Genomic DNA, 71074 nt, shown 5'->3' with positions numbered 1-71074 from the left:
TCTATTGGATGCAAGAATTACATGTAATCCTACATCACATCTAGGATTAGTAAGGAAAGACTCGAACATATAAAAGAAAATTTACTAGTTTGTAGGTTTAGTTTGTGTTCTTTTTTTCCTCCTTTATTTTTTTTTGGGCTTCAATTCACCTCGCCATATTGTAGCAACTATACTTCAATTTCATCAAGAGAAGTTAAGTGTTCATTCTTTGTTTTGTTTTGTTTTTTTTTTTTTAAAGTACTTCAAACAAGAACTATAAAAGAGGGCTGGGCAACCCCAACAGTAAGCCACATAACAACCAAAGCAAACAGAAATTAAAAGGGAATGCATCAAATGAATGATGTGACTCAATGTATTCTTAGCATGAACACCAAGAAATTTGGCCGCCAATAAAGGCGGGTAAACTAGGCGCGGGCAAGGGCATGAATGTCGCAAGACCCTACCCAAACCCCCAATGCAAGGGACGTAGATAGGGGCATGACGTTCAAGATACCCTTCAACCCTATCCAAAGCCTGTTGGGTTACAATATCATCAGAAACATAGAAACAGAAGGAAAGATAGAAAATTTAGGAACAACCAAGTTACAAGAAAAATAAAAAACAATAATAAAAAAATAAAAAAAAAGAAAGCAAAAAAACCCGCAAAATAGCAACTTTGGTGGAGGGTGAGGAGGAGGAAGGCAGAGTGAAGAGGCAGTCCAGCATGAGTGGCTCACGCGCCGGCACATGGATGTTAGATGGTGACGTGGCAGGGGTTACAAAAAGCTAGGACACTGGAGAGAGCGGTGGAGTGGCGCGTGGCAAGCTGGGTCTAGCGGAGGAAGGGAGATCTAGTTTTGAAATATCTAATCTGAGAACCTTGACAGATCCGGCAAGCAACATTGTGGAGGAGACGGATGGGGAGGTGGATGATGTGGCCGTCAAGGGGGAGAGATAGTGACTGCCATTTTGTGTGTAGGGATAGATCATCATAGACGATGGATAGAGCCTCATAACTGGCAAGAGGATCTAGAGAGAACTCTAGATGAAAAAAAGGAGCTTCTCTCTTGGAGAAGGGAGAAACTTGGTAAAGGAGACAACATGTAGAGAGGAAGGAGAAGGGAAGGCGGAGAGGAGGAGAGATTTTTTTTTTTTTTTGCAGACGAGTAAACGTTCTATTATCAAAACACTTTTTTTTTTTTTTTTTTTGATAAGTTAAAAAAAAAAAAATTGTTCAGTTCACAATTATGTATTGTTGTATAACTGCAACTCATTTGGTTCTTTTTACAACTCTTGCAACTCAATGGGTAGAAACATGAATTGGGTCCTTTTACAACTCTTGTAACTCATTGAGTAGCATGTTTGGCATTGAGTTTGGACATGCTCTTCTTTTTAAAAAAGAAGTAACTCTATGGGAGCTTAAAACATTGTTATTGTATAAGTGGGTGATGATATTGATACGTGCCTGTCTATGGGGGCTTGTGTTTGGGTGTGTTATGTGTTTAATTTTGGGTGTCAAGTTGTCATTGTGAAGTAGCCAAGGGTAAGTTTGGAAGTACGAATGTGTCTTTGTATTTGATGTCATGCAGATTTTGATGCATCAAAAGCCTTACATGTTTTCTTGATTGAAAGTGTCTTTAATTTGTTTTAGTGATAATCCAATTTTTAATAAGATGTAATAGAGCACGTATATTTTAATTTGTTCAGGATAATAGTTATCATTTTCATTGTTAATATCTATCTAGCTAGTTATCGAAAAACAAATATGCATAACTGAGAATTATTACATATCTGATATTGAATGTTTTAAGGGACAAATTTGTTCCTTAAGTAAGAGAGAATGTAGATTCCATCTTACTACTTCTGTCATTCTCTTCCATTTTTGTTGAGACTCCTTCACAAACTGTGGAAATCATGAAAAAGCTGAAGAACATCAATAAGTCTAAAGAGGAATCTACAGATAATGACAATCTTATGAGTATCAAGCATCTTATTGCGAGTTCTTTTTATTCTTCAAGATTAAGATGTTATCTTAATCAATTTTAAATATTTTATTCAAGTTTTTCTGAAGTTTTTGGAGGGTCTGATTAGTTTTTAATTAGGGGATTTGGGTGATTAAAATTGGGGTGATTTCCATTGTATTTCTACTATAGACTGGTAGATAAGTCGAGAAGCTACTGTAGAATTGTGTGTAAAGTTTTTTTTTTTTTTTTGAAAAAACCATTCTGTTGGTTCTGTAAATATGTAATGGTGGCTGCTCTTAGAGTTTGTGAGAGTTCGGTTAAGAGGTGAGGTGGTGGAATCTGAAGAACTAACTGTAGAGTTATTTGAGAAATTAATGGAATCGACTAATTGCGTGTATCGGATCATGGAAAGAAATGGGTTTATATGCCGGGGTAAAAATGAAAAAGTTGTTTGTATGCAACAAGGAACATTAAATGTGGTATGTGCATGAGGTCTTTATGAAGAACTCATTGGTAAGTGTTTTTTTGTTAAAGCAGTATACGATTATAAAATCTGTGTAAGATATCTACAATACTCCATTTGCATCACGTGGGTTGTTGGCAAAAGGCTTATGAGCTGCTGACATATGGGTTTGGAATACACAGAAAGAAATCTGGTCTTGAAGTTCATGAGGCAGCTCATGTAGACTTGTCTTCGGTAGGCGTACTGGCTTACCCCGTAAAAGGTACTCATATACTTCATCTAGATATAGTTTGATTCTTTGTCATTATGTTTTGATTTGTTCCTGTTGATGAGTGAATTTTCATTTTCCTATTAGAGCCTATTACTAATGAAAGCATATTCTTTTCTTATTTTAAGATAATGGGAATAATGATTTCCGAGGTGCTATATGTTAGAATTTCACAAAAAAAGGGTATTGTTGTATTGTGTATCAATCTGAATTGTCACGTTTCCTTATATATTCTGTCCTTACTTGATTGAGAGTTCTGGATATTGAACATGTACCACTAAATTTGACTATCTTTGATATAGTTTACTTTGGTAATGTCTTTAATTCTGTTCAGAAACTAGTGTTTCTTTTTAATGTGGTTGGCCAGTTACAGATATGGACATTATGATTTGGGTTCTGATTCTATCAAAATGCATTGGTTTCAAAATCACATCTTGACTTGAGAGTTCTGGATATCGACCATGTACCCACTAAATTTGACTATTTTGGCAAAGTTTACTTTGGTAATGTCTTTAATTCTTGATTAGAAAGTAGTGTGTCTTTTTTAATGTGGTTGGCCAGTTACAAATATGGACATTATGATTTGGGTTCTGATTATATAAAAATTCATTGGTTTTAAAATCACATGTCAAGTTGGAGACCTAGTGGTGTACATGCAAGGTTTAGTACACAGGCAGATGACAATTGCCAAAACATGTGATACTGTGCCGTGTTATATTGGGTAATGTCAAAAAGGTCGAGGCTGAGTCTCTGTAATGCCATCCTTCTAATGTATAGTTTGATACAGTTGCAGATGATTCTAAGAATCCTAAACGGTATGTGGTGTTGTGCACCAATATGAGCACACATTCTTCCTAGAGTTTGTTCAGTTATCAATATTTTGTGGAAAAATGCTATTTCGTAGACTGCTATATTATGGTTATGCAACTGGAATGATTTAGCAGTAGAAATCAGCTTTTAATTATTCCTTTTTACAAGTTTTTGCTGATTCAAAGGCTAATTTTTACTGTTGAATCATCTTAGTTGTAGTTTACTAAATAACATTTCTCTTCTTTGTAACTACCATTGATTTCTTATTAATCGGAATTGAAAATTCAAGCCAGGACCATTAGTTAGGTTCTTTGTTTCTTTTATTTGGTTGGTTAGATAAGACACTAACATTATTTCTACAACTTTGCATATATAACTTGTGTGAAAGACTCTTCTCCACATTCATGAATCGTTAACAATTTGTTAACAATTTATTTACAGATATTTCAAAATTTCATCAAAATTATTAAATATAATATTTGCCATTTAACTTTAATTAAAGTCCTTATATTATGAAATGGAATTAATACAAATGTCCCAATTGAACAGATATAACTTACTAAGGGATTGAGACCATATAATTAAAATTAGACGCACAATAATGATATTTATTACATGTAGCTACCATAATTGTGGTAACAAACTGCTCCAATGTCCCTCCAATGGGGTGATTATCCTAAAATTGCGTTGACAATTTAGACAATTTGTACTCTCCCTATAGCCACCATATCCCCAAGACAATGTGGATATGGTGGCTATAGTGGGAAGTATTGATTGTCCGGGTTGTCGACGCAATTTTAGGATAATCACCCTTCGGCCTTCGGAGGTGCATTGGAGTTTGAGTGGCGTGTAATAGATGTCATTATTGTGCATCTAGTTTTAATTATATGGTATCGATCCCTTAGTAAGTTATATTTGTCTGATTGGTACATCTGTATTAATTTTATTTCATAATATAAGGGTTTTAATTAAAATAAAATAGCAAATATTATATTTAATAATTTTGAAATATCTGCTAAATAAATTGTTAATGATTCATAAAAGTGGAGAAGAGTATCACACAAGTTATATATGCAAAATTATAGAGACAATTCTAGTGCCTTATCTAACCAACCAAACAAAAGAAACGGCTTGCCTTGAATTTTCAATCCTGGTTAAATAAGAAATCAATTGAAGTTGCAAAGAATATGGATTAATTGCATTTCCCACTACAGAAGATTTTAGTGATTTGAAAAATTAAGACGCAGTGACCACAAATTGAAAGCATCACGTGAGGTATCAATGGTTCATCTTGTTGTGTTTGCTTTGATTTCTCTATATCCACCTTTCACTGCTTTCATTATTATTTTCAGGCCAGTTGAGAGGGTCAACAAAGTATCCATTCTCCAAATGTTTTTCCGAAGATGAAGAGTTTCCTACAAGCTACAGGTCATTCTTCCCCTTGAAGTTTATATTTTTATAGTTGTACCTAAATCAAATGAAGGAGAATATACACCCTAAGGATGAAGGTTATATTTGAGGACCTGAGGTTAAGCTATGCCTATGCCATATCGTGTAATGGGTTGTCATGAACCTCATTCATGGTTGATTTGGTGACCATCTTTCACAGAAATTGTTGTTTTGTTAAGAGTATGGCAAGGAAAAGGAACAAAAAGGAATTTGCTCTTATGTTGGGCTGCTGACAGGCAAAGAGCTGATACCGGCAAGGTTAAGGAAACGGGGCTTTTAGCATGGCAAGTAAGGAGGCAAGAACTCAGACCGACTCAAACAATCTATAACCCAAACCGGTGAGCTTAGGTTGATTTGATTTTAAAACTTTGAAAGGGAAGAGATTGGCTCGACTTCGGGGTGAAATTTAGGAGTACCGCAACTTTTTAGTACAAGATCCTTATAGACTTGACTTTTGCAGTATTTCACGGCAATTAAATTTGATTGTGGCACGTAAATTATCATGTCAGTTTGTAAGAAGCTAGACCAACCAAAGTTGTGGATTGATTTGGTTTGATAAAACAATGAGATTGGTTAATCGGACCAACATATTGTAAGACCCATTTCTCTCTCTATGGTATCTTCCTTGATGGACCGAGTTTTTTTTTTCAAATTGGGTTGGGTCGGAGGAATTTCTTTTAATCTAATTTATAATAATGGCATGTGCCCTTTAAGCATGTGAAAGTTGCATGTTTTTTTAATAGTAAGGATAAACTTGAAAGATTTTTTATTAAAAAAAGTTAAAAACATTGCATCTAACATGTGATTAAAAAATCATTTGTTTTTTACATGTTAAGAGACGCATGTTATTATTATAAATTAAGTTTGAAAAAATTATTTTAACCCAATTTGAAAGAAAACTCTAACCATTATTGAATACGCAACGTTGTGGAATATTGATCAGAGCATGGGTCAATCTTGGGGGCCAGAGAAGTAGATTGGTGAATAAAAGGTGTCCAAGATATAAAAATCCATTTTTGGAGAAATGAAATACAATTTCAAAACAAATGTGGGCTAAGCACATGGGTTGGTCGGAATCGATAGCTCTCAGTCTCATACATAATATGCTCAAACCACAACCGTGTGGACGTTATTTCACAAAAATCTTGAGAGAGGTGACTTTCAAGATAGCCCATATTAAGAAAAAGATCTGTTTACGATTCTATGGCCACATAAATTCTGGACCTATTTAGATAAAATTTTTTTTTTTTTTCAAGTCTCTTTCTATCTCCTCTAGTTGAAGGTATTGACACTTCTGAGAGCGCTTGCCCCTTTACTTCCACATGAAGAGGGACTGGTGTCCATACAATTAGTTGTCAAAATTGCTAGCAATTTGGGCAGCTATTGTCAGAAAATCTATGCGGACTTAATTGCTCAGGTAGGTGATTGAACAACTCAAAATTTATTTAAGCAACGAAGTCTTATATGAACCTTTTTCACAATAATTACCAAAAAACTAATGAGTAATGTTACATATATTCTTAATCTCATCGTTACATTCAGAATATATTATTATTAGATTTTGATCAAATGACGAGAGTGAGAGCCACCTAAGAGTATGTAAGAGTGGAATTAAAAGAATGAGAATGTGTATAATATTATTAGCTAATTGTTGTACATGGTGGGCAGGAAAAAGACCTCTCGACACCTACCCTCTTGTCGTCTATCTTCTTATTTTATTTATTTATTTATTCTCGACCCGAAAGCCACTCACTGCCAACATTATTCCTTCTGGCTTTTTTTTTTTTTTTTTTTTTGGGCCGCGAAGAGTAGAAGAATTGATGTCAATTACACGTCAACAATTAGGCATCACCTCCTTCGTCAGACTTGTGCAGCAATATCCCCAGTCATGGTGGTCCTTTTCTTGGCCTGGGTATCAAGATCCTATTGGACGAGGCTTTCAAAAGCTCTTCTTTTCCACAAACACTGTATGGGTTAGGTTGGGATAAATGTGGGGGACTTTTTCTTTTTCTTTTTTGGTTCTTTTGGATTTCCTTTATTTTCTCCACAAACTGTTTTGTATTCTATATTTTCATAGCAATGGAAACCCCATCTTACAATTTTGGCAGTGCAATCCACTGATCCAAAACTGAGTTGGATAAGTTGTCTACCGCATGGGCCAAAAGGAAATGAAAGGGAATGCACTTTTCCTAAAATATTTAATTGAAATTAGAGGTAAATTGTGTGGTCAGAGTTCAAACTCAACCGCTTTTACTATGATATTACGTTAATTAATATAAACCATAATTTCTCCTAAAAATTGAATTTTATATGAATGGGTAAATTTAATTATTTAATTAATACTTTAACAATTCTGAGATAGCCAATATAAAATTCATCTGTTGAAGTAAACTGTTAGACAGCTCAAAATTTATTTAGACAGGTGAATCGTTTATAAACTCTCTCATAATTAGTATCTAAATTATCAAATTACTAACAATAGCCTGTTAATAATTATTAAAAGTTACTGGAATTCCAGCAATGCAGGCCTCCGCTTGTTTGGATTCTTGTTCAGAAACTGCAACAGCATTTACAAAAGTAGACAAAAAGAAAGAACCGCATTATGGTCTGGCCATTGATGGTGTATTTTGTTGGGTACTTTTGACTCTTGAGTGTTTTTGGTTTTTTATGTAAAAAATTGCATCCATATGATGATGCCTTATGACTTGAGAGCAGTCATGTGCACTAATATCAAGTCATGGCCCCATATCTATCATTGCATATTCTTACCACCATTTACTCCGAAAGGTTGGAAAGTTGTCTATGTACGGACCCCCCGGGAAACCCAACTTTTTGGAACCCATCTGTATGCCATTGTGAGATTGAGATTCCAGGCAATAGTGAAAGAATTGCCAATGAATTCTTTTTGAAATCTTGGCTATTCATTTTGATCTAATAACTACAAATTCGTCACGTGTTTTACTTAATATAAAATAAAATAATTTATTAAAAAACATAGGGTGGTTCAGCCACCCCATTTTCTCCTTAGGGGTGGCGTTGTTATTTTTAAAATTTAAATAATATTTTATTATTTTATATTAAGTAGGACACATGATAAATTTGTGGCTGTTGGATGAAAATGAAAAGCCAGGATTTAAAAAAAAAAATCCACTAGCAATTCTCTTACTATTGCCGAGGATCTCAATCCAAGGGGAGTGTGTTGGAGTCCTTTGATGATGAGGGCTATAATTAAGTTCGTCTCCCTCCTATCTCTTGAATATTTTAATTTTTACTCATTTTAGTGGGAGTTGTATTTTTCAACAAGAACCTACCCTAATTTACCATGCTATGTACGAGCTTGATATTCAGGTTTGCAATAATTAGTATCAGAGTCAATGATTTGCTTCATCACCTTCCGATTCCAAATAGAGGTTTGAACATTTGGAGGTTTGAACCAACGGTGCCATCTGTACACCCATCGCAACCAAAAACACCAACCAAATCAAGCCACAATGCAGTCCAGTCCAGACCCTCGCCACCTTGCTTGGCCATAGCTACACAACAAACCCAATCACCCACACCATAACACTGCCACCCCACCACCAGTTTCACAAAACTTAACAGCTTGGGGGTACATCTTTATTCGTCCAACCACCACTGTGTACGGTTGTCGATCTGCATGGAAGCCGCTTGCGATGGGAGAATCAAACCCTGCAATTCCTTATATACACATGGTTAAGATTAAACTTAACTTATGTAGAACGTTAAGATTGCAACAAACCTACATTGCAATAGGGAACTTGTTTGTTCAACTCATGCACTCTTATTTTTACCAAACCATATTTCATATTTTGGCTTTATCAAGAGATACTTCATGAATGACATTAAACAAAAGAGAAATGTGTCCTCTTTTGTAGCCTTATCCACTTGAACATTGAAGGCATAGATTACACGGGTTTGAGTCATACAAGAAGACACTTTAACAATGCTTCACTTGAATTAAATATAGATTATGGAATTAATTACAATATGCTCAACCGGATTTCTTCACCCATATTTAAAATGAAGAAAAAACAAATTATAAATTTATATAAAAATAAAATATCAGGTGTACTTCCAACCTAATCCACCTTTATGTACCTAACCTATCTAAAAAATGTTCTTCTTAATCGATAAGATCTTCAATTTTTTAGGACATGCTTTGTAGGATACAAATTAAATCTAAATGAAAATAAAATAATAAAATAAAAAAGACACATACACCATGCAGATCGATGTTTAGGTTTTTAGGTAGCAAAGTTGGATTATCATTGTTTTCATTGTAAGATTAGTCAAGGGGACAAGTTGGGACAAGCGACTCATGATAAATGAGGCATATTACATATCATTTTTTTAACCATTTATTTTTGTAAATCTAACAAGCAAGAGAACCGAGGGGTGTGCTTAAACTTGTCAAACAAAAAGCATACGTATCTTCAAAGTTCAAATTTCAAAGTGTTTAAAACCTGCATGTCACAAGTCTTTTCAAAGTTCAAACTTCAAAGTTTTCAGAGTGCTTAAAAATTAATGTCCTAAGAAGTAGCTATTGTGCGTTGTGTAAAATACAAATAGAAACACAAGAAATTAACACTCTAGATTAATAAACACGGAAAACATTTTTTTGTAAATCATTTTACGGCAAAACAAACAGAGTCTTAAGGTGCATTACTAAGTCACTTTCCTTAATAAATTATTTGCTCTCACCAATTTTGATTAAATTGGTATACTAAGTTACAACAAATATACATCGAGGATATAATAGAGCCCAAAAAACTTATGTAGTTTGATTACGTTTTGCACAAAACAAAATCAAACTAAAACATCCTCAGAGTTTCTATTCTAATAAAAGAGAGACTCAAATTTAAAGTTACATAAGGTTTTTAAGAGAGACAGGAAAAAAAAAATTTGTGTGTTAAACTAATATGCAGTGGACTATTTATAGTGTCAAATTTAGCGCTAATCTAATAGTCATTAAAATATGAGCATTAGATTTTTTTTTTTTTGATAAGTACATATGAGCATTAGATATTAATAGAAACTTAATATTGACCGTCAAATTAAATTATAATGAGTAATTATAATTGTTAGTAACGATTGCTTAATTTCAACCGTCACATCTAACTTAATTTAATATTTACAGTTGACGTTACTAATAGTCAAATAAATCAAATTGTTGGGTCTCCAATAGAAGTATCATACGATCCATATCAAATCACCAAATCATATCATCCAATGCGCCATCAAGTGTGCCTCTAGAGCCCTACAACGTATTACACAAGTGCGTCTTTTAGACCTGAACCCTAAAATAATTCCAACTCCTAACCTTGGGGTGAAGTGTATTTTTCCCTTAACTGTCCTTTCAGCCTTTCATCTTCATACCTCTAGAGCCCTACAACCTATTACACAAGTGCGTCTTTTAGACCTGAACCCTAAAATGATTCCAACTCCTAACCTTGGGGTGAAGTGTATTTTTCCCTTAACTGTCCTTTCAGCCTTTCATCTTCATACCATGTATTTCTTCTTTTTGGTAATTAGATCTGCTCTGCTCATAACCCAAAGGACCAGATTCCTTTTTCTTTTATATAATGTCTCAGTAGAATCAGAACCTGGTGAATATGACTTGCCAACTTGCATATACTTCCAAAAGAAACACAACATTACACATATGGTTCATGCACATCAGGCACTGAAGAGATTTGGGCAAAAACAAAATGCTTTACAGGCAGCCTTGCTAAAAGACTTTCCAGAAAATACAAATGAAAAGTAAAGGAGAAAGGGAGAGAATTGAGAAAGAAACAAGAACATTTGGTAGTGAGCCATCAATGAGAGCACACTCCTTTGTCTGTGAATAACATTTTATTATGCAGAATGCTATGCTACTTTGGTTGGATTGTGACAGAATAATTGATCCCCTATTCGCTTTTTCACTGAAATGATAAAATTTGCTACTAACCACAACCAAATAACATAAAAAGATTTCCTCTAAACTGAGTAGGAAAAAACGTGACACCATTTATATAGTTAGACGAAACAAAACAAAATTTAAATCATGAAATGACTCATCTCCATTGCACTTGATCCTAATCCTACAAGGTGATGATAGGGGTAGAAACCCTATATATTTTTAAAATTTTGGAGGGGCTAATGCCCTAAAGCCTATACCTAGTTCTGCCTCCGGTGAATGGTGATGATAAAATATCTGAGGATGGCCAACTGTCCAAGATAAGGTTTAGACATATAGACCACAAGGGCCTAAAATGAAAGTTATGTTTATCCACTTTAAAGGATTTGATTTAGACGTAACACATATAACTAAAACCCCACTTTAGATATGAATACAAAAATTCATAAAGAAAAATCAACATGCAATCTTTATTCAAGAGGGTGTGAGCATATATAGCTAGGCCTACCCTACCTCCATTAAGTAGCATAATCGTTGCAATTGGCTAACTTTACTTTGTCATAAATTTCTAGTTCTTATTCTTTGTCATGGTGTAATGAGAAAGTTAACACTAAAAGGCTTCATGGCCACCGGGGAGGAGTGGAGTTGATCATTAGGTCTATTGCAGCTTAATTTAAGTTTGTTATGGCAGAGTCCAATGATGGATCGGGGTGTAGGGCAGAGTCCCGATAATAAATTGAGAAATGGAGAAGAGAGCTAGCCGCCTAGTGACAGCAATGGACTTTGAGCTCTATGAGACTCACTTCCCACTTGCATAATGCATCAAAGCAAGGAACTTTAATTAATATTGGAAATTAAAGCTGGCAAAGTTGACTAAGGCAGTTTCGATCGACTAAGCCTGATGCACTACAACCTCATACAAAAACTTAAGAGCCTTAGTAAACGGCTTAAGAGACCTTGATCGACCGAGCCAGTTGTTTCTTATGCGAAATTAATAAAAATCTGACTGTTTTTTAGCCATTGGAAACGATTAATATTTTATTGGGTTAACTTCACAAATGCCCCTTAAATTTACATGTATTTTGAGAAGACCCTCTCAAAAGGTCAAAAACTCTCAATTTCATTTCTCGAACTTCTAATTATTTGCAATTTAGCTTTAAATCCTAATGGAGGCTATGAAAAATACTAAAATACCCTCAACTTTTTTTAAAAAATTAATGTGAAATTAAGGGTAAATTTGAAATTTTATAAAAGTTTTAAGGGTATAATGGTCATTTTATCCAATTTAACGTCAAATCCTAATGGAGGGGGTATATTGCATCAAATTAAAAGTTCAAGTGGTGAAATTGAGAGTTTTTAAATTTTGGAAGGTTTTTCTCAAAATGCGTGTATGTTCTTGGAGCCTTTGTAAAATTTTGTCTATTCTATATATATATAATTGAATGAGGGAAAAAGACTACAGGGGAGAACCTTTCTCATTTCTGATCCATATGAAAGAGAGAATATGAGATTATGTGGGAATGCTTCCGAAAACAAGATGAAAAACGGCCTATTTGGCTAAAGTATGTGCCCAAAAGTTGACACTACAAGATACTTTCAAAACATTTCGATAAGCTTTGAAAGGAAGATAAAACTACACTAAAACACAATTAGCAAAGTTCCAAGAAGAAAATAAGGAAGGATTATTAGTGGCTAACACCACTAGGAGAGCATCTCCTTCCGAGGAAAGAAAATTGCATCCAAAAGAAGCTGTCAGCCGAGTGATCAGCATAATAGCAAGTGCCTCTCCATGAAGGACATCCGGATAATGTAACTTCTGCGTGGCAGCTCCAACAATAGATTTAAGTGTTCATTAAATTAGATTTGGTGGGGTTACAATTTGTAACTAATTGATCAAAAGATTTTGGACCGTTAGATATGTTCGAAATCCCTATAAATATAATTGACAGACACTCAATAGCTTCTCTTTATTCTCCTGCATTTTTTTATTTTTTGTGTGTGCTATTCTCTCTATAAGAGTATTCTTTTAATATTACTTTAAAAAGGGGTAATCTAGAATGGTGGAACAATTTTGCCAAATCCATGTAACTCTAGTTCTTCGATACACTTCTTTTTCCGCGTGTTTTTAGTAAAACACGTGGGCAAACCAAAATCCAAGGATAGATATCGTACAAATCATCCAGACAGGACATAATTCTTGAAAGGGGTCCCTATGATTTGAAGGAATTTTTCAAATATAGAGAGTGGGAGAGAATATCATCATGCTTCAAGGAAAATAATTTTTTCTCTATTGCGCTTGAAAGCGATCCATATACTTGGCATCTTCACCCCTGCTTTTTCTTCTTCTTATTTCAGTAAGATCTTCTTCTCAAATGGGAATAAAGTTTTTCTCTAAACCATTTAGAGCTTGTTTGAGATTGCGTTTAAGAAGTCTAAAAGTGCTTTTAATATTCAAAAAATCCATTTGAAGAAAAAAGTATTTGTTTTGGTAAAAAAATTAAAAACACTTTTAAAGGTTCAAAAAGTTTAAAAATGACAAAAGCACACTTTTAGCAAAAGCTTAAGAATGAAGCTTTAGTTCAAAAACCATTTTTGCCTTAAAAGTTTTATTTCTCAAACGCAATCTCAAACAGACAGTTAGTCTATTAAACGGATATTTGTTTTTAAATCATATAATTTTTACATGCTTTACAAATAAATTTCAATCTAAGAAGAATTTCTTTCAATCCCATTTTGAGGAATTTTCTTTTAAAGTACAACAAATAAGAACAAAGAGCAACAAAAATCAGGAAAAAAAAAAAATCCATGCAGAAAGATTGTAAAAGGAAAACCTAATCTTGACAATGACCACCTACTAACTACTACTTGGAGGCTTCTGATAGAGGTGTTGATAAAAAAATATTGCCATCAAAGCTGGTTGTAGCGGCTCTTTGTTATAAATGTGGGTGCACCTTGACACCCAAATAAACTTAGTTCGCATCCAGCTTCCAAGAGAATTAGAAAGATTAAGAGCATTATTATTAGCCTCATCAAATTTTATTCATCAAAATAACTAAAAGTACAAATTTCTCTATTTTAACTACTCATTTTTTTATAACATTTTTAACAGCCTCACTATTTTAACAATTCATTTTTACTATTCCATTTAAATATTTTTTTTTAAAGATTTGTTTATTCTTTTTTTTTTAACTATTAAAGGTGGAAAGAGGAACAGAAAAGAAAAAGGGGAGAGATAAACCATTTTTTATTCAATTGGTGAGGCTGGAAAGAAGACTTTTTAGGCATTTTCACCAAATTGTCACACCAAATAACCAAAAAATAGTTTTGGTGAGACTGCAAATAGTGCACACTAATAGGTAGAAGAACAACAATGTAAAGGTGCCCTTCAAGGACAGTGGAACCGGATCCTCTCCAATCCATTTTGGACTAGAGAATATATAGTTCATGGCTAGGATTTTTGAGATTCTTTAGCCACAAATGGGACACATGTCCCACTAATAAAAAAAAATATATATATATATTATTTACGATCCGGCTACCCCCATTTTAGCAAGGAGTGTCTTGAGTCACCCACAATGGCCGGCCATGAGTGGCTGAACCACCCCATGGCCTATAGGGATGGTTCGGCTACCCTCAACTTGCTAAAGGGGGCCACCCCTAAGGACCAAATGAAAAATAAAATAAAATAATGGGTTGGCCCTTGGGGGCCTTTTAGCAAATTGGGGGTGGGCCACCCCCTAACTAAAATGGGGGTGGCCGACTGGCCGGTCACTCTTTTTTTCTTTTTATTAATTTGTTTATTTTCTTTTTTTTAAATCGTAAATAATATTTTATTAGTGGGACATCTGTTCCATTTGTGGCTCTAGAATTTCTTTTCAGAAATTATAGTCATAAATTGGATACTCTTCAGTCCATTTTGGACTGAAAAAAATTCAATTCCAAGGACAGTGAGGCAAAAAGTGAGCAAAATAATGAAGCGTGCTCCTTAACCGATTATTCATAATAATTACAAGTAATATTACATTTATAATTCTTTTATAATTTATTGACATGTGTTAGTATATTATTGGAGTTATATTTGCCATTAAATTTTATCTTTAATATCCTCCAATCATATACCAACACGTGTTATGTTTATGCGGAAACAGTGACATTTTGGGCACCACCAGCACATGATAGGTACGTAGAGATAGATATGACATGAGACATGCACAGAAGAAGCTGATGAAATTGAGACCACAAAAGCCTCGTAATTTTTTAATTAAATTTTAAAATTCATAAAAATGTTCAGTGAATTCTCAGTATCCCCACCCACCTATATATATCTCCCAAGCCCCCCACCACCCCATTACACCAAACTCACCCTCATTTTCCGCTCTCAAATTGAAAGCCTGCTTTTCCAAATCAAACGTTTTGATTTGAGATTCAGGGTTTGGGAGATTTGCAGTGGCTATGAGGTTGAAGGAGGAAGCAATGGCGTGTAGAAACGAGGAGGAGAGGGAGAGGGAGAGGGAGAGGGAGGAGGAGGAGGAGGAAAAACTGGCCCAGACACACCACCGTCACCAGCAACAATTGCAATGGTGTACGGTAGGGGATGGGTTTCCTCAGCAGCTGAGGAAGGTGGTTGTGGTTGGTTACGCTCTTACGTCCAAGAAGACTAAGAGCTTCTTGCAGCCCAAGCTCGAAGGCCTAGCTAGGTAATTAAAATTGATTAATTAATTAATCACTTGATTAATATATGTGGTGAAGACTGAAGAGGATTTGATTTGATTTGATTAATGCGTTTATGTGACATTTTGAGTCTCTTGGTTGCTATAGTTGAATTATTCTATCGTTTTCTTGTTCCTTTCGTTTGGTTGGCGAGAAAACGATGGGGAATCTTCTGGGAGCGTTGTCTGATTCCAATTGTTTCTCAGATTTTTTTTTTTTCGTTTTCTTAAAGGATGCTTCAATGAAGTCGAAGTTAATTCACTTTCTATACGTCGTTAAAAGATTTTTTTTTTTTTTTTTTTTTTTTTTTTTAAAAAAAATCTCATTAAATTCGTTTTCTAATCTCTTCTTTTTTTCTTTTTTTTTTTGCTATAAATTTTCTGACTTTATTAATATTTTCGGAGCACCTTGATCTGGTGGTCTCAGTGATATTCGCTAGGTTTTCTAGCTGATTCAGCATTGTTTAGTTGTTAACTGGACAATGTATTGTTGTGCAGGAATAAGGGGATACTATTTGTTGCTATTGATCAAAATCAGCCCCTCTCAGATCAAGGTCCATTTGACATTGTGTTGCATAAGGTCTGTGAATTTTTTGCTCGTAATCTACTTTTTCCTCTTTTGTTATTCAAAAATGATAGGACGAAGGCTTCTACAATTACTTTATTTGCTGAATCCAATATGCATGCATGAGTACTTCACATTTTCTGCATTTGCACAATACATGATTTGATAAATGTAGATGCTAATCTGAGATTACTCCTTTTTTCTTTCTTATCTCAACTGCAGTTATCAGGAAAAGAGTGGCGCCGGATTCTTGAGGTTGGTTCATTTAGATGTTATCAATTTTACCTTGTCTAAAGAACTTGTTGATGTTTGAGATTGATTGCTTTTGAAACTTTGTGCTTGACATGTTAATTACCATGCATCATTATATGAGTTATTAGTTTTACCAACGTGGTATCAGATAATCACTGACAGTGGCTGACGAGAAACCAGATCTTTTAATGCTTAAAACTTATTCCCCGTCTGACATAATGTGCAGAGTGCTTGCTCTTTGCTTCATCTTGAATCATTATCGAATATTTGAGGTCAAGGCCTTGAGGTTCCAGCAAGTGAGGATGATTCTTCTTCTATGGCCATCACGCTGATTTGTTCAGGTTTTCTGAAGCCTTTTAGGATTTGTTTGAATGAGTTCATTTTTCAGGGTTAATAGCTACCCCATTCTGTCAGCTGAATGGCAGATGGCTCAGATAGTGCTAGTTGATTCAAAATCTGCTCTTTTTGCTTTTTAGTTTCACCACAATTCAAAATCTAGGATTAAGTTCTGTAAATAGCCTTCCTCCGACACTCCTTGGGTTGCTGGATGCAGTGGCTGGTCAAATGTTCATACTTCTAGACTGCACCAGGAAGAGTTTCTGGCTTCAGCTAGGTTTTAGTTTTTATGTTCTAGTTTCCGGTTGCTTGTGCATTTGGGATATATTAGGTGGCAGATGAACCGTCTCTATTGTGTTTGGTTACCACAGACTGTCTTAAAGTGCATAAACCTTACGTTTTCATACTTGGTTCTTTGCTATTATTTCAAAGCTACTGGCTGTTCTAATTATTACTTTCACATCAATTAATTTTTGTTTTCTTCTGTCGAAATGATAGAATAATCCCAAATTCCACAAATCTCCATTCATAATGTCTGAAACGAGACCACTTTTTGAATGGAGGAGAAGTACCACTAGATTACAAGGTCATTTGTCCAAGTAGTGCAGAGTTATTCCTGCTATAAATGAGTTTCTACTTGTTTTTACTTACCATTATGAATATAAGTATTAATATTGATAGGATACCATGTACTGCTATCAATGCCTTCTAGACCTGGACCTTGACTGTCGATTCCCAATTCTGCAGGACTTCATTGATTCTGTTGAAGTTTGCATTCTGTTACTAATATGAATCAATAAGATATCAGTGTGATTTCCTATATATTTGATAATTGATCTTTCAGCATCCCCTGTCCCCTTTTCTAGAGGTCCTGGACAATCTAAAACATGATGTTTTGGGGCAATTCTTTGAATTAGTTGGACTTTTCAATAGCTGTAATTATTTTGTTCTGATGTCTACTTCAATTTTGCTTTCAGAACTGAAGTTTATTCTAGGGCTCTTGTGTTTTGCAGTTCTAGAAAGTTGTAAAAGTCAAACATGTTGTGATTAACAATTTGGGTATATGTTGCTTCTGATAATCAGCCTTGTTTCTTTGTTTGTGTGTTTTGTGCGTCTCTAATGTATAAAGACAACAGACATTATGTCCTCTTTCCCCCATTTGGACAAGAATGGTGTCTCTAGATGCTTTCACAAACAACTTTTCGTGTCTGTCTTGTTTCTTATTGGATGAGTTTGATGCACACGGTTTATTTAATATTATTTTTGAAATGTAAGCACAATACTAGTGGTTCTCGCTTTTTACCTTCTATCCATCTATGTTTGTAGGACTACAGGCAAACTCATCCAGAAGTAACAGTTCTTGATCCTCCAGATGCCATACAACATTTACGCAATCGCCAATTCATGCTTCAGGCTGTTGCTGATCTGAACTTGTCTGAATCCTATGGTAATTTTTGTGTTCATTTTCTTAGATGTCTCAATTCCTAGGAATATTTTGTGGCTTGACCTTCAACTGGCAGATTTTATCTCTTAATGTTAAGGTTAAGTGGTATGTATGGCAACTGGGCCTTTTGCTCTGTGATGCTGATGATTAACTATCACGCAGGCAAAGTTGGTGTTCCCAGGCAATTGGTTATCAAGAGAGATGCATCATCCATCCCTGATGCGGTTGCCAAAGCTGGGCTGACATTACCATTTGGTATGTATGTGTTGCGCACGTGCAGTTTGTTATGTGTGCAGGACTCTCTAGGGTGGCTGTAGGATATGCATCAACGGATGGTAGCAACTTATCATAGAATTAAATTGTGATTGATGTTAATAGTATTGTATCAAAAACAAATCTTTTTTCCAAAAACATTATAAAAAATAAAAATAAAAACTCCTGGGATTAGCCTATCCTAATTCTGTTATTCTTGTATTTAGGCTGAACTTTTGAGAGAAGCTACTTCCTGGTTACTTGTAGAAAATTGTTGATAGTGCATTTGTAATGTTCTGGTAATTATTTTGCATTCTCATATTTGTTTCAGTTGCAAAGCCATTGGTCGCCGATGGAAGTGCAAAGTCGCATGAATTATCACTTGCTTATGATCAAAACTCCCTTCAAAAACTTGAACCTCCACTTGTTCTTCAGGAGTTTGTTAACCATGGTATGAGATTGCAATATACGTGTCTTATTACCTTTACAGTTGCCACCAATGTGTTATAATTTCAAAATTGCCATTCCTTTCACGCCTGTAGGAGGTGTTCTCTTTAAGGTATACATAGTTGGTGAATCCATAAAGGTGGTCAGACGTTTCTCACTACCTGATGTCAGTACAAGGGAGCTCTCCAAAAATGCGGGTGTCTATCGTTTTCCAAGGGTTTCTTGTGCTGCAGCTTCAGCAGATGATGCAGATCTGGACCCTGGTGTTGCTGGTGAGCTGTCCTATCTAGAAAACTGTTCTTTCTTACATTTGTCCGAATTTTCTTTTCTGTTTTTCAAATATCGCATTTCATTATGGGTTTGGTTTGCATTGTTAAACTCATGGACAAAGAAGTTTCCGGTTAGTGGCTGGTGAGGATGATTGGATTGGTTGAGCCTTGGAGCCACTCTTCCCTCCATATCGGGTTTTGTCTTGAGTGCAATCTTGGTGATGTAGAAAGGGGTTGTGCTCAAGGCATCAACAGTGACAGTGTACTGTGTTCAGGTCTTGAAAGTTCAGCTCTAGGCTATTGCTATGAGGACTTTGGCAGAGCCTCTCTAATATATTTGACCATTGTTTCCCCTGCAGAGCTTCCCCCACGACCTTTGCTCGAGAGACTTGCGAAGGAACTTCGCCGTCGACTGGTAACTTCACTCATTTTCTGTCTTGATTCCATAGCAGCACACATATCTATATAATTACTGATACCTACTTTGTTGTTTGTTATTTCTTTGTAGGGACTCCGACTGTTCAACTTGGATATTATCCGAGATCATGGTAGCAGAGATCATTTCTATGTCATTGACATTAATTATTTCCCAGGTAAGCGAACCTTCCTTCTTCATATGAAGTGATGATATCTCTCACTAGTTACCCATTCTCGGCAGTGATGTTAACAACTCCCCCAAATTTTATTCAAAAGCTTCATGCTAATTTTAGCTCTTCTTTGATGGGTACAACTATTTCATCCTGTTTAATTAATTCAAGTTCTTAGTTCTTAATTGCTGGTCTATGGCACTTGCGCAGGGTATGGAAAGATGCCAGAATATGAGCACATATTCACAGATTTCCTTTTGAGCCTGATGCAAGGCAAGTGCAAAAAATGATCATGCTGAAAATTGTAAATAGCCTTTGTGGATGGAACCAAGTAGCACTCAAAGGGAGAGATATAGATATCCTCTCTCCTCAATAAGTATCTGCAGAAGAAAGTGGCACTCTCACCCACAAGTACAAGGTTTCCTGCTTAACCCCCTACCATGTATGGGGTGTTGCGTGATTCTTGGCAGCGGCTGGAGGAGGAAACATACCAAGTGTAAATGGTCCAGACCTTCAACTTATGTAATTACCTACTGTCTGGCAGAATATGTTTCCAACTTTCCATATAAATCACCCCAACTTGTACAAAAGTTCAAGAATCCACCTTTTAGGCAGTTCTCATGAATCTAAGTAAGCTGTTGTTCTTGATTCTTTTTTTTTTTGTCTACCAAATATTATTTCATGATAGTAATTTCATGATGTAAGCAGTTGGCAAAAACGCACAATGTAAGATGCCCTAGCAGCCTAGCTTTTTACACCTTTCTACTTGATAGAAACGTGTAAGCTCAGATACTGAATAAGAATTTTTGCCATTCTATAGTGAGTACCTCAACCTTATTTGATAGGTTTTTGGAGTACTTTTTTTTTTCTTCTTTTTTCGTTTTCATTTCTGTTCTTCCATGGTCGGGAAAGTTTAAAGGGACGTCATCTTCTCTAGACGTGCACAACCCTCTTGCACTGCACTAAAGCAAGCAGTCGTGAGAGGCTATCTGAGCCCTCCTTGTTTGGGTAGATCGAGTGTAGGTGGGGTTTGTGCTGTCAAAAACACCCATCCAAAGAGATGGGAGTTCGGATTGTTTTGGATGCCTGTCGAAGCAGGTAACACTTGAAGAGAGTTTGGCTAAAAGACTTTTAAAATTGTCATTTGATCAAACTTTAATAATATAAATTTAAAAAATTATATCAATTTTAAGTAAATACTAAAGAGAACAAGGGTCTTTCTTCTAGCTTTCCTGTCTGAACTCTCCCTCACATGGGACTGCACTATTTCAGGATCTAAGGATCTAAGTCCATCTTATCTACTTGTGGCATGCGCCATATGATACACATTATTGTCAATTCAATCCAATTCATAGGTACCAAAAAAAAAAAAAATCCAATTGATGGATAATGGAATTGGAAGGTGAAATGGTAAAGAAGTAAGGTGAGGTGAGCCACCAACATGCGAAAAAATTGGTTCAACTCTCCCTCAACACATTTCAATCTCTGCTAAGATTAACAACAAACAGATGGCAATCGCATACACTGATCACCTTCCAAACCGTCTCTCTCTCTCTCTCTCTCTCTTCCTCACAAACGCACGCATACAAAGACCCATCAAGCGTTAACGGAAAAACATTTCATTAAATTAATCAAACGCAGAAGCAATAACATTCGAAAACCCAATACAAGCTTTCAAAAACAAAAAGAAATCACCATAAACACTTCAACCCAGAACAACAACAGACTACTACTCAGCCGTGGATGGGGAGGGAGGAGCAACAGCTTCTAGCGAACCCTCGCCGGACGCAGAAGAGGCCTCCAGAGTCCAGTCGGGAGGTAAGGGCGGCAATTGAGGGTACACGGTGGGCTTCCGCCTTATGTCCCATGCCTGTGTCTTACGCGGCCTCGTCTTCCTGTGGTGAGCCGTCGCCTTTTTCTGTGGCCTCGACGAGCACTCTATCACCAACCCACCACCGCCATTCCACTGGGCTGTCTTCTTCAACGGCGTAGGACCACTGATACTCGGCACCACCAAGACGCTCGACCCGAACATGACAGAAATCGACATGTTTTTCTCTGTGACAAACAATGGGACTCTCAGTCTCTGAGCGTGTCTGATAACTAACTGAGAAAATTGGGTTGCTGTAGACCTTTCGATTTGGATGAAATACATTATCTTTGCACACGTGTGTGATTCCCAAACTAGCCTTGGATCTCACTTGGTCCACTGGATCCAACTCTTTGGGCCTACTTTTTCAGCCCAATCAGCATATAGGATTAAATAGGGAAATTTATAAAATTTGGACTTCCCTAGATCCACGGCAATTATCTACCTAAATATCTAGCAATTTAGTTAGGTAATATAAGGTTACCTGCTTGGATAGGTGGGGTAGTCCAAAAATTGCTAGCAATTCTTAAGGAAGTTGGTTTATATGGACTCTGTCATATTACCTACCTAAATTGCTAACAATTCAGACATATAACTATCACGTTTCATGAAAAATAGTATGCTTATAAAATGATTTAGTAATCTATATTTTATTAAAAAAAAATGCATATTATTTTAATTTATAAATAAATTTTAATAAAAGCTGTAATATCTCACAATTTTTTCAGAGTTTAGTGATAACACCAATTGGTAAAACTACCAACGATCATCGATAATGACTTGATTGGGAGGCGTCCGAAATGTGAGACTTCTTAAAAGCGATAAATGACAAAAATTCTAATAATTTAATTTTAAAACAATGACTAAGATTAATTAACATATTTATAGAATTATAGTAGACTAGTTCATAAGTTTTACTGATTTTTTTCTTTTTTAATCTTTTGAGATCAAGTTTTAAAGATCTTAACCCCTTTTTTTTTCAAATGATCCTAACCCATTTTTGGAAGACTATAGAGGCCCTCCCTAATCCCACAATGTTGACTTGATACTTCTTAACTAATTCTCTAATAATCTTTGTTAAAAACAAATCTAAACATTAGTTATAACCGACTCTTCAACCATGAGAATAACTTTTATGAGTTACGGCACAAATTCACTTTTTTGTGCCCACTCATGAGAAATGGACAAATCAACTTGGAATAAATATAAAAAAAAGTTCTTTAAATTATCAGCCATTTGCAATATAGTTTTAATGTTCAAAAGGTACTAAAGTATTTCCAAAACGATTAAAATGTATAAAAAAAATCACTTTTTTTTGTATATTCCTATAATATCTCTATTCTTTTAACAAATAAAATAATAAAATAATTGTAAAAAAAAAACCAAACTATTTTTAAAAAATACAAAAAAACCAATGAACGAATAAATAATTTTTTTTGTTGAAATAAATAAATAATTTAGACCAACTACAGTGAAAATGATTTCAGGTAGTGGTGGCACAAATATAAAGGAGGAGAGAATCATGGGCTAATGAATCTAGTGTGTTCTAGAACTTTTCTTAATTTGTTCTAAGCTGATTTATCCCTCTTTTATTGGTGGGCACAAAAGAGTGAGTTTGTGTTATAACCTGATAAAACCGCTCTCTAGTAAAATACATAAAATATGGCGTATACAACTTGAAAAGTGTCAAAAATGTGTACATCGATCAATAATGCTTCTCAAGATTAAAAAACCCAAATATCCAATATTTATCAAAATTCAAAAAATTATTAGCTCTTATCCTGATTTGGCCCACTTGAGCCAGTCTTCCAAACCACTTTTCAAATCTGCGGCCGCGCACCAAACGAAGTTCCCATGCCACCCAGCACCATTTCTTAGAGCTCTAGAACTTTCGAATGGTCTATATTTAATTATAGACTCTATTTATCTTTTATTCATTTTTTAAAATTCATAATTTTTTTTTTAAAAAAAAATTGAATGGTTATTTAACTAATATAAGCGAAAATATAACATACCCCTCTCAAATTACTATCGAATTGATACTGTATTATCCCGAATTTTTAATTAGAACAATATCTCTCATAAACTACTAAAAAATTTATAATATCCCCTCAAATGGTAGAAAAAATACAAAAATAATCATAAATATTTTTCAATAAGACAAAAATACTTCAATAATTTTTTTTTTTTTTTTAAAAAAAAATTCTCTAAGAGAAAAATGAAAAAGTTTTAAATTTCCACACCATAATTTTTTTTATTAGTTTTAGTTTTTTTATATTTTATATTTTATTAAGTCCGTTTTCATCATTCGGGAGATATTAACAATTTTTGAAAATTTGAAGGGACATTATCTCAATTGAAAGTTTAAGATAGACCTGTCCATTTAAACTTTACCCTTATGAATTATGAGGCAAGCATTTTATGCTTATGAGTAATGATATTTGGCCCACCGACGTGCTTGAATAATAAGCACGCCGGTGTTAAAATATTATTAAAATAATATTTAAATAGTAAAAAAAATAATATTTTAATACCAGCGTGCTTGAACACCAAATATAACTACTCTTATGCTTATATATCCATTTTTTTATTAATTCTTTTATAAAATAAAGAATGATACTTTTTAATTAACTAAAATACACAACATTTTTTGAGATGCTCTTAAGAAAAAAATAATAATAATAAATATTATAGATCTTCAGGCATTGCATTTGCATGACATCAGTATGACACGAGAGAGGTCAAACAGTGAAAGCCCGGCTCACGGGTGGCAAAACAATTCCACTAAGCCACGTGTCAAAAAGCGCAGTCTACCCCACGAGGGTTATCCAGCGTCGTCACTTCAAAAGATTCTACACCCTCGGATTTTCTGTGGGGCAAATGTACACATCAAACGGTCATCACAAGCTCCCCTAACGACACTTTTTTTTTGTTTTTTACTTCTGCACTCTGTTACGTGAATGGAATAGGACCCACGGATCCCGGGGTTTTCATCCTCTACAAACGAGCCACGTGCCCCCGATACAGTGTATCAACATGTAGGACCCCTGGCGGCCTGGCTGTATAGGCGAATAGCATTGTATCCCCAAAAAAGAACAAGGGCAGTTCGGTCATTAACAGCAAAAAGAATTGATATATAATAATAATAGAATATTAATAGGAGGCGGTGGAGCTACATAAGTAAACTTATATATACTTTGTGCAAAAGATTTCTTAGACTTAATTAAAGTTATTCTAAAATAAAAAAAATATTATGAGTTTTCGTTATATATAGTAATTACCATATATATTTATATTTTGAAAGCACTAACTCAAGCATTAAGATATATATATATTTTTTATTTTAATTATTAATTTTTCAATATAAACTTCAACGCCATAACTCTCTTTCCAGCAAGAGAACCAATATTTTATTTATATAATGTGCTATATTAATTAGCAATATCTTACAATTAATTGTAGAAAGAATTTATATTTTACCTCTTTTGAACTTAATTTAACAAAGATAAAAGTTATGTAATATTAGCTAAAGATAACTATTATTAGGGATTCACTTAATTCGTGGGAAATGATCCAACCATTTCCCTTAGCTACTGAAGTGGGTTGACCATCTTCAATTGTCGGGTTAAAGATGGTCGAACCACCATAATAATCGAAGGGGTGGTTCGACCATTATTGCGATTTGCAAGCCATCAATTCCTCTCTCTTATGCGCCAGATTTGATTTTAGTTTACATTTTTATTTTGTTACATTTGTCATGTGGCTTGCAACTGAATCTAAATAGTGAAATAATTAATTAACATTCCATTGTAAATGGTTAGGATCCTATTCTATGTACTGCGCCGCTCTTGGCAGTTCAATTAAATTAAAATTATATTGTACCCCATGCAATAGTCTAATTATTATTGTAGGAAATTTAAAAGAATATTATTTTTTAAAAAAATCTAAGTTAGTTGGTAAGCTGGGTGAGGCGGGGCCTGAGATAGCGTCAACTTCGAACCCACTGGCAGTAAGCTGCCAGGCTGTACACAGCTGTCTTCCAACGCCTCCCCCAAAAACCCAGCCTGTTCGCAACTAATTCTCTTCCTTCCTTATTCAAACCCCCCTGACGTCAAACTACCCATTTCACCCTTTGGATAACAAAAACCGCCCAGAAATATACAAGCGAGGGAGGAGGGAGGGTTGGGTGCAGTTGGCACTGCGCAATGTGCTTAGACTGAACGGAAGCTACCACTTTTTACTCTCAACGGAGCCCCATGGATCCCTGCCCTTTCGTGCGCCTCACCGTTGGGAATCTTGCCCTCAAGATCCCGGTGGCGTCGAAGCCGGCTCGCTCCGTCGTTCATCCGTCGTCGTCGCCGTGCTTTTGCAAAGTAAGGCTTAAGAACTTTCCGCTCCAAACCGCTGTCGTTCCGTTCATCCCGCCGGAGAACCAGTTCCCGGACGGCCACGTTCAGACCATAGCGGCCACGTTTCACTTGAGCAAGTCCGACATCGAGAGGCTCGCCGGGAAGTACATCTTTGCCGGGAAACTCTCCGTTAAGATCTCGATCTACACCGGCCGGCGAGGCACCACCTGCGGGGTCAGCTCCGGGAAGCTTATCGGGAAGGTGTCGGTACCGTTGGATCTGGCGGGAGCGGCGTCTAGGGCTTGCACTGTTTTCCACAACGGCTGGATTTGCGTCGGGAAAGAAGCGAAGAGCTCTTCCGCGCAATTCCACTTGAATGTGAAGGCAGAGCCTGACCCGAGGTTCGTTTTCCAGTTCGACGGCGAGCCTGAGTGTAGTCCGCAAGTGTTTCAGATCCAAGGCAACATTCGGCAACCGGTTTTCACTTGCAAGTTCAGCTTCAGGAACACCGGTGACCGGGCCCAGAGATCGAGGTTAGTTAGGGTTTTTCATTTTTTCATTTTGCGATTGCTTTTAGCTAGGGTTTTAGATTTCAGACGATTCCTCATGCTCGATTCGTGTTTCTTCTTTTGTATTTAGTACGAATTTGAAAAATGACCGCAACTGAATCTCCTTCTCTCGCGTTTTTCGTAAAGGCAATTAAAGTTTGCTCAAAATGTACGATATTGCTTACTATGAAATCTACTTTTCGTTCAAGTGTATTGCTTTACTCTCTAAAGAAAAAATTCCCAAAGCTAAAGCTGAAGATTATGATTCATGTTCGTATTTGAAACCCTATCATCTTGTACTAAATGCTTCACAGAGACTCTAATCCACATTAAAGCTTGATTACCAGCTTTAATTACCCTTCCTGTTTACGAGCTTTGAGAAAGTTTTTGTTATAAATTTCAAGCTTTAATGTATATTCTTTACTTGTCACGTTGGTCAGATCGATGCAATCGGAGTCGGGCAGTTCCCGGAGCTGGTTGAGCTCGTTTGGGAGCGAGCGAGAGCGACCGGGAAAGGAAAGAAAGGGATGGTCAATCACGGTTCATGATCTCTCCGGCTCACCGGTCGCCGCCGCGTCAATGGTTACACCCTTCGTGGCTTCCCCCGGTTCAGACAGGGTGAGCCGGTCCAACCCCGGCTCGTGGCTCATTCTCCGCCCGGGCGAGGGTACCTGGAAGCCCTGGGGCCGGCTCGAGGCGTGGCGCGAGCGTGGTGGATCCGACGGCCTCGGCTACCGGTTCGAGCTGGTCGTCCCGGACACGGGCGCGGCCGGCATCGTGTTAGCCGAATCGACGATTAGCTCCCACAAGGGCGGGAAGTTCCTCATCGACTTGGGCTCCGGCTCGAACGGTCGAGCCACGCCGGGATGCGGCAGCTCGCCGGGTTGCAGCCCGAGGAGCAGCGGAGACTACGGCTTTGGCTTATGGCCGTACTGTGCGTACAGAGGGTTTGTGATGTCGGCGCGCGTGGATGGCGATTGCAAGTCCCAAAGTAAGCCCAGCGTGGAGGTGAGCGTGCAGCACGTGACCTGCACGGAGGACGCTGCCGTTTTCGTGGCTTTAGCTGCTGCCGTTGATCTCAGCTTGGACGCTTGCAGGCTTTTCTCTCAGCGCCTCAGGAAAGAGCTGTGCCAGCCACTTGATTCGATTGCTTAGCCGTTTTTTTTTTTTGTAATCTTTTTAGTTTTTAGTTTTTTTTTTTTTTCTTTAAAATTGTGAGTGGGGTTTGCCGATGGATTTTGGATTCCGTCGATGGGAGTGAGAAGTCTTTTTTACTAACAGACAATCTACAGACTGTACAGTTGGAGAGAGTGTAGACAGGGCACGCTTTGTTTTTACTTGTGTGGCTTGTTTATCTTTTTTTCTTGTTCTTTTTCTTTGTATTTTGGGTGAAAAAACAACATGGAGTTGTTTTTCAGATAATTTTTAGTCACTGACTCCAAGATCTCGCTTTTCGCATGATGATTAATGAGCTGGATTCTTATGCTATGGCAAATGGCAATTGTTGATTTGCTTTTTCCTATCTTGTGCTTCATTATGCAATTTCAATACCATAATAACTTTTTGATTATCAAGTTTAATACCTTAAAAGGATAGGTAATTTTTATTTAAACTGAAAATTGTTATTTAGTTGACAGAAAAGTTAATGTTAGGGGGAAACATTTTAATTTTTTTCTAAAACATATAAAGGTGTTTTGGAAAAAGTTAACAAAGGGGTGAAATATTAAATTGAGAGTGATTAAACTTTGAAAATGACATTGTAAAAGTGGGGAAGGTTAAGAAAGTTTTTCGTAAATGTTATTAATAGATGAAATTAAAGAAAGATCTTCCAAAAAAAAACAGAAAGTCCAATGAAATTATTGTATTTGCTAAATGGACAAAAGAAACACTTGTTTATGGATTACGTGGGCAAAAGACAGTAAAGGCTGAGAAGATGCGTGCACGTTATGAGTGAGTGAATGTGGATATAAATTGAGTTAAATTAGTAGTTAATTGGTGAGAGAAAAGCGGGTGGTAGCTGTAATTCGCTTTTAGATATCCGCGCGCTTTTTTGCCAGCTTGTGGATGACATGGCGTGCTTTCTTGTTATGACTTCTGACTTTAGCTATCTACTCTCATTACTCATTAATCAGTGGGTACGTTTTTAGATTTTACAGCATTGTTTATTAAAAGCTTCATTTGTGGTGGGAAATCGAAAATCTGTTTAATTACTTCATCAACTTTTATTCTTTCATAAATACTTTTTTTTTTTTTAAAGAAAAAAATATATATAAAATTAGTCATTAAGATTTAACCGAATGAATTTAAAAGTATATGAGGTATGCCAAAAGAATAATGTAGTTTATACAGTTAATTTGACAGATTTTGTTAGTGTAATCACCAACTTAAATAAAATAAGTATCATAATTTTATTGGTTATAACGTTTCACGCTATTAAAATTTGTTAAGTTAACGGACGGAATTTGACCGTAAAGAATAAATTATTTTTTTGGTATACATCGAAAACCTTTGAAATTTATTTTGATACCAAAAATAATTAATTACAAATTAAATAAACCACATGAAAACTGATTTTTTTTTTTTTTTTTTAATTTAACAATATTCTCTTGACAATGGGTAGGGACTAGGGGGTAGAACATGTGTTAGTTGGGTCGAATTGAATTTCTGTTGAGAGAGGGACCAAATCCCTTTCGATTCCAACCCAAAAAAGGCACAGCAATAAATAACATAGCAGTTAGGGAAAATGACAGAAGGTGACAAATTAGTGAGTGAGTGGGGGTGCGATGGAGCCTTGGCTGAGAAATGAGAAGAGTTGTAATTACTGGGCACAACGGTTGCCACACACAGACTTGCCTTGGGGACTACACATTTCTGAGGTGCTTTTCAATTACTTTGGAGTTTCCTGTGTTTTCAACCATGTCAATGCCAGTGACATCCTTTGCGTAAATTTAGTTCATATATATATATATATATAGTAAGCTTCAAAATTAGATTTGGCCCTTCAAATTAAATTTAGTCTTCTATTCATTTATTGATCACTTTCATAGAAATCAAGGTTTTGTTTGTTAAAACTTTGGTTTTCTAATTTCAAAATAGTAAGTAGTTTTATTCGACGCTTCTCATTCTCTCGAAGACAAAACCGTGATTCTGACAATTAAAAAAATTAATTTTTACGCACAAACTGCTATGAAAAACCATGCTACATAAGTTTTGAGAGGATGGGAGATGAATGGAAGGAGATGTATTGCATTACTCATGAGATCGATCTTAGAGTATTCATGTGGAGGTAGTCCAATGTTATTTTGGCTAGTTATGATGTAAATATAGCTGGTCCGATTAGTTACTTTAGCCTCAAAATTGGTGAGTTGCTTTGGTGCTTATCAAACGTTATTAAAAAAAATAAAAAATAAAATCTTTTAACTCCTGATAAGACATGCATGTGGCTTTGAAATAATAAAGAAATAATTTTGGAAAGCTAAAAATTTACTGCTCTTAGTGTCTTTGTTGCTAACCAAAGACGAAACTAATGGGGCTGGTGAGGGTCACCTCTAAAAAAAAAAAAAAAAAAACTCTTTTAATCTTTCAATTTGTTAGAAGATAAATAATTTAGATTTTTTTTTTCTTTCTTATTTTGGACTTTAAATTTGTTTTTATACTGTCTAACCGCTTTAAAATTGAAATTATAGTTCCATCCTGTTGCCAACACTGACCGTTTCGTAGAGGATAAGGAGTTAGTGTGAATATTTGTACTCTGTAGTGTCAACCACGATAACATATCGATCTTCCTAATTAGCGAGTTGATTTCTTTTTAGAGTGCCCCTACCATGTGGACAGGCTTGATTTCTTTTTAGAGTGCCTCTACCATGCGGATAGGCTGTAAAAGTGGTGTTTTGTAGCATTCAACTACTTTATGACACCTCACCCATTTAAGAAAATTACAGAAAATCAAAATGAAAACAAACACAGTAGATCAAAGTGAAAAAAATATCAAAAATACCCTTGGTCGCTGAATCAGGCAGATCTATGCCATGGTTTGGCGAGACTCACTAGCAAACAACTGGAAAACGCAAAACCAACCTAAAAAATCGATTCTAATGCCTCAAAAAACGATTATAATGTCTCAAAAATCGATTCTAATGCCTTAAAACTTATTTTTTGATTCAAAACTAAATTCTATAGAAGAAGATTAACCCTTTAGAGATTTTATCACTCTAAAGGAATTACCCTCAAGCCACTGCCGTAACCAAGCCGTGGGTCACGACCAACATTTCAGCAGAAGGAAGAAGAAGGAAGAAGAAGAAATGGGAGAGGAGTTGACGGCAGGAAGAAAGAAATGGGAGAAAAGAAGAAGAAATAAGGAAAAATCTAATGTTTTAGGCTGTAGGATAGTTTTGTGCCTTTTTTCTGTGTCAATACCATTTTTGCAGCCCATCCGCATTGAAGATAAACTTTTCTTTTTAAATTGAAAATATTTAAATCTGCCTACATACAAATAAAAATATTTGAATTCAAATCAAAGGTGTAGTGGGTTACAACTTACAAGGAAATAAACATCATCTGCTCATTTTTTTTGTCGTTAAAAGAAAGTAAGGAAAGTAAGAAAGTAAGGAAGAGTTAACAAAACATCAAGGTGACGGAATTCTAGTGTGCAGGCGCTTAAGCATATATATGGATAGACTAAAAAAAAATCATATAAATGGATAAAAATTGGCATTATTGCCAATTAATTGATGATACTCGATTTATGTTGAATTCATTCTAACAATGGGCTCACGTATGACGGGAGGCTAATGGAGCCGCTCATATGCTTTCAAAGCTCGCACTTTTCTTAAGAAATTGTCCGCAATACTTCTAGTATGCCCTCCATATTATTAATATTGATTATTTCAACAACATGGGATGCATCAATCCGGTTTGGATCAACTTGTAGAGCCATTTGCGCCTGAGCATTAGATCCAAAGCAAAGGTTCCAAGACTCCAATGTTGAGGCCTCGTTGTAAAATACAATGACACACCAATATTAAAAAAATGAAAATAAAATAAAACCAGCAAGAGTATTTTAAATCCAATAATGGGCCTCAGAATCTGCCTCGTTAAATCCAAGACCAGTTCATGAATCATTGAACAACATACAAAATATTGGGCATTGAGAGCTCAGAAAAAATTCATCAAAAAAATAAAAAATAAAAACTCAGAAAATCCCCTAGGATCCATCTTGTTATGGGTCATGTGCAATATGGCATTTATGGATAAAAATTCCGTGCAATATTTTTGCCCTACTACAAAAGGGTTGGAGTACGTAAGTGTATGGTCTGGTCCTACGTGTTCGGACAATCCAATACTCCAAATACGTGTTTGAACATGTAGGACTGCAATAGGGTTGGAATGCGTAAGTGTATGGTCCAGTCCGGTCCTATGTGTTCAGACAGTCCAAGACTCCAAATATGTGTTCGAACATGTAGGGCTACAATAGGGTTGGAATACGTAAGTGTATGGTCCAGTCCGGTCCTATGTGTTCAGACAGTCCAAGACTCCAAATATGTGTTCGAACATGTAGGGTTACAATAGGGTTGGAATACGTAAGTGTATGGTCCAGTCTGATCCTACGTGTTCGGACAGTCCAAGACTCCATATACGTGTTCAAACATGTAGGGCTTAAAATGTGTGAACACATGTTCGAACAAAAGAGACTGACAGGTGTATTTAGGTACCCTCATTTATTGCTTATAAGAAAAGTATTGCACCCATTCCTAATTCCACATTTATAAACTATTTATGACACAGTTCAACCGTTTGGCTTGTCTGCAGACTGCAGCAACCAACTCGTGCAGCTACTGGGCCTGGTTAATGAACGTCTAAAAAGCTTGGATTGAGGGATAATTTTCCAAGTACTGCATTTATAGGTTTGCCAAATGTTACCCTAAAGAATATTGGGCCTTAGTTAGATTTAATTTTGTGGGCTACTGGAGCATATACAAATCACCCATGGGCCTATTCGAGCAGCTCACTACATGACAAATAATTGGACAGTTGATTAGATAGTTGTAGATCGCCATGTGGCACTCATCAAACACTCCACCATAGTGCTCTATTGATTTAAGCATGGGAGGTTCTTCAATTCTCAAGGGCCAGGGTTTTTTTTGTAACCTTTTTTGTTTTTATTCTTATGTTGTAGATAACCCATCATCCAGTCCAGCCGTGCAAGTTTTAATTGAATAGACTGACCATACATGTTAGTTTAGAAGAATGATATAAGTTTTTTTTTTTTTTTTTTTTGTATTCTTTTCAGAATGATGTTGCTCTTAAAATTATTACTGAGTTTATGATTAATCATTATTGAATTTTGATTAAATAATAATTTAAAGAGTTATATCATTTTTGCAGAAATACAAGAGTGATACAAGAGACTCATAGAATTAGGGTCGTGATTAAATAAAGTGCGATTTGAAAATGTGATTTTTAAAAACGAAGTTAAGCGTTTAATAAAATTATAATTTAACCTTTTAAAATTGTGAGTTTTCAAAAAAGTAACTCTTTATCTATAATTTAAAAACATAGAAAATATTATTATTATTATTATTATTTTTTTTTTTAACATGTCTGCACAAGAGGGGAGAGAGGAATTCAAACTTGTAACCTCCACTTTATTTATTATTATTATTATTTTAAATCGCACTCTTTATCAATGATATTGTAAAGGAAAATCCACCCTTAGCAAAATGGTAAGTTGGAAATTTGGATTCTTGAAGGAAAACTTTAATCGCAATAGGTTGAATTTCAGAGTCCAATGACCGCCTACAAGCTGGGGGTGGGGGATAAGCTTGGAACATTTAAAACACAACGTGAAAACAACAAGGTCAAGGTGACACAAATACACCTGGAACGAAAGAAGAGGAAAGGAAAGGCAAAGCAAAGAATGAAGGCGTTAGGATGGTGGCTTATGCTTGTGGGTTCACTTCGCTTAGCCTCCGTTTGGTTCGGCTTCTTCAACATCTGGGCTCTTAGACTCGCCGTCTTCTCCAAAACCACCAGTCAGCTCTCTCTCTCTATAAATGTTTTTCTTTTTTGGTTGTTGTTAAATTATATATTTCTTCTAATGTATCTTTTCAATTTTATTTCCTGTTATTAGATCAAAATCACACACTAATGTTATCTTCGTTGACCCAAAATGAAAAAAGAACTAGTCTTTGTTCTTGTCTAGTTAAAAATCCGATGCACAGTTTACTATAAGAACACCCAATCCCATAAAGGGATTGCCAGCAAAAGATCAAGAATGATGGATTTTTGTCAAGGAAAAGGTTGATGTGATGTGTTCTGGTGAACCATGGGGACAAGGTGCTAAATTTGTGCGTGCGTGTCGGGTTGTGTACCTCAAGCAAGAGATCTGCGTTTAATAAGAAAAAATGGGTGGCAGATCCCAAAGTTTTGGATCTTTCTTGTACTTACGCTTTGCCCGATAAAATGGGGTTAATGGTTTGCATATTGGAAGTGCTTTTTCGTGCTTTGATAGCTAAAATCTCTGTAGTTTTTGGCTTTTGGAACGAAGAAAAGTAGTATGAGAATGCCAACTAAATGATGTCTTCACTTTTTGGTTACTTTCTGGCAGATTAGCCTGTGAAAACTGAAAGCTTGAGCAAATCATTTCTTAGTTTAGAGGATTTTGACAAGTGCATTTTGTATTTGCGATGAGGCTTTGGTTTCATACTTCTTTCTAAACAATGTTCTGTTTTTAATTACCAAAACAGGCTCTCTTTACATCCTCGTACATTTTTGCATTCATTAAAATCTAGATAATCTAGATTAGAAGGGATGATTACCTACCTGCCAATTAGATAATCAAGATTTATTTGATTACAATATCAAACATTGCTACTTACTTTGACAAAATTTTAGCTCATTAGGTTTGATATCCTACTTCTGATTTAAAATTTCTCTTTTTGTTTTTTGTTTTTTTTTTTTTTGAGTTTGAGACTTACTAAGGGACTCTGATCTCGATAAAATATCTTGCTCTAAGTTTGGAGTCAGAATGCAGTTGCCATTTGATATTATCTTGGTATGGGGAAGGTAAGGTGGGTGAGATTTCGATCTATGCTTAAGTCATAGTGCCAAAACCAAGAAAGATACACAATGATGGATTGCAATTTCAATAATTACTCAACAGAAAAACTGTGTTTGTTGAGTCAAGTGGAAAATTCAAAGATCTACAGAAATGTATTTTAAGAACAATAGCCAGGGCAATGAATTAATTAAGCGCAGTGGCTTTTGACTCCAGTGAATGAGAAAGATGTAGAATGTTGGATTTTGATTATAATAACAAGAATGAACTTTCTTAGCTGGTAGATTTGTTCCCAGGAGTCTAGGACCCTACAACATGGTTCTTTTGAGTACATGCATTAAGATAGCTTAGTGTTTGGGAATCACCCTCACCTTTCGCCCTTGTACTCCTAACATAAGCAAGGTCTATCTATGCCTCAAGATACTGTTATTATAATGAACTTTCTTAGCTGGTAGATTTGTTCCCAGGACCCTGCAACATGGTTCTTTTGGGTACATGCATTAAGATATCTTAGTGTTTGGGAATCACCCTCACCTTTTGCCCTTGTACTCCTAACATAAGCAAGATCTACTCTATGCCTCAAGATACTATTGTATACAATTTAGCCAGTATATAAGTGTTTTATATTCTGACTGCATACACCAATGTGCATAATCCGCTAGAATTGAGGGATCTTGACAGTTTATTATGGAGATTTGCTACCCCCCCTAAACCCACCCCAACCAACGCATAAAAAGGAAAAGAAAAAAAAAAGTTAAGAATATTTGCTAAAAATTGTTTCTCCTATGCCCTTTTGTTTCCCGAAGATTAGGATATTAAATTTTATTTCTTTTGTAAATAATGCAATGCATCTAAGCCGCCCCTCCCTAATACTGAAAATGTGTAACGTACTTACCTAACAGTCAGCCAGAAGAAGCTGCCAATGCTTCTGCAGTTCTTTTATCTCTCTTACAAACCATTAATGATAGAACCTTTGTCTTCCTTTGTAATAATGGATTTCTTCTTTAGCCCCACTCATGTCCATTTAAATTCTCATAAAATTTAGGCCACTAAAAAAGAGGGATAACCCTGCTAATAATATGACAATACATGAATGTCTGCCTATGAAAATACAGCCATTTATAAGAGATCAATTGGACAGTATCCCTGCCTACTAACTTGTCTGTGTTTATTTTTATCTTTATTTTTACTTGTTTTTTGAACTGCTGCTTTTGAATACTGCGGAGAGGAGTTCTAATTACTATTTTGATTGCCTGCTGAAGGACATAAACTGAATGATGACAATTTCAGGCTATCTTGACATTGGAATGGTTCTCTTTCGATGCAATATTTAACATACGCATGAGCTAACAATACGCACTATGGCACGAATCAGGATATCTAAGACAGATGAATAGAAGATTTAATAGTTAACTCTTCTTGTTTGATTATTTTTATTTTTGCTAGTAATGAATGAGTTTTCCCTATTTGATATTTCAAAAGTTTCCTCTCTTTCTCTCTTCTATTCTCTTATGCCATATTAATTTTCATTTTTTCCTTTTCATGTCGTGGTTATGTGTTCTACAAGGTCCTGATGGTCTTTCCTTCAATTTCTTCCCCTCTTTGTAGTGACTGAAGTTCATGGAAGGACATTTGGAGTTTGGACACTTTTGACTTGCACCCTTTGCTTTCTTTGTGCATTTAACCTTGAAAATAAGCCACTTTATTTGGCTACCTTCTTATCATTCATCTTTGCCTTTGGGCATTTCTTGACTGAATACCTAGTATATCAGACAATGGCGATTGCAAATCTGACAACTGTTGGCATCTTTGCAGGTATGAATGTTAATGATCAAATTTGTAACATTTGTCTACATGTTGTTATTCCTTTTTCTTTGTATTTGGGTTGAAGTTGCTTGGTTATTTTCCTTAACTTTGACGTATGATTGTCATGATTACTGTTCAGTTTTCTTTGCTGGACTGGTAATGTGATGACCTTTTTATTTTTCTTGAAAGCCATTAGTGACTGAGCTATACCAAGGGAGATAGTCATCTTTTTCCTCTTAAAACCTTCGTCCCTATGCAATGATCACTTCATGTACCTAGCTTACAAGCTGATCAATTCTAGGTGAAGCTTGGGTTTTGTTCAGCTGGCTTATAGGCCCTGCTTTCTTTTCTTTTGTTTCTTTGTTTTTCTTGTTGATTCTCTTGGTCATAAGCTGGACCCATGGTTAGGGCATAAGCCACCCCCAACCCCCCTTTTCCCAAAAAATAACAACAAAAAATGCAAAAGAACTTCAGGCTGAAATTTTACTATGCTCATGACCTTGTTTTTCCCAATTATCTGGTCTTTAAGATTTCGTTGACAGCAAAATGATTACTTTCTCGCGCTTAAATTTGGAGCATTCTTCATCTAATGAAATTACAACCTTAATCTTCAATTAATTAACTTCTGTTTTGATCAGGCACGTCGATAATATGGATGCTGTTGCAGTGGAATGCACATCAACCTATCCACCCAAAGCATTCTTGATATAGGATGATGTTTTTCTCATTGCTCCATTTTTTCGCTGATGAAGAATTTTCATATTGCTAGTTTAGTCCTTTTTATGCCGGGCTTATCTATTCACTTGAGGGATTCTGTTCAACATCGTGTTATCAAGTTATGAAAATTTAGCTTACCAAGAACTTCAGAAGTGTATTTTTTATGTTTTGACTATCGTTTCACCATGTTAGAATGATAGATAAGGCGCTGGTGTTTCCTGCCCATCCATATTTGATGTTATTTAGAAGCATTTTCAAGTTCATTACAATGTTAGGAGTTTTGCTGACTGTAATTTCTACCAAAAAAAAAAAAAAGGTAAAAAATGACGTGGGAATTACAGACACTGACTACATAGTGATTTTTGGTTTGGAATTGGCTAATATGAGTTAATGTCATGCTGAGGTCTAAACCCTTGCCATTTGCCTGCATTGGGGAGAATTCTGTTTCCTGATTCCACTCGGGCAAGTTTGTACTTTGTTGAATGATGGATCAGTTAGAGTTGGAATGGGATTTAGTATTGTTAGGTCATAAATTTGTCAGTTCAACTGCTGCTGCTCACTTGCAAAACCAAGAAAGGGGTTGTTAGTAGGCCTTTGGTCCTTCGACCGAAAATACTCCGACACCCAAGTCAGTATCCAAATGTTGGGGGAGAGATTTACTTCTCTTCTTGGAGAAAGAAGTCTTTGAGAAATGAGGGAGAGAATGAAAGACTTAGAGGCCCCGTTTGCCAACAGCGTGGAACGGCACTGTAGCTTGAACGGTATTGTTCCAGCTACAGTACCATCCTTTAAAAAATGGTTTTTTTTTTTTTTTTTTAAATGAAAAATATTAAAAAAAATTTTTTATTATTATTATTATTTTTTTAAAATCACCCCAGGCCAAAACGACACCGTTTTGGGCATTAAAATTATTATTATTTATTTCTTTTTTTTTAAAAAAAGAACGGAGAAAGAGTTCGGGGTGGCTCCAGCCACCCCTTGGCCAAAAAAAAAAAAGAAAAAAAAGAAGGGGACCAGGTGCATTTGGGGGTGACCGGGCCACCCCCCAAGGGGCTAGGGTGGTTTCGGCCACCCCATACCGCCGGTATGGGGTGGCCGAAACCACCCCCAGCCCCTTGGGGGTGGTCTGGCCACCCCCAAATGCACCCGATCTCCCCCTCCCCCCACCCGTTTTTTTTCTTTTTTTTTTTTTCTTTTTTTTGGCCTTTTGGGGGTGGCCGGACCACCCCTTCGGCCATGGGGGTGGTTTTCGGCCAAAAATGCGGTGGTTCGGCCACCCCATTTTGGCCAAGGGGTGGCTGGAGCCACCCCGATCTATTTCTCCGTTTTTTTTTTAAAAAAAAAATTTTAGAAAAAAAAAAACAATAATAATTTTAATGCCCAAAACGATACTGTTTTGGGCTAGGGTGTTTTTTTTTTTGTAAAAAAAAAAAAGTTTTTTAATATTTTTCTTTTCTTTTTTAAAGAAAAAAAAAAACCATTTTTTAAAGGATGGTACTGTAGCTACAGTGCCATTCCGCGCTGTTGGCAAACGGGGCCAGAGAAACCTTTTATTAGGTCTCATAGGTCATCTTGGGCTCTTGTGACAATGGGCCTTATATCGGACTCCTTTGGGTCACTCTTCGGCTTTATTTGGAGTATGGCTGGGCTCTAGTGGTACTAGACCTCTAAATGAACCGGGTCTTGGGTTTGGTCCGTACTGAATTTATTATGAATCTATCAAGTATTACTGGGAATCAATAATCTAGGGAATAACATAGCTATTCCTAGTAATTTATTTGGTGACAACATTGGAACAAATTTCTCGATTAGTAAGTTGTAGTTGATAAATATTCATGTCTAGTCTCGTAGGTAATTTAAAATTGTGTTTTATGTTGATGATGGTGGGTTACCAAATACAAGCCAATGTTACACGTGTGTTTGGATTCTATATCGGAGGATGATTGTCTCCAATGAAGCGAAGACTATTAATTTGAATAATTCTTCTCTCTTTTGTGCGGACATGCCATACAAGCCTGGAGAGCTAAAGATTTTACTTTTGTTTGTCAAACTTTGGATTATGGTAATTTAGTTGGGCTTTATGTTAGTTTAGTGGGCTATCAGCCCATGTATCAGTAGGATTAGGGTTTAATCCACTAATATATTTAAGCGTAAGTAGCTTTTAATGAATAATATTTTGATTGATTGCTTGTTGTCTTCTCCCTCGTTTCTTCTGTTTCTTCTCGTTGTCTTCCACTTTTCTTCTCAAATTCTTGCTGTCATGCATCAATTTTGGTATCAAAGCAAGTTGGATTGGAGCGATCGCCATCCAAGCACCCTACATCTCACACGTGCCGCTGACCACAGAACCCCCATGTCGTCAGTTTCCGGCCGTCAGCCGCCCGCCCAGACGGTACCGCGACAGCCTCCTACTCTGTGCAAAGCGGCCGCAGACAATATCAGCACAACAGTTTCGCCGGCGTTTATTGCCTGCGGTCGTAGTCCTTTTTTTGAAGCAATTATTAAAGAGGCTGACACGTGCGCTTATTATTTGTCTGCGAGCCAGAGTCTGTGATGGCTTTATTTGGGCCAATTGTCTGATGGATTTATTTGAGGCCCAAAGGACAGTGAGTGAGCCCAAAACCGTGAGAAGAACAAGCCCATCTCAGACAACGTGGTCAACAATCCATGGTTCAGGTTTGCTTACTCCCATTTCTTGGTATATTATACTTGATATTTAAAATTTTTCAAAAAAATAAAAAATAAAAAATACCCTCGGTCTTGAATAACATTCCCATATTCTTGTTACTGTAATCCACTTAGCTATTCAGACAATGATTTTATGTGGTTCGGTATGTTATCTACGTCTACGGGATAAAGCATAAAGCTACATTATTACTCTTATTCACTTAATTAATTTACAATACAAATTATCCATATTTATAGATAATTTATAGAGACCGAATACCAAATGATATGAGAGATTAAATCAAATTAGAATTGAATATATAATCAATTACAATATCAAATCATATCTCACAATATATTTTAACATTCCCTCTCAAACTTAAGGTGAAATATGTTAGAAACTTGATTTTGATTTTTCTTCTTCTAGGATGGCTGGTAGTGACCATAGGCAGTTGGCGACGGTGATCAGAGATGCGCCTTAAATAACAATAAATCAACTATATACCAAAATAAAAGCCAACTATTGGTTGAAATGTGCTTGGGTTTTAAACAAGCCCACATCTCATTTATGGCCTATAGTTGGCCCATTTTTGTTCGGCTTTGTGGTATTGTTTAAAACACAAACTCATTTCAGTTCATAGTTGGCTTATTGTTATTTAAGGCGCATCTCTAATTACAGTATCACAGTCGACGACCACCTCCAATCACCGCTGTCGAAAGAAAATAATATTCCACCTTGAGTTTGAGGGGCGATGTTAGAGTGTGTTGTGAGATATAATTTGATATTATAATTGATATATTAAAATCAAATTAGATTTGAATACATTCAATAATGATTTGATCTCCCATACCATTTTGTATTATCTCTACTTCCCTATAAATAGAGATAATTTGTATTGTAAATTAATCAAGTGAATATAAGAAACAATGTAACCCTTAGAGCTTTATCATGTGGACGTAGATCATAGATCGAACCACGTAAAATCTTTGTCTCAATTTTCTTTATTCTGCTTTAATTTTATTTGATTATCTTTTCTTTCAGCTTCGTCCATTACCATCAATTATTTATTGTTGAGCTCAAAAATAAGAAAGACCAAGAAGAAGAAAAAAAATCCTTTCCAATAGCTGGCCTTTTGTTAATTGTGGAGTTTGCTTGGACCCATAGATTATCTAGAATTCCATTTTAATCAATTGAGGTAAAGCAAGAGCAATTGAATTATTAAAGAACACATTAATTTGGGTAAAATCAAATCTCATAAATAAATATTGATATTCATTAACGAGGCTTTATCCTTCGCATTAGTTGAGAATTTTAACCTCTCATGGAGTCAAGATAGATTGAAGAATATGAAGAAAAAGACCTGAAGAGGAGAAAAAAGAACTGGAAAATCAAAAACACATTGTCCTTTGCAATCAAACTTCCCCTTTAGTTGTGTTCTTTGTTTTTCCTTCATTGAATCAATGTTTTTTCTTTTGTTTGGCCTACATTGCATGAATCCCCAGAGTCCCAAGTTTTTGGTCACCTTTATAACCTAACCCTAGCAGATAAACACCAAAATGAGAAGAAAGTTTCGGATGGAATTTGTCCAGATTTTCAAGCTCATATTGTAGGGCGATTTTTACATAGTAAATGTACGAATTATTTCGGAAAAAAATTTGTCACATTTTGAATTCTATTTCTAAACACCGGTTTTACCTCAATTTGATGCATGAGCTAGAAGTTATGATCCAAACACAGAGACATGTGCAAAAAAACTCTTAATCTGGGATTAAATTAAATTCGATTTTTTTCTCCAATTAATGAAATTCCAGTTGGCTGCTTTCCTTAGTTGATTAGGCTTCACTACATCCTCTAGGTCTTCTAATTTGGATTTAATTCAATCCTAGATTGAGAGTCTTTTTGCGCATGTCTTTGTGTTTTGATCATAATTTTTGGCTCATGCATCAAATTGAGGTGAATCGAGTGTCATTAAAAATAGAATTCAAAAATGTGAGTTTTTGGCTCATGCATGCTCAGTTTTATTTTTGATTCAGAAAAATTGCCTTTTTGTTAAACTAGATTAAGATTTATTTGGTTTAGATTTGGTTAGTTTTCCTACATCTACACAAATCTTTGTGGGTTCGACATCGCACCAGTTCGTACACTTGTGAGTATAATAAAATTTCACAATAGCTTCAGCCATGTGCCAACAAGGCCTTTGTCATCTATGGGTAAAGATCATGTGAGGAAACAAGAGGGCCTTTGGAAAACAAATTTATGAACGTAACCTTTGATGAGTTTGAGAACTTGGATGATGATTGTTTGGCTTGGCATGTTTTTTGTTTTGTTTTCAAATTCATATTTTTTGATTTTGTAAACAGATTTGGCACAAATTCACAAACTCAAAATTTTGCCCAATGTTCTAAAAATCACACGACACATATGCATCGGTTTCTTAAAAAATCCAAAACAATAATGAAATTTGGCCCATCCAAACAACACATCTGCATCGATTTCTTAAAAAATCCAAAACAAAAATGAAAGTTGGCCCATCCAAACATTTATGTTCCATCCTAGTCACCTGGTGTCAGGTAGAGCAAAAGGAAGCACACAAGGAGCATTGGCTTAATAAATGCTTAAACTCATTGTCTTTGCTTAAAATACCCAGATGTTCTTCAATATGTGAATTTTCATTGTTGAGCAAAGCACAAGATCTAAGGTAATGCTCTACCAACTTACTTAACAGAGTTTGAAGACAAGGACCCATAATATCATATTAGTAATGGACAGACTTCCAAGGAATATATATGGTGTACACTCTGAACAGACATGATCTATAACCCACGCAAGGTGAAACAAAAATATCCAACAATGAACTTTTATGAGCTTCTTTCGAGAAGAAAGAAAGAAAGAAAGAAAGAAAAAAAACACAATCAGCTGAGCTCAAGAAATCTTTGTGCCATAGGATGCTTGGCTTCTGAGAGATTATCAGGTTTCAACACTTCAACAATTTCACCTTTCACAAGGAGACAGACAATATCAGCAATCCTCTGGATTTGTTTGATGCTGTGAGAGACAATAATAATTGTCATTCCCTGTTTCTTCTGCAGATTCACAAGAACATCCTCTATGTTCTCCGTCGATATTGGGTCCAAGGCACTTGTTGGCTCGTCCAGCAGCAGAACCTTCAACACAGACCACATCATCAGACTCACATCCTCATATTTCTATATATATATATATATGATATATCATAGTGTGAAGAGGGAGGTGGGTTACCTCTGGTTTATTAGCCAGGGTCCTAGCCAGAGCCACCCTTTGAGCTTGTCCCACAGAGAGCTCACCACCAGTCTTACTGAAAAAAGAGGGATCAAGATCTGCAAGCCTTAGCAACTTGTAAACCTCCTCATCGCTTAGCTTCTTCCCTCTCAATTGTGGTCCATACCGTATGTTGTCCGCCACTGTGCCTGAAAATACAGATATCCATCCATGGTTAACGTGACAATAACACATGATGGTACCGTAATGGAGCCTATGTTTTCTTAAAATTTTTAATTTCTGTTCTAGAAAAAACATTGACAAGCAAAACACAAAACATAACGGTACAAAAAACATTTATGTTACGAAACTATTAAGTCAGTTTATAAACATGAAAAATGAAAAGTAAATTGTCACATTAATTTATAAACATGAAAAATACCATGTAGACCATCACAGGAGTGTCTATATTTTAGTAGCAGCACTTTCTAATACATATAGACAAAGGGGGCTATGACCCTCCTTTGTTTTCAAATTTTCTTTTTTTTTTTTTTTATTTGAGTTATATATATGGTTTAAAAATTAAGTTTGACCTCTTTCAAAATTAGGCTTTAACGTCTCGTTCATACTTTCGTCATCTCGAATAAACAAATCAGAGTAACGTGCCTAGCAATATCAGTTTATAAGACTTACAAACTGATATTGCTACTTTCAATATTGACCAAAAAAACAAAGAATATTGCTACTTTCAAGAACGTACGTTACGTACCTAGAATAAACAACGAATATTGCTACTTTCAATATTGACGAAAAAAAATTGATAGCAAACGACACCGTACCTTCGAAGAGAGCGGGAAGCTGGAAGAGCATTCCCACCTTCCGGCGGAGGCTGAGCACATCGAGATTGCAAATATCACCGCCGTCCAAAAAGACGGTACCCAAAGGTGGCTCCCACAAGCGGTTCAGTGCCCTCAACAGCGTCGATTTCCCACTCCCGCTGGGCCCAATGACCCCTAAGATCACGCCCTTGGGTATGTCCACATTGATCCCGTTCAGTATCGGAACCCCCGCGTCCGATTCCTTTGTCAGATCACGTATCCGAAATTTCTCCTTGGCTTCATCTGGGCCGGAATCTTCTGCGTCTACCACCAGTAGGTGCTCCTGCACCTGATCTGCAAAGAAAAAACAGAATCAGAGATGATATCAGAGCCGTTGGATTTCATCATACATACCAGAAAAAGGAAGCAATGTGGACAGAATTTGCAAGTACCTAGAGAAGGCATCGTGTTGGTCTGATAAGCACAGAGAGAGAGAGAGAGAGAGGGATAGACAAGAGAAAGGGAAGCTGGAAAGAGTATATTATTTAAGAAGGGTGGAGGAAAAGCCTTCCTCAGTTCCCAATGGATAGACCCAACCTCTTGGCTCAGTTGATGACTTTTGATATGTTATTATATGGAAAATGGACCAAAGATAAAATAAGCATTAGATTCTTTAGAATTCTTATAAATCTTTTATTAAAATTACTTAAATTGTCATAATTAATTTTAAATTAAAAGATTTATCATCTTAATATTTATTTATTTTTATTAATTTGAGTCGCGAAGCTAATGAAATATGTTTGTTAATGTGTTTTGAATGTGTTTTTCGTCTTTAATTTTAAAAAAGTTTTGACATAAACATGGAAAGCCCGACTAGAACTACATTTGCAAATTTTATGTATGTAGCTCTCAAATAACTTCTTCAGATATGCGTGAACTAACGGACCAATTACTACTTGTTTGAAATTGAGTTCAGGAGTTTAAAAAATACTTTTAATATATAAAAAATTGTGCTAAACAAAAATGTGTCTGTTTGGTAAAAATAAATAGGTTAGGAATGGGCGTCACTAGCTATCTGAGCCCTGCTCCAGTGGTGTAACCAAGAATTCATGCTTGAGGGGCCGAACTAAATGCAATGAAATATTTCATTGCATTTAGTTCGGCCCCTCAAGCATGAATTCTTGGTTACACCACTGGAGCAGGGCTCAGATAGCTAGTGACGCCCATTCCTAACCTATTTTATATATATATATATATATATATATATTTTCTCTTTATATATTATGTTACATAAAATATGATAAATACAATTCGAAATAGAAATAAACTAATATTTTATAACATAATATGTGTATTACATATTTATCAAAATTCATAAGTAATGAATCTTGCTCTTCTTTTTTATCTTTTTAATTTATAAGTTATTTGTGTTTGAGAACAGAAAATAAGGAGGTAAACATTTTATAATTATATTCGATGATGATTTTATATCCATCGGACTTTTTCAAATTTCAAATGATTTACATCGAGGATCGAAGAATCACATTATGGAATAATTAAGTTAATCCAGAACCACTGAACCAAATTTAGTGTCTCTCCGAATACAACCTTTCCCACTTGGATAAAAGTAATCCCAAAAGCAAAGTAGTACTACTTTGACAAAGGCTTTAGCTCGTTTAGTAAAACATTTTAGAGAGATTTTTTTTCTAAAAAAATTAATTTTATATATATATTAAACATACATACTTACAACTCACATCTCCAATCCCTTGCACACATATACGGTACTATTAGTATATTGAAGAAACTTAGTATACACCCAAAAAAATTATAAAACAAAAGGAAAACCATACTATATAAATGTGAAAGACACACTACCTTTTATCTATCAGATATAATAGTTTAACCACATTCTCCTTGTGTTCTAACCTAAACATATTCTACTAGATTGCTAGTAAACCATTGTCATGAGTCCCTGATCTCAGCCTTAACCACCGCGAATGAAATGGAAAAAAAATATTTTCATTGTCATCCTTCCCTATAGTAGGCAAATATACATCCTTAATAGTATTTTTTTCTCTCAAGTAGAATAGTCAATTTGTAATTTTTCTTTCTAATATGAATAATAAATAAGCTAAGCATATTCACTATTTACAATATAAATTTTGTTTATTATTATTTTTTTCTCCATTTCTTTATTTTACTCTCCCATCCTCTTTCTTTCACACTATTTTTCACACAAAACAATATTTAAAGAAAAAATAAATACTTAACTAAAAATTTGTAATTTTTCAATAATTATTTTACATGCTTAAAGATGCTCAAATAATAGCTCCGAAAATACTTAATAGCACGTCCAAGAATAAGATACGCAGAATCGGCAGTGGGTCGCAGCACATGCATGAAGGTGACATGCATGAAGGTGGTCACATGGCGTAAAAATGCAGGAGAAGGCCAAAAACTCTTTTTACAAAAATTAGTAGTGGGAAGTGTTTAGTGGTCACATGGCGTCCAAGTCATATTTGATATGACTCATTCAAATTTGAGGTCTATAAATTTTGATGGGTTTGGGAAAGACCCACAGACGTGAAAGCATGGCAAAGAGGGAGAGAGAAAGCCAATGACGTATCCTTTTATTTTTATTCACTTATTTTTAAGTAATTTTATTTTTATAATTAAATTTGAGATGAATTATTCTTAAGTTTTGATTTAATAATATTAAAATTAAAATATGCAAAGTATTACACTATAAAAAAAGAGTGGCTTACACCACACTACAAGCATCTGGCTTATTAGCGACAAGATTCTTACCCTTCAAGATGTTTTAGTAGTCTATTCATTTGTGCCAGCAAAGCAGCTTGAGACGCTTGTAATTGCCTACAAAGCAACTTGTGATTTTTCTAACTTATTGTATTTCTCTAGTGATTCAGCTAGTTTCTTTTCAGTTTCTAGCTGTTTAGCCCAGCATTCATCATGGTTGTGAAGCTGGCATCGTAGCACGCTGTTGAGGAACTTGACCGGGTACGTATGGCACCACAACCCTTTCCTTTAATATATCTGGAGTGATGTCCTCGTACCTTTTTAATTGGTCCATAATCCAATTCGGCCTAGTCTTGGATTGCATCATCCCCTATTAAGGCCTTGTTTATTAAACCCCACCCCATCCCCTGCACTATTTACTTCATTTTTTTCACCCAAAAAAAAAAAAAAAATGGTAAAAAATTTTGTTTTGTAGTGATTTTTTTATTTAAATAGTAATAAAAAGTAAATTATGTGATATAAAAAGTGAATGATTTAATATAAAAATAAATTTTTTTTTTTTTTTTTTTGAAAAAAATTAAAGTGAATAGTGTGATGAAATGTGGAGGGATGGTAAGAGGTTTAACAAACAAGCCCTAACAAACACCCCTAAGCCACCGTGCGTTTCCCGAATGTTTTACATGTCTTGTGCCAAGTAAACTAAAAAAAAGTTTAAACATTTCAAATAGGGTTAATCATACAACAAACATAAGGCAAAAAAAATGTTGCCGTAGTAAAACTTAGCTGTTTAGAGCATCCAGTGACCTCCCAAAACAAAATTTAAGCCAAATTTTGGCTAAATGCTTTCAATAGGTAGCGTGTAGAGAATGCTCCATAGTTGTTTCTTAAATTCCTAGTTATGTACCTTTGTATAACATTTCTGTTGCGCACAATCTAGTTCTTTCTGTTATGTTCATCTTCGGCAGTGCTAACGTTTCAAAACCAAGTAATTCATCAAAAGCCAGATATTTTCTAAACGTGATTTTGTACCAATGGAAGGTTGGGTCTCATGGGTTAAGAAGGTTTGAATTTGTGCGTTCTTCATAAACAAAACTTTGGCTTATATATTGTATAGTTCCATGGGGGGTTTAAGTTTTCTAAGTTCATAAACAAAACTTCAACTTGGTTGGGTACTAATTTACATGGTTTTAAAACTCAGGTATGAAAAAATAAAAAAGTGCAAACTCATGTACCAAAAAAGTTATTAACCATACTTTTTATTATTATTCAAATAAAAAATCATTACAAAGCAAAACTTTTTTACTTTTTTCATACCACTTTTTCACTTTTTTTATATCAAACATTCTTACTTACATCAATCTACATTAACTACAATGTCTAAGGAAAATGCTTTGTCAAACAAAGTCGAATCCAACCGTGATGAACTTATATCCCCGATCTCATTTTTCACGCTGCCGAAGTCATACTCTGGTATGTTGTTCAGATCTGTAGAGTACATTTACATGTGAATTAAATCCTTTAAGATGAATCTTACATGAAAATTATTCTAAGTAAGACCAATATCGGTTACCTTGCTTAAAACTCTCCAACTTTTTCTCGTATACATTATACTATTATACTTTTTGTTTACTTTTCTCCCATACCTTAATGTAATCTAAATGGAACCAACAAAATAATCAAACTTTGTGGCAACCTAAAATCTTATCCCAATGAAAAGATTGGCATAAAGCCTTTAATGCCTACCTTTGAAAGAAGCAATATGTTGTCGAACTCGAAAAGGTCCAAAGTAAGCTGCGTTTCTGGAAGCTTTACTCTGACCTTTGGCTGCAGAAGATGTTTTGAAAAACATCTTGCCCTGCAACTGCCGATTCTAATACAACAATGAAGAATGTGAGAAATCAATAATAATTTTCAAAGTTTATTGATTACCCAACATTCTATGCCAACATAAATCATGTACTTATAACAAATAAAAATTCCGTGTATCTAAATCACCAATGCAATCAATTAGCATGCATTTTTACATTTGGAACTAAGATCGCTCCAAGCCAGAAAATGCAACTGATTTGGAACTAAGATCGCTCAAAGCAAATTAATGTGATCCAAATTCAATAAGAGTTACTAGCATTCCACAACCATCACTGATTTGCTCATTGTAATTTGTAACTAGTCAATTGGCAATTCAAATAAGATGAAAGCCATCACAACCACCAAGTCATAACATGGAAATGATTTGAAAACATTCTAAGAAGAAATACACAGGATGCCCTAAGAAAGCTCCTGGCATCTACACGTGAAACCACTAAACTAAACCAGATCCAAGATTCACAAGAGACAAGAAAATAATCAACACAATCTCAGGCAATATCACGAAAATAAAAAATCATAGTGCCAAGCAAATCCATAATACATATACACTGCAGAAACGTATATATAAAACATATATACCAAGAAAGCTCTTAAACAACATAAAGGGGGCAAAAATCACAGTCCAATAGTTCACAAACACAACTTAGAGTTGATTTCATTTTCCAATATTGTATTGAGTATCAAACAAAATATAAATAATAAATGGATATGCAAACAAATAATAAGAATTTAATCTAAAATTAAACAGACGAAAAAATAAAGACATACATTTCAGGGAAAATATATATATATATATATATATATATCTGTGAATCTTTCTTTCCTAATCCTCCCATTCCTAAGATAGATATTATAGCATTTTTTTCGAATTTCATGTTGAGGTGAGAAAGAGAGAAAGGGTTGAGCGGTTTCGGCTTCATGCTTTCTTAGATATTGAAAATATGGGAAAGTATGCTACCGGATGGCCATTTAAATAAAGGGCAACTTTACCTGCCAGCTGGGTGAAAAGAATCCCACGCTTAACACTCACATGGTAAAAAAAGAAAAACCGGGTACAATGTATTATACAATCAACTTTGCCGTACCGCAGAGAAAAAATAATGTATTATACAACCCTTGTACGTGGGCTGTGGCCTGTAGTCAAATAAATTATGTTCATCTTTACCCAACTCCAAGAACTCTTGGTAGGTTCGGATTCTCTCAATGAATTGCTTTCAATCCGATCACTTAAACAAAAGAATATATATATATATATATATATATATATATATATATATATATATAGTTGATATTTGATAATATCACTAGCAACGCATGTCTTATACGATAGAGATTTGTTTTAAAAAAATCATAAAATTCTACTCCTATTAAATTCTCTATATTTAAAAAGTTGTTACAGTTTTTTTTTTCCTAATATAAATAGTAAATAGGCTGATTTACTATTTACACTATAAAATTTATTTATTATTATTTTTTTCTCAATCTCTTTGTTTTACTCTCCCCCTCTTTTCTTTTCAAACTATCTTTTACACAAAATAATATTTAAAAAAAATAAAAAGTAGAATAAATAATCTATTAAAGTATGTATAAAAAATAGTAATTACATTAAAATTTTGTACTTTTTTTTAACAACTATTTTGTTTATTTTCGCAAAAAAAAAAAAAAAAAAAAAACTTGATAGCACATCAAGAAAAAGATAGGCAGAATCGGTAGTGGAGCACATACACCAAGGCCGTCAGATGGCGTAAATGCAAGACAGTACCGCACAACTTAACCGAGAAAGAGAGAAGGGGTTGCGGTTTTGACTTCATGTTTTTTTAAATATCGAGAATATGAAAAAGTATGCCACCGAGATGGCTTCTTAAATAAACGACAGCCAACCTCTTCACAGGCGACACCCACCTACTTCGGAAGTCGATCAGCGACACCCACGACGGAACCACAGTAGCGACGCCCACCATTGAAGTCGATCAGCGACGCTTATTAGAAATAATTTTTGATGGTGCACAAATTCTCATTGATATAAAATAATTACAATCTGAATATTGACAATAAAATAAATAAAATACAAGAGATAAAAAATAGAGTATGGAAAGATCTCACAATGCTATAGAATCACGCAAGAGCATTGTCCTTAAAAGTTGATTCGTGCCTCTCGGAGTGTATAATTCGGTGCGATCGGATCATTTGACACGCAACCTCCCAGGATTAGACTATAGCGTCTACCTTCGTTAAGGATGCACTTCCAATAACAAAGACTAAGAGAACAACCCTTTGATCTTCTTGATAAAAAACCGCAAAGAGAAAATAGAAATTGAATATAATAGAATTCTATGCAATTGGTCTTCTAAAATAGGACAAAACTCTTTATAAAGAAAATGAGTTTGCATTTCTTTCTTTCTTGTTGAAAACTCACTCTTCCATAGGATTGGGGATGTTTTCTTTCTTTATATAATTAGTAACAAAATGGCCATAACACCAAAAAAGGGTAAAACATTTGTTAATAATCAAATGGTCAAACTACAATAAAACTTGTTAAAGACTAACGGTCAAAACGGTAAAAATCAATTAAAACTAATTTTTATTTAATAACTCATAACCAAGTAATAAATACAAACGGTCATAAAAGTTTTATCTTATAACTAAGTAATAAATACAAACGGTCATAAAAGTTATATCTCATAACTAAGTAATAAATATAAACGGTTATAAACCAACATGATTAAAGATGATTTTTATTTCTCATAAAAACTCGTGAAGATATTATCAAATGATAAAATATTGTCAAATGACTGAAAAATGAATGTTTATAACAAATATTACAACAATCTCCCACATGTTACAAACATTAGAATAAAATGAGATTGAAAGCATAGATCGATGTGGTACTCGAAAGTTTTAGCCGTACCTAGGATAAATAAGTAGGAACTTAATGAATCGTGGTAGAGTTAAACTCTTTTAACTAAATCCACAAGTTAAACAAACTTATCATTCGCATAACTTTCTCCAAAAACAAAAAATCAAATCAAATCAAATAAACAAAAGTCTAATAAAATCGAATAAAGAAAATTGGGTTGTTCTATAGCGGGTTGGCACCTTATACAGGCCATGTGCCTCTGGGTTTCATGAGTGCTCTAGAGACTTGCCAAAGTCTCATAGGAAGTGGCACCACCTTCACACTCATATAGGTGGTGTCCATAAAAAATGTGTGCGGAGAACATCCCATCCCAACAAGTAGGGATTATGGACCCATTAAGAGTTTTAAACTCATCCTTACTCACTCTACATCTTTTGTTATTACACCATAAAATGACTTTCATGAACGCTCTAGAGACCTACCCAAGTCTCATAGAAGATAGCACCACCTACCCCGGGCATCATTCTTCTTCGCTTTATGCTTTGGTACGTTTTGCTAGAGAGAGAGAGAGAGAGGGAGAGCTTTTAATTAATTGCCTGTTTGGATCAGTTTTGTATTAAACAAGAAGCAAGCTTTTGTTAAATTAGGTGTTTTGGGTGATGGTTTAGTTTGATTCTATTAGCCACTTAGTTAAATTTCTTGCAAGCACTGCCTATATATATATATTACAAGCCCCATCATGGGCACGAATACGAGTCCCTGCATTTGTTTTAAGTTCTGTTCTACATAACTAGAGGAGAAATTGGCTGGCTGGAGGTCTAGAGTAACCCATGTTTCACTTTCTGGTAAAGGTGAAACATGGGTTTTGCGATATAATATGTCAATCCATTTGTAGTAATTCCCATTATAGGCTGGCCCGTCACTAATATTGAACGATTAAAAAAATTGTCTTTTGTTTTGCCTTACACTTAAGGTAGAGAGAGAAAAAGAAAAGAGAGACCACACTCTCCTGGTTGTGCACCACATATTTGGCATAACGAAGAAGGCATGAGGTTTTAAGAAAAATCTTCATCAAAATTCCATTCTTCTTTCAAGTTTCACAAAGAAAAGGTTAGCCTTTTATCATATTTTATGTATTCTTTGATTTATGATAAAGAAGAGTGAAGATTTACGGGAAATTCCACAAAAAGGTTTTTGGTTTTGTGAAAACCTAGTTCCAGCATAACAATTACATGAGTGGTAAGCAGAATGCAAAATACAACTTCCAAGTCTTATGTAATCAAAATCAAAGATAAAAGTTATGAGTTCTTATGTTCTTTTGGTTTTCTTTCTTTCCCAACTCTATACATTCTGCAACAATAAAAACTAGCAGACAAGAACAGCCTGTGGCAAAGATTAAGAAACAAAATATAAATGAATGACTAACCTTTCAGATGCGCTAATATCAATCTCAACACTCAACTTCAGCATGGAAGCAACCTCCTCTGCTATTTTTTGTTTCTCAGCTGAAGCTGGCCCAGAAAGCAAGAAAAAAGCCTTTAGGCCCTTTACCACCCCACCTTCAGCACTTGAAGTATATCATTGAACAAATGCATGCCAACCAACTCAGGATTAAGAATTTACCTGCCTTTATTGCTTCCTTGGCAAATTGCTCCTTCAAGCCCAAAGATAATCCTTTATGAGAGACAAGTTGGCCATAAGAACTCTGTTTGACTTCCTGATTCCCAATGATCTTTACTTTTGAAATTCTTTCAGGGCCAAGCTTTTCAATAATCGATCTAAGAAACAGATAAAAGAAAATATTAGCTTTCTTCTATTCTGTCCCTAGAAGCACAAAACCTGCTGAAACTCAAAGTAGCAATGCACAATGATCAAGAATTATAGTAACTGAAGACCAAGAGTTCATTCAAAAGAGAAGGAACTCCTATGCACTTCTCTATGCTACAAATATCCTTTTTTTTTGGCGAGTAACATGGAACAGATAGCCACTACATCAATTAAACTCACAAAAAATACCATTACAATTGTGATACACTTATAGGATATAACTGATGTTGTTCCCAGGTAGAATCTCATCCTTAAATCCCATTTCGCCGGATGCTCTTCTTAATAATTAAGTAGGGGAGAGAGAGAGAAAGATATAATACTTTAAAAATAAAATAGATCTTTTTTATAGATATTTTCTCCAGGGTAAGGCAAAGGATGAGTATTCATATTAGTAGTTAATCTTCTAAAGGTTATATCTGAAATCATAGTTTATAGACCTCTAAGATCTAAGAAGGTTAATATGACGCACCCTCGAGTTACCCCCTTGGGGAAGGTATGGCCGAGCATGGCAAGAAATAAATACATGCAACTTGAATTTAATATGTTCCCAAGAAATTATTCAGATGCTCTTGCTAATGTTTCAGAGTTATTGCCCAAAAAATAGTAAACGATCCAATTGTCAAGCATGACTGCTAGACAAACAAGATGTCTTATTAGAGTGATTTTTATCCCTTGATCAACTATATCAGGCTAGAATTGTAGGGTTTAGCAAGATGGTAGGGGCTCGCGAAAGATGGAGAAGAAGGGGTAGAGGCAATGAGTTATGGAAATGGTTTTTCTTCTAGTCAGTGAAAATATGTCTTCGAACTGTTTGAGCTAGGCTGATTTCTGTATGTCTGTCATGGCCGAAACCGCAGGATATAAGTGGTTTTTAAATTGAGCACACTCTTATCCGCGTCCCTGAAGTTAGTTTTTTCTTGTCCATATGCCGAATTTGACCAAGTAATAGACCTTGTTTTGGCATTTTGATTTTGTATATATGCTCCTGTATTGCGATACAATTTTTACAATTTTTTTTTTTTTTTGGCCCTTTTTTTTAAGATCAGTATGAGGTTTCTTGGGGCTTCTTTGTATGGTGGTTTAATGGTGAAACTGTGTCCAAGGGTCCGAACTCTGAACTGGTATTTCAAAATTTTGGTTTGCAACTTGGGATTTGTAAATTTGGGGCCTAGGGTTTAGGGTTATAGGAGTCTCACCTACAAGATTTGTTTTACCAGGTTTAGATTTGACGTGCCTCCATTTTCATAATGCTTTTTGATTGATGGATATATATATATATATATATATATATTTTCAAAATATTACTGTTCTATGCATTAACGGATATGATGATGTTTCATTCGAAATCTCTTTTCATTTCTCTCAAGCGCAGTGTCAATAGTCTTTAACAAAATCATTTTCCCTTCACAACCATCACGAGTTAATTATGTTTGCAAATAATGATGCGTCGAGTGGCCATCCATTATGTCGTTATGGAGTTGTTGCCTTCGTAAGTTATTCCTGGACAAATGATAATTACAGTTGAAAGTGGTATGTGTGCGAAAAATATAAGGTATTGTATGACATTTATTTTTCATGCCTACCTTTCTGGACCAATTTTATTTGGTTTTGTATAATTTTGACATTTCATCCAAATTTTGTATCTTGTAGCAAGTTGGTGATTGTGGCTTCTTTTATTGGGCCGACAACAAGATGACGTTTTACAAAAAAAAAAAAAATGCAATGGTTGAAGGACATTGAAGAGCAAACCCGGGCAGAAGTTGGTAGACTTGAGAAATTGTTGGCTTTTGAACAAGCACAGTACAGAGCACTTGTGGAAAACATGTTACATTCTAGGGATGAAATGTGAAAATCTATGGTAATGCATAACCAATGTAGAGAAAACAATTTCCAGTTAAAGCAAAAGATGTATCATGCTATGTTGGCTTTGATTATCTTACTGGTGCTCCTTTATGTTGGCGGTTACAACGGATCTACTAGTAACAAGTTGATGTTAAGATGAACTCCTTAGGTTTATTAGCAGATACTTAACCGTTGTAATTTCTATTTTTTTATATTTTGTCTTAATTGTGTTAGTCCTTTGAGCCGAGCATTGTTGAATTTCTTAATTGGCGTTTGTGAAATTTTTTAGATAGCATTGTCTACTTAGATGCAAAGGTACACATGCAATTCTAGGCTTAGCGACTTGCATTAAATAAGTAAGTTTGATTAAGATATAGATTAGATGGTTCTAAACCAAAAAAAAAAAAAAAAAGAGGAAAAATCTAACATAATTAACATAAATTACTCATCATTTGCGGTTTTCCACATGTGAAATGTTATTGTCTCTCGAACTATAATCATCGTTTCCTTGCTTTCGGGGGTTTGGTTCAGTGGTTGTCCATGCGTTACGTACGGAACAGGTGTCATTGTAGGCAATTGCGCTACATCGATCCAATCTTGCCCGTAATGCATCTTTAGGGCAAGACGAAATAGTAGATCATCAGCACTGCAGTCTTTGCGAATAAAGTTGTGTATCACGCAGCATGCGACCACAAATAGTCGCTAGTTCTCAATCGGATATGGATGCATATTCTCGAAGATAGGGAATCGGGCTTTCATACTCCAAAATTTCTTTCCACAGCTGATCGTAATGAGGAGTGCCTATAATTAAACAGTTCTACTGCATTCTTCAGACGAGGTCGACCATGGCGAAAATCTTGCAAATGGTATAGCTCGTTGTAATGTAGGGTAAAAAGCCCTTGTAGCATCTGTAGACCGAGTCAACCAAGTAAAAGTAATCTGAAGATAAGCAAGTACAATAATATATCACAAAAGATTCCAATATAAAAATAAGGGTAAATGTATTATAAGTCCCTAAACCCGAAACATAGACATGTCTCCATATAGTACCTTCGACCGGTATGGGAAAAAGAGCGGTGGGATCATAGATGCACTCCAGGAAAATCCGCTAGTCATGGGTGCTGCTTTCCCAACCAGTATAAACGTATGTGAAGCAAAGGTCGAAGTCAGTAACGCGCATGACATTATGTGTTGTTGTGGACTTCTTACTTCTGTAGGGCACAATGTTCTCACCTTGAACGCACACTTTAACGTGGGTGTTGTCAATTGCCCCAATTCATTTCTGGTTACAACAGTATTACCAAAAAATTGATCAGATATATGACATAAAAGACAATACATATATGACATTTATTTACAAGTAATACAATATGTTATACTATGACGTACCACAAACCATGGATAGTAGCAGCTATTTCGTGCGACATATGGATGAGGCATCTCCATCGCAGCTATACGTATAATAGTTTTCCCAAGCCTGCACAGCGTTTTAGCCGTCCAATTAACGTAAACGCTTATCATGTGCAATGAACGTTGTAGCCTATTCGCTAGCATCCTTTGCATGTGGCACTGTACCATTACAAGGCAAAATGCTGTAACTTGCTCTGTGATCTTAACATACCGATTGCTTTGTAAAAAGCCATTGTGTTTCAGTGTGTTACACAGTTTCAAGAAAGTCTTGGGCAACATACAAAATTGCTCATAGCATGTATTTGGGTTCGGATTAATAACCATCCAGTGTACCCAAATCACGCCAGTCAGCTTAGAAGTCTATTGTGGAATGCAAAGCCTTATACATGGGTGTATCAAATGGTGGTAGCATTCTTCCACAATCATGGCCATGTGCACTAGTAGATTCTCTAGCTCCACTCGTATACCCTCAAAATTACACTCATCATCATCGTCTGTGGCGGACAATTCATCGATATTGTCCGCCCAATGACGTGCATCACCAATGTTAGCATTAGACGGGCCTGCTACATACATGTCAATAGGCCTACATTTAAATGAGATGCATAATGTCACATTCTAGACATAGCATTTATAAACATCATCAGGCTATATTAATAACATGCAACAAAAAATTTATAAGTAGAAAGTGAAACTAGGTTCATAACATTAAACATTAATGTTAAAAGGTTTCCTATTCCATAATAAGCATCCCTAACATAGTACGAAATACGCATACATAATACAATCAAACTAACTTAAGCGGTTCAAATAGTAAACTAGTCATTAGAAGCGGTCATAAAACACAACATAAAACATAAGTTTCAATTGTCGTCGGATGGATCCAAACTGTCTAGCCACTTACGTAGGCCTTCGTCACTCATTTTCAATAGTATCCTTGCCCAAGCCGGTTGGTTGAGCGTCTTGCATGCTTTGACATTTTTTTGAGGGCAGTGACATTGCAACTGCTAACTCATTGATTTTGTCCATGATATTATCAATCCAGGGTTTAACAAGCAGCAAAATTTAAATCAGAGTTAAGGTAATTTGAAATGCACCTTCGATCGTGTACTTGTGCGTGGAGTCGTGGCTGGAGATCTTGCCCACCGATTTCGGCGTCTGGCTACACCGGCAGAACGTATGTGTTCGGATGTGGATGGGTGCTGGGGTTTTTTTGTGCGGAGAAGACTCTAATTTATGGAGTGTGAGATGGCCAGGTCCCTCTATGAGGCACATAACGCTAAATTGGAACCTGCTATAAAGCTGTTTACAGGGCTCTATCTCTATACATAGGGTGGCTCTGTTTTCCTCGAGTGGAGGAGAAAGTCTTTGCAGAGATTCTTTGTTGAGAAGAGGGAGAATCGTGAGGCAATTGGGCAATAGTGCTAGCTGGGTGTATTCATGAGAAGAGAAGGACGATACTTTGTTCAGAACAGGGAGAATCATGAGGGAATTGGGCAATAGTGATAGCTGGGCGAATTCGTGAGAAGAGAAGGACGATTTTGCAGGCTTAGGTGTGAGGGCTTACGGTACTGGTGGGTCTGACTCGACCATGGCGAAGGATGACGGAGCGCACTTGCAGGGGGAAATTTCTTTCTTGCAGTGGACTGTCAAGGGAAAAGACTAGAGAAAGCATTCGAGTTGGAAGAGGGCAAAACGGTCAATCCTCGAAAATTTTGAACTTGAAAATTCAACTTTCTTGGCCAATACGTACGGCCGATCATAAAAGTGAATAGTAGCTGGGCACCAACTCGATTGCCAAATGAACCCATTCAGTTTTCACTATCTCAAAAGATTCTAAACGGACCAGCATGCATAATGCAACGGCTAGTAATGACGTGTGTAATATTCACAAGAATAGCAATATTGCAGTGAATCAGTGATGAATCGAAGCATGCATGGCAATGTATCAGAGGGGCTTGGCATGCATCGGTCTGGCGATCGATGCAAACAGATCAAAAGGACCACGTGACCAGGTTGCCTTTGATAAATAAAAATTAAAGAAAAAAACATAAATCTCCAACATCCTATAAGAGCATCTAGGTAAATTCTTCATAATACTCAAATTTAATTATTATTAGTATTTTATTTCTCTCAAGCAGAATAGTCAATTTATAATTTTTTCTTCTAATATGAATAATAAATAAGTTAAGCATATTCATTATTCACACTATAAACTTTGTTTATTATTATTTTTCTCTTTCATTTCTTTATTTTACTCCCCCATCCTCTTTCTTTCACACTATCTACCACACAAAATAATATTTTTTTTTAAAATAAATAGGTAATTTAAAATTTGTAATTTTTCAATAATTATTTTACCTACTTAAGATGCTCAAATAATAGCTCCGAAAAAACTTAATAGCACGTCCAAGAATAAGGTTCCGTTTACTTCGACGTAAAATGGTATCCAGAAAATGATTTTAGTATTTTACGGTGTTTACTTCGACGTAAAATAATGGTCAACGGAAAATATTTTTCTTTTGACCGAAATTTCTTCTTTAATTTCCGAGACCCCAGCGGGACCTGCCCGAAACTTTACCGGGACCCGCACGAGACTTGCCTGGGACCCACCTAGGACCTGCCTTAGACTTGACCAGCTCATTATTGGCGAGATTCTCTTACCCTCCAAGATATTTTAGTACCCTATTCATTTGTGCAGCATTTTAGTAGCCTATTTATTTGTGCCAGCAGAGCAGCTTGAGACGCTTGTAATTTCTTCATTTTTGCCTGCATAGCAACTTGTGATTTCTCGAACTTATTATATTTCTCTGGTGATTCAGCTAGTTTCTTTTCAGTTTCTAGTTGTTTAGCCTAGCTTTTATCATGATTGTGAAGCTGGCAGTGTAGCACGCTGTTGAGAAACTTGACCGGGTAAGTCTGGCACCACGACCCTTTCCTCTAACATATCCTAAGCAATGTCCTCCTAAGTACCTTTTAATTGGTCCATAGTCCAATTCGGCCTAGTCTTGGATTGCATCATCCCCTATTAAGGCCTTGTTTGTTAAACCCCATCTCATCTCCTATTAAGGCCTTGTTTGTTAAACCCCATCTCATCTCCTATTAAGGCCTTGTTTGTTAAACCCCATCTCATCCCCCCACATTCCCCCACATTTCACTATACTATTCACTTCATTTTTTTTTAAAAAAAAAAACATTCTTACTTTTATATCAAATTAATCACTTTTTATATTAAATCATTTACTATTTATTATTATTCAAATAAAAAAACAATATTTTTCACTTTTTAATACCACTTTTTCATTTTTCCATATCAATCATTATTATTATTATTATTTTTTTATATTTTTACACATGAACAGTGCCATGGTGGGGGTTGTTGTTTAACATACACCCCTAAGCCACCGTGCATCTCCCGGATGTTTTACATGTCTTCTATGTTGGATCCTTACTTCTCTCTGACATATCTTCTATCTTGAATCATTTTCTTGTGCCGGTAAACAAAAAAAAAGTTTAAACCTTTCAAATAAGGTTAATCATAGCAAAAAAATGTTGCGGTAGTAAAACTTAGCTGTTTAGAGCATCCACGGTGACCTCCCAAAACAAAGTTTAAGCCAAATTTTGGCTAAATGCTTTCAATAGGTAGCGTGTAGAGAATGCTCCATAGTTGTTTCTTAAATTCCTAGTTATGTAACTTTGTATAACATTTCTGTTGCTCACAATCTAATTCTTTCTTTTATGTTCATCTTGGGCAGTGCTAACGTTTCAAAAGCAAGTAATTCATCAAAAGCCAGATATTTTCTAAATTTGATTTTGTACCAATGGAAGGTTGGGTCTCATGGGTTAAGAAGGTTCGAATTTGCGCGTTCTTCATAAACAAAACTTTGGCTTATATATTGTATAGTTACATGGGGGTTTAAGTTTTCTAAGTTCATAAACAAAACTTCAACTTGATTTCATTTTCTAATATTGTATTTTGAGTATCAAACAAAATATAAATAAGAAATGGATATGCAAACAAGTAATAGGAATTTAATCTAAAATTAAACAGATGAAAAAATTAAGACATACATTTTAGGGAAAAAAATATATATATATACCTGTGAAGTTTTTTCTTTCCCAATCCTCCCATTCCTAAGATAAAAGTTGTAGGATTTTTTCCAAATTTCATGTTGACATGCGGAAGAGAGAAGGGGTTGAACAGTTTTAGCTTCATCTCTTCTTAGACATTGAGAAAGTGGAAAAATATGCCTACGGGGATGGCTTGTTAAATAAAGGCCAACTTACTTGCTAGCTGTCTGAGTATGAGAAAGTAGATGTGACGTGGCATTTTGCTCCCGTTGAGGTAAATAAAGAAAAATGTTAAAATCTAATAAAAATTTTATATTTTACTCATAAAAGGTCAAGTGGAAAAATGTCACATTTTTTATTTTTTATTATTTTTTATTATTTTTTTAATTTTGAAATCAATCTAATTTTATTAATAGTGGTTAAGAGCATAAAAGCTCTTACAATCACAGGATATGCAGTTATGCAAGATCATAGCCGAAGCTAAAAGATTACACGTCAAAAAATTGAAAACATAACAGATCTTATAATGAAAAACTAATCTATAACGTCAAACATCAACTATCACAGTCCGATCTTTAGATTATAGAAGAGATCTGCTAACGCAAACTGCTTTCGGGAGGACATGAAGCAATTTTTCAAGTATGAGCAAAATACTGACACCCAAACCATTCCCCTCTTGATCCAAAAGCCAAAAGCATTATTTACGTCCTCAGCTCAACGACTAGCAACATAAAATAAAAACAATAACAACAACAACAAACAAATAACAAAAAAAAAAACAAAAACAAAAAAACAAAAACAAAAACAAAAACCCCCACGAGTAGTAGTGGAAAAGCACGACATCATAAACATCTTTTCGAAAGATACACCTTGGCTGAAGAAAATGATCAGATCTAACATTGAAGAGACTAGATCTCGATCTATAAACTAAATCTAAGACTGGTGAACCCTACAGAGAAGATGCCAAATATTGCTACCATGAAAGGAGATGAGAAAATATTTAGATTTCATCTTTCCTCCTCTTGAAGTTTTTCTTTGTGTTTTCTTTAGGTAAAAAGAGTGATGTCACATTATATTTTTAGTGGAGAGAAAAAAAAAAATGATGTGACATTTTGCCAAAATAAATTTTTATAAGCAAAATATAAAATTTTTATTAAATTTATCATATCTCAAATAAAAATGTCAATAATACATTTATTTTCCTTTTTACATTTCCTTTTAAAATCTCAAAACACAAGTACTTCCCAATATTTCGCTTTTTCTTTTTTTTTTTAAATGTGCAAAATCAAATTGATTTTTGTTTTTTTATTCAAATAAGTTTGGTTACTATTTTTTATATCAATTATTTTAGTTATAAATAAATTCTAGATGAAAGAGAAGAGAAATATAAAGTTTTTTTTTTTTATATTAAAAAATATTAAAGAAATTTAGAGTAACACTTTCGTTTCTCTACATGTTTTTTTTAATTCAGAGAACACCAAAATAATTTGTTTTATGTAATTTTTTTTTTAAAAAATTTACATTTAAAAAATAAAATAAAATAAAATATAGAAAAAGCTAATGCTTTTAACTCAACAAGACGACTATTAGTTACGCAGAATCACGGGGGTAACAGGGGGGCATTGATGGCATGTCCAAGAAAAGATACGCAGAATCAGTATTTTTGTCAGGTAGTGGGGAACAGCGCATGCATGATTCAGATAAAAAATGTCATAGTCAAAAGCAAGTACCTTCGAAGTGATGTAGAGCAGAACCAGATGAAGAGAAAAGGCCCAGAAAGTTGATGAGGCAGAAAGCAGATGACGTATTTCTTGGGGCTGGAGTTGGGCAATAGGAGATGAATGGTCTTGATAGCTATGTTTGGGGAGAGCGTGGCCCCGCACCGCACTGTTCCAGCTACAGTGTCAACTGACACGTGGTGCCAGAAATTAATTAATTTTTTTTTAAATCAAAATATTAAAAAAAAAAAAGGGGTGGGGAACGCTGGGGTGGTTCCAGCCACCCCTTGGCCAAAATGGGGTGGCCGGACCACCTCCAGATCGGCCAGGGGGTGGCTCCAGCCACCCCCTTCCCCTTGGCCAAAAATGGGGTGCTCCGGCCACCCCATTTTGGCCAAGGGGTGGCTGGAACCACCCCAGCGTTCCCCACCCCCTCTTTTTTTTTTTTTTTTTTTTTTTTTTTAATATTTTGATTTTTTTTAAAAAAAAATTAAGATAAAAAATTAATTTCTGACGCCACGTGTCAGTTGGCACTGTAGCTGGAACAGTGCCGTTCCATCTACAGTGCCGGGCCACGCTCTCCCCAAACATAGCTGATGGCTCTGTTTGCCAAGGAACAGGCCAGCACTGTATAATCAGGAATTCAGTCAAAAAAATATACACACATTTCCAAAATAATACTTATCTTATTCCCTTGCCAACCAACCCATAATTATAACTGATTTTTTTTTTTTTTTTTTTTTTTTTTATATATATATATATAAAAAAAAAAAAGAAATGAAAAATATTAATAAAAAAAAAAAAAAGAGAATAGAAGAAACATCGGGGTGGTTCCAGCCACCCCTTGGCCAAAAAAAAAAAAAAAAAAAAAAGGGGACCGTGTACATTTGGGGGTGGCTACCCCCAAGGAGCTGGGGTGGTTTCGGCCACCCCATACGGCCGGTATGGGGTGGCCGAAACCACCCCCAGCCCCTTGGGGGTGGTCCGGCTACCCCCAAATGCACCCAGTCCCTTTTTTTTTTTTTTTTTTGGCCAAGGGGGTGGTCCAGCCACCCCCTTGGCCATGAGGGTGGTTTGACCACCCCCAGATCGGCCAGGGGGTGGCTGGAGCCACCCCCGTGGCAAAAAATGAGGTGGTCTGGCCACCCCACTTTGGCCAAGGGGTGGCTAGAACCACCCCGATGTTTCTCCTATTATTATTATTATTTTTTTTTTTCATTTTTTTTTATATATATATATAAAAAAAAAAAATTCAGTTGTAATTATCGGTTGGTTGGCAAGTGAATAAGATAAGTATTATTTTTGAAATGTGTGTATATTTTTTTGACTGAATTCCTGATTACACAGTGCTGGCACTGTAGCTGGAACAGTGCCGTTCCAGTTACAGTGCTGGCCCGTTCCGTTGGCAAACAGAGCCGATTCTTGTGTTGGCCTTGGAGGCTTGGACAGTAATACGTTTTCTTTTGCTCCAGCCGAGGCTTTCTCTTTACTTTTACCTACGAATTTTTTTATTTTTGGAAAAAATATAAAAAAATCCCTTAAACTATCAATCGTTTTCGATTTAGACTTTTCATGTTTTAAAAGTGATAAAGTAGTCCTACAAACTACCAAACTATTGCACTTTGACTACTTCGTTAGTCAAAACTGTCAGTTTAGACGAAAATTCAAAACGACGCCGTTTTGTTGGGGGCTATTTTATCACTTTCTAAACATTAAGGGGCTAAAATGAAAACGGCTGGTAGTTTGGGGGGCTTTTTTATATTTTTCTCAACCTTTTTTTTTTTTTTTTTTTCATAAAAGGGCATTGTAGTAACTTACCCATAACAAAACGACGTCGTTTTGCAGTTTTCGTCCAAACTGACGGTTTTAACTAACGGAGTGGCCAAAATGCAATAGTTTGATAGTTTGTAAGGCTACTTTATCACTTTTAAAACATTATGGGACTAAATCGAAAACGACTGATAGTTTGGTGACTTTTTTATATTTTTCTCTTTATTTTTTTTTTCTCTATTTTTTTTGTACGTGGCGTCTTTGTTATATGAATGCACCTTCCGTATCATTAATTTCATATAAAAGCAAAACTTTACAATAATTAGATGTTATTATTATTAATATTATTTCTCATTAGTAAAATATTTATTTTGTAATTTTTTTTAGAATAAATAATAAATAAATTAGGCATATTTATTATTCACATTACAAATTTTGTTTATTATTATTTTTTTACTATTTCTTTATTTTACCCTCTTTTCTTCTTTATTTCACAGGATCACTCACACAAAATAATATTTAAAAAAAATAAAAAATAAAATAGATAATTTGGCAAAATATAAAAAAAAAATGTAATTAAATTAAAAATTTATATTTTTTTACTTTCTGCATACGCAGAATCGGAAGTGGAGGCTGGAGCGCATGCACCAAGGCCGTGAGATGGCGTAAATGCAGGCCATAGTACTGCAGAAAACTGTCGCACAACTTTACCCAAAGGTGAACCCACATTTTCTTATTTGATATATCAAAATGTTTTTTCAAATTTGTTTAACAAAAAGTTATGAAACAAAAAAGGTTAGCCCGAGAAAAATAAATAAACAAATAGAAGAGATAAATGGGTTTGGGAAAGACCGACAGACGTGAAAGAATGACACAAAGGACTGAGAATGGTTTTCAAACCATTTTCAGGTTTAGAGTATTCCTGACAGACTGTTCTATATGCGTAGAGAATATGTTCAAAAAATTACAAAAAATGTCTTACAACAGATTTCCTAAATGAGCCTCAATCATGAGGATCGCTACAGTAGAACCCAAAGTATAGAGTTCTACTATTGCGATCCTTATGATTATTAAATTAAAAAAAAAGCATTTCTCTCTCTTCTTTACACTCTCCTCTCTCCTCCCTCCTCTTACAATTCTCTCTCCTCTCTCCTCTCATATATATATAATAATTAAAAAAATAAATATTTTAATGATATAGAGAATGATTAAAAGAAGCTATTGGTGTGTATTTTGACATAAGGAAGCAAAAAATAGTTTGTATCCTTAAATATAGGGAAAATGACGAGGAAACTGCTGGGAATGCTCTTATAACCGAACATGGGAAAATAAACAAGTTTTCTTATAAAATGTTTCCAGCTTAAAATATTTAGGAAAAACTTAACAAAAATTCTTTGAACTTTCACTTATTTTGAAATACTCTTTATAAACTTCAAAATCTCTCAATTTAGTCCCTTAAACTTTTAATTGTTTTCAATTTGAACCCCTCCGTCAAATTTTAAACGTTGCATGACGTTTATACTCCTGACTTTTGTATAAAATTCCAACTTTCAAAACATTTTTTTATTTAAAAAAAAAAAACAAAAATCAAGAATATTTTGGTCTTTTTGTATTTTTAACGGCTAAAATTGACGGAGGGGTCTAAATTGAGAGCAATTAAAAATTCAGAAGACTAAATTAAGAGATTTTGAAATTTAGGGGAGGTATTTCAAAACGAGTGGAAGTTCAGGGGTTTTCAATGAAGTTTCCCCAAACATTTATTGACAGAAAAATATGTACACAAACAAACGAGTTTAAGAACCATTTTTAAAAAATAGACATGTCAAGAAATCAATTTTTTAATGGGTATAGCCTATGGGTTTGTTCTTTTGTATTAATATTGAGCTTGAGCTTAACTTAAAGCTTAAGAATAGGCTCAATTACATGTGAGAAATGGTAGGTCTCATTCTCTTAATCTTTTTTTATTTATTTATTTATTTTTAAATGGGTTTAAATTCTTCATTGGATTTGTTGTTACATGTCGGTCTTATGTATTCAATGGTAGATTCAAACAAAAATATGTATGGAGATGGTTAGAATTCAATGGTAGATTCAAACAAAAATATATATTTTCAATAATATTGAGCTTTATAATGCAACACATATTTTTTGATGTAACTTTCAAAATAATCATTAGTTTTGAGATGAAATATTATTAAATTTTTATCCAATAACACTTTTAAAATCACGTCAAAAAATTTGAAAGTGAAAATGAAAGCATTTGTACCCGTGACATGCTACATATCATTCTTTTAACCATTTTTTTTCTTTCCCTAAATCTAATAGATCCACCAATGGATTTGTGGACTCATGTAGGTCCCACAAAAATTAAGTGGTAAATTCACCAATTCATTATACGGGATGGTTGAGGGAATGGTTTTTTATCATTTCTCGTTTGTACTATCTCAAAATTGAGAAATGCTAGGGGTACTAACTATTTTACTAACATAGCTTTACTAAACTGATGTGCATCTCATTCATTGAAAGAAACAAAAAAATTAATTAAGAGAAATGTAATGAGTACCAATGAATCTGCTACACATCAGTTTAGTAAAAGAGCTAATATCCTTAGTATTTCTCTTAAAAAAAAAAAATAATAATAATTAAAAATAAAATTAAGAAAAATGTAATGAGTACCAACGAATGTACTACACATCAGTTTAGTAACATTATGTTAGTAAAAGAGCTAGTACCCTTAGTATTTCTCCTCAAAATTAGATGAATTTGTTAAACAAATTAATTTGACACAACGTTCAAAAATTTGCCTCATCCTTTCCCACCTTTTCCTTTGGGCCGACAATAAAATATGGGCCTTCATATATACTACGCCGATTAGCTCCAATAAGCTTAGGCCGAAGCTTTGCCCTCTTATATTTAGTGAGTAACCAGCCTTGTTTTTCACATTTTGAGTTGTACAAAAGTGAATTGATTTGGTGGTTCTGTTACAAGTTATAATCATTCTTGTTACTCCTTAAATTCTCATTGTTAGAGTTGAAAAACTTTTCATAGCTTTTGCTTATTAGTCTAAGGACAAAGTTTTCAATTAGGAGGAATTCCGTCTATTAAATTGACATCTGCTGAGTTGAAGGATTAACCAATTTAGAGAAAAACTTTATTCATAGTTTAATCGATTCATTCTATGAATTTTGTTAGCTTTTTTTTGGGTGGGGGATGAATAAATGAATTGTGTTAACTATCTCTTTACGTAATCATTTGTGGTATTATTTTCCTACTTAAGCAAGAATGTCTTATTCGTTTTTCGCATAAATCAGGATTCCGATTATTTTTTATGGTGATTTGGCTCATATTGCTGCTTGCCATTTGAAAGAAAACGATTGTGCTCATGTAGCTGGAGAACTGAGTGCAAATCCGCCTCATCTGGATACAAATCAGGGTCAGGAGAATATGCAAGTTGAAAAACTAATAAGACTTCAAAACACACTCAATCAGGAATTGATCAATCACTAACACATAGATTTGTTTACAAAGAAAAAACCATTTAGAGAATTCTCTAAAACCATTTAGGCACGGTCAAACCCAAAAAATTACTTTACAGTAAAATAACGAGAAATTATACAATGTCAAAGACTTACAAAACTTTATACAATGTTAAAGACTTACAAAGCTGGAGGCAGTAACAAAGAAAATTCAAGCCAATGTTTTTAACCTAGTTTCGTTCAGACAAGACTATATACCGTCTGAACACTCTTGTGTACTAAACAATGAGTTCATCAGAATACAAATTTGTGTAGTTCCATATACATAGACTACAGATCCCTAGTCTAATGCAACACAAACTCTGTTCAAAATAGACTAAATTTACACGGAGTGCCCAGACGGCATACAGCCTCGTCCGAACAAAACTAAGTCAAAAATATTAGCTTACATTTTCTCCGTTATTGCCTCCAGCTTAGCGGTTTTGGCAAGTGATACTTGCAGTGTGCTCTTTGTCTCTTCCAATCTGTTATGTGTCTTCTCTAATTTGTTATGTGTCTCATCCAATTTGTTTTGTGTTTGAGTGTGGCTTGTCTTTTAAAGTTCGTTTTGAGTTTGTTCAAGTCTTTCCTTAGTCTCATGTTGTTTTGTCTTGTACTCGTCATGGTTGTCAGATAGGATGAACGAATGATCGTCGACTACCTAGCACTTTTGTAACTATTTCTTCCATGCGCTCCTCCACATTGCTTCCTTTCGCACTGCCTTCCTCCATGGCCTCGTTGTTTGTTAATTCTTGCATCTCAATCTGCACAAGTAAAAGTTGGCCTTAGTTTCATATATTCTTCATGCAAGTAAGTTTATTATTCGTGTTCTTTACTAAGAAAATTAATGATCGGAGTGTAAACATTTACTTACAAATAAACTTTCACATTTCAAGTTCACAAAAGACCTTTTTGTTTTTTTTGGTTTTTTTTTTTGGTATGGGTATACTTATGGGTATACTTTTCATTTTTTTTGTTTCAATTTTTTGTTAATTTACTATTATTAATCATCCATTTGTTTCATTTTTTTTTTTTTTTTTTGTTTCATTTGTTTAGGGTTCAATTTATTGTTTCATTTTTTGAAAGGCTAATTTTGAATTTATTTTTTATTGTAAAATTTCGGAATTGACCTAATACACATTTAATGAACTATATATTCATGAAACGATACTTGATGAAACGAATTACCACGTTAATCATCCACCAAAAATATACTTAATGTAACGAACTACCACATTAAAACCTAAACGAAGTATTCATTAATCCTCCATAAAAAATACTTACTATTCATGATATAAACTCTCACATTAATTACAAACATGTAAGTTCCATCAAGTATTACAAACATAAAATTTTTACGTCAATCACAAACAACCAAACTATATATGCTACCACGAATATAGACATAATTACATGTAATGTTCAACATCAACAAAACAAGAACAAAATATTTATAAAATTTATCAACTACAAACTGACAGACAATACTAATTCCAGATCAATAGCTTCCTCATTGTACGACATCACTGTATTACCTGAAAATGATAAAACAAACAATCAGCAACTAATATGTACCCTTCTTATCAAGATTCTAAGCCAAACACAAAAAAGGGCATTATAACAACTTTAACATATATACTAACCAAAATGACATTACTATGATACAACAAAAAATGCACTAACTAAAAATAATAACAAACAGCATCAATGCAATATGTATCTCTTACAAAGTCCATATAAAAATAATATATTAAACAACATTAGATGTAAAAACAATACTAAAGTTTACCAATACAAATGATAACAAAATCATCATCAATAATTAGAACATCAAAAACAATATTAAAAGCAATCAAATGTATCACCAAACCAACGAAGAAAAAACAATTTGCAACAAGAGTTGCAATATATATATATATATATATATATATACACACACCAATTTGTATGTATAGGACATATATTCAAAAAAATCCAAACAAAAAAAATTGCATTATCTGATCCACTCCCTACCGACGATCTCACCACCAAATGGGCTGGCGACTCTTTGTCTTGCTCATTCTTAACTCGAGTCATTTCGAATGTAAACCTCAATTGCATCATGGGCTCAAGCTGACGAAAACGGGCCTCATATATCAAATTAATAATAGCCTATTTTTCAGATAGCTGTGCAGCAAACTGCTGTCGTTGTGCATCTAACATCGCATCTATTTCCGCCCTCTGCTTCTCCCTTTCAGCTTGCTGCGCAGCTGCCTGCTCTCGCTGTGCCGCTAACAACGCATCTATCTCCACCTTGTGCTTCTCCCTTTCAGCTTGGAGTGCAACTTCTATCATTTGTGAGACCCCCGAGCTCCCGGAATTTTGTGACCGTGGTGCGACTGGTTTACAATAGGAGTGTATGCTGTCGCGCACAAATAGAATATTTGGCCCAACTTGACGAACCCGACCAGTGTACTCAGGCTTATTGCCGATCTCCTGTGAGTACGCATCGTCGGGTGCCCACCGTACAGTGCCCTTGGTTATAGATCTTGTAGCAGCAGGGTCAGTGAGTAGTAGCTCCTTCATCCTCTCCTGTAGGGTACACATTAAATATGCAATAAGAAATATTAAATTGTAATAAAAAGAAATATATATTAACGAAGACATATCGATTATTAATAGCATACATATCTCTCCCTGACCAAGTCATTTGGATATCTGTCATTCTTATTCACGTGTATTGATGTAAGACAGTGCTTGTGTAGGCGAAGAACCCATGGCAATTTTACAGGTTAGTAATTACTGACATGTTAAACTACCACGTCAGAAATTATTGACGTGGCAGTTAAACACGTCAGTAATTTTTGACATGTAAAATTGCCACATCAAAAATTTGTGACATGGTAATTTTACACGTCAATAATAAAAATTTAACACGTCAGTAAAATATATAATTTTTGAAGTTTTAAAATCCAAAAAAATTTATTGACGTAACAATGTCTAACAAGTCAGAATTTATTGACGTGTGGATATTGCTAGGTCACTAATTACTGACCTACAAACTTTGCCATGTCAGAAAAATATTTATTGATGTGGCACAAATTCGTGTTCTGTAGCCACGTCAGAAATTGATAGTTTTTTTGTAGTGTGGCAATGTTTCCCTCCCAACAGCCTTAGCCATGGCAATCGCTTCAGCATCATCTTCTTTAACGCCTTTAAAATATTTCTTGTAATGGTCCCTATACAAGTTTAAGCCAAGTCTAGAATATGCCTAACCCATTTTATGCGAAACAACATTAAATTTCCCGTTTTGTCACAAATTCAAATTGAAGTTTGACTAATACATAATAAATATGAAAACAATGGTAAAAAACTGTGTCACATTATTTTTTTATAGAAAACATATCCATAAACATTGAGAGTCATACTCCATGTTAGCACATGTTACGAACAAGCACCCTGATCTTGTTTGGAGACCATGATGCATTCTCATCTACAGGGAATTCTCTCATCTTTTTTTTTTTTTATCATTTCTTACCCAATTTACATTATGTTAGTCTTAATACTATTACATCAATATGTTAAAGTGACTAAGAGATGAAATACAAGATCTTCCTTCGTCAACCACCTGTTGTTTGAACAGTAAAACAATCCCATTCTAGATCGTCCCTAA

At 35.1% G+C, this 71074-nt stretch overlaps 6 protein-coding genes and 1 long non-coding RNA gene across 13 annotated transcripts in view; 4 read left to right on the top strand and 3 right to left on the bottom strand.

Moving 5' to 3' along the window:
• Nucleotides 1-5543, top strand: part of LOC132184117 (putative inactive poly [ADP-ribose] polymerase SRO3) — a 7341-nt gene extending 1798 nt beyond the window's left edge. For 2 of the 5 annotated variants that reach the window (XR_009440533.2, XR_015912830.1), the window contains 2 exons: nucleotides 2589-2668; nucleotides 4837-5543. The gene's annotated coding sequence lies outside the window, so the exon portion shown is untranslated. Of the gene's footprint in view, nucleotides 210-2588; nucleotides 2669-4836 lie in introns of those variants that run through there. The other 3 variants (XR_009440535.2, XR_009440534.2, XM_059597622.2) reach the window with 3 other exon arrangements.
• Nucleotides 5544-15162: 9619 nt separating this feature from the next.
• LOC132185031 (inositol-tetrakisphosphate 1-kinase 3) lies at nucleotides 15163-20540 on the top strand. 2 transcript variants are annotated; one of them, XM_059598846.2, is made up of 10 exons: nucleotides 15171-15550; nucleotides 16061-16142; nucleotides 16350-16382; nucleotides 18042-18162; nucleotides 18322-18414; nucleotides 18743-18862; nucleotides 18954-19130; nucleotides 19487-19542; nucleotides 19636-19720; nucleotides 19925-20540. In XM_059598846.2, exons 1-10 carry the CDS (start codon nucleotides 15306-15308, stop codon nucleotides 20002-20004), a joined length of 1092 nt encoding a protein of 363 aa, XP_059454829.1. In that variant the 5' UTR covers nucleotides 15171-15305; the 3' UTR covers nucleotides 20005-20540. The 2 variants fall into 2 exon arrangements, with proteins under 2 accessions (XP_088374534.1, XP_059454829.1); XM_088518408.1 differs by lacking the exons at nucleotides 19487-19542; nucleotides 19636-19720; nucleotides 19925-20540 and adding an exon at nucleotides 19253-19346 and having other exon boundaries at nucleotides 15163-15550.
• A 772-nt stretch (nucleotides 20541-21312) lies between these two features.
• On the bottom strand, nucleotides 21313-21835 carry PSRP6 (plastid-specific 50S ribosomal protein 6). The gene has a single exon (XM_059598724.2). It carries the CDS (start codon nucleotides 21762-21764, stop codon nucleotides 21444-21446), a length of 321 nt encoding a protein of 106 aa, XP_059454707.1. The 5' UTR covers nucleotides 21765-21835; the 3' UTR covers nucleotides 21313-21443.
• A 3861-nt stretch (nucleotides 21836-25696) lies between these two features.
• Nucleotides 25697-27923, top strand: LOC132185841 (formin-like protein (DUF1005)). The gene is made up of 2 exons (XM_059599637.2): nucleotides 25697-26466; nucleotides 26922-27923. The coding sequence occupies exons 1-2, from the start codon at nucleotides 25841-25843 to the stop codon at nucleotides 27634-27636; spliced, it is 1341 nt and encodes a 446-aa protein (XP_059455620.1). The 5' UTR covers nucleotides 25697-25840; the 3' UTR covers nucleotides 27637-27923.
• Nucleotides 27924-33256: 5333 nt separating this feature from the next.
• Nucleotides 33257-37289, top strand: ERG28 (ergosterol biosynthesis protein). Its single transcript, XM_059598349.2, has 3 exons — nucleotides 33257-33512; nucleotides 36146-36352; nucleotides 36982-37289. Exons 1-3 carry the CDS (start codon nucleotides 33269-33271, stop codon nucleotides 37047-37049), a joined length of 519 nt encoding a protein of 172 aa, XP_059454332.1. The 5' UTR covers nucleotides 33257-33268; the 3' UTR covers nucleotides 37050-37289.
• Nucleotides 37290-42520: 5231 nt separating this feature from the next.
• On the bottom strand, nucleotides 42521-49071 carry LOC132184583 (ABC transporter I family member 17-like). 2 transcript variants are annotated; one of them, XM_088518294.1, is made up of 4 exons: nucleotides 48287-49071; nucleotides 43805-44137; nucleotides 42987-43174; nucleotides 42521-42892 (listed from the first exon to the last, which is right to left on the bottom strand). In XM_088518294.1, exons 1-4 carry the CDS (start codon nucleotides 48390-48392, stop codon nucleotides 42641-42643), a joined length of 879 nt encoding a protein of 292 aa, XP_088374420.1. In that variant the 5' UTR covers nucleotides 48393-49071; the 3' UTR covers nucleotides 42521-42640. The 2 variants fall into 2 exon arrangements, with proteins under 2 accessions (XP_088374420.1, XP_059454255.2); XM_059598272.2 differs by lacking the exon at nucleotides 48287-49071 and adding an exon at nucleotides 44236-44374.
• Nucleotides 49072-55398: 6327 nt separating this feature from the next.
• On the bottom strand, nucleotides 55399-56906 carry LOC132185812 (uncharacterized). Its single transcript, XR_015912912.1, has 3 exons — nucleotides 56328-56906; nucleotides 55989-56220; nucleotides 55399-55877 (listed from the first exon to the last, which is right to left on the bottom strand). It is a non-coding gene; the product is annotated as an uncharacterized LOC132185812 (long non-coding RNA).
• Between the last annotated feature and the right edge of the window lie 14168 nt (nucleotides 56907-71074).

The sequence above is a fragment of the Corylus avellana genome, chromosome 7 (genome assembly GCF_965113065.1).
Source record: "Corylus avellana chromosome 7, dhCorAvel1.hap1.2, whole genome shotgun sequence".
NCBI lineage: Eukaryota > Viridiplantae > Streptophyta > Magnoliopsida > Fagales > Betulaceae > Corylus > Corylus avellana.
This window is presented reverse-complemented; position numbering and strand designations above follow the sequence as displayed.

What these genes read in the sequence shown, in the direction of transcription:
- LOC132184583 (XM_088518294.1), bottom strand. Translation starts at nt 48,392, where the DNA reads ATGTTTTTCAAAACATCTTCTGCAGCCAAAGGTCAGAGTAAAGCTTCC. An exon ending in ACATATTGCTTCTTTCAAAG is followed by an intron (nt 44,138 to 48,286) that starts GTAGGCATTAAA and finishes TTTTCTTTGCAG; the next exon opens with ATCAGGTGCAGGAGCACCTA. An exon ending in GCTTCCCGCTCTCTTCGAAG is followed by an intron (nt 43,175 to 43,804) that starts GTACGGTGTCGT and finishes CTGTATTTTCAG; the next exon opens with GCACAGTGGCGGACAACATA.
- LOC132185031 (XM_059598846.2), top strand. Translation starts at nt 15,306, where the DNA reads ATGAGGTTGAAGGAGGAAGCAATGGCGTGTAGAAACGAGGAGGAGAGG. An exon ending in GAACTTGTCTGAATCCTATG is followed by an intron (nt 18,163 to 18,321) that starts GTAATTTTTGTG and finishes ACTATCACGCAG; the next exon opens with GCAAAGTTGGTGTTCCCAGG. An exon ending in TGACATTAATTATTTCCCAG is followed by an intron (nt 19,721 to 19,924) that starts GTAAGCGAACCT and finishes GCACTTGCGCAG; the next exon opens with GGTATGGAAAGATGCCAGAA.
- PSRP6 (XM_059598724.2), bottom strand. Translation starts at nt 21,764, where the DNA reads ATGTCGATTTCTGTCATGTTCGGGTCGAGCGTCTTGGTGGTGCCGAGT.
- ERG28 (XM_059598349.2), top strand. Translation starts at nt 33,269, where the DNA reads ATGACCGCCTACAAGCTGGGGGTGGGGGATAAGCTTGGAACATTTAAA. An exon ending in CGTCTTCTCCAAAACCACCA is followed by an intron (nt 33,513 to 36,145) that starts GTCAGCTCTCTC and finishes CCCTCTTTGTAG; the next exon opens with TGACTGAAGTTCATGGAAGG. An exon ending in AACTGTTGGCATCTTTGCAG is followed by an intron (nt 36,353 to 36,981) that starts GTATGAATGTTA and finishes TGTTTTGATCAG; the next exon opens with GCACGTCGATAATATGGATG.
- LOC132185841 (XM_059599637.2), top strand. Translation starts at nt 25,841, where the DNA reads ATGGATCCCTGCCCTTTCGTGCGCCTCACCGTTGGGAATCTTGCCCTC. An exon ending in GACCGGGCCCAGAGATCGAG is followed by an intron (nt 26,467 to 26,921) that starts GTTAGTTAGGGT and finishes CACGTTGGTCAG; the next exon opens with ATCGATGCAATCGGAGTCGG.